Genomic DNA, 72089 nt, shown 5'->3' with positions numbered 1-72089 from the left:
TATGTTTTACTGTTTTAAAACACTAATATTTGTGTTTAGTGAAGTCTCGAGAATAACAGTACCCCCCATGTACAGGTTTTATGGTGTTTTGGAAAGTTAGAGAGTCACATATAAGGCTTGCATTTCATTTTTTTCACATTGAAATTTGCCAGATTAGTTATGTTGCCTTTGAGACCGTATGGTAGCCCAGGAATAAGAATTACCCCCATGATGGCATACCATTTGCAAAAGTAGACAACCCAAGGTATTGCAAATGGGGTATGTCCAGTCATTTTTAGTAGCCACTTAGTCACAAACACTGGCCAAATATTAGTTTTTTGCTTTTTTCACAAAAAAACAAATATGAACGCTAACTTTGGCCAGTGTTTGTGACTAAGTGGCTACTAACAAAGACTAAACATACCCCACGTTCAATACCTTGGGTTGTCTACTTTTTCACATGGTATACCATTATGGGGGTAATTCTCATTCCTGGGCTACCACACCGTCTCAAAGGTAACATTACTAATCTGGCAAATTTCTATTTAAAAATGGAACGTTCTATATTTGACCCTGTAACTTTCCAAAACACCATAAAACCTGTTAATGGGGGGTACTGTTGTACTCGTGAGACATCGCTGATTACAAATATGTGCATTTTTGTGCAGTAAAACCTAACAGTATTATGACATTTACAGCTAAAATGTGAGGCGGAACTACAAATTTTTAAAAAAATTTAACATTTCTCACAGTTTTTTTAATTTTATTCATAATAAATTAGGTTTCATATATAAATATTTGATATGGAATGAAAGCCCTGTTTCTCCTGAACAAAATGATATATAATAAGTGTGGGTGCATTTAATATGAAAGATGGGAACTACGGGTGAACAGACATATAGCGCAAATACCAGTTTTTGTTTACGTTTTGTTTTGATCAGAACGTGCACTATTGACTCCGTCCTGAAGGGGTTAAGCACTTCATTGTAAATTATTTATAATACTTTTGCAAATGTATATTGATTAAGCTGAAAAAAACATATGTGTATGATAAAGGATTATAATGACTAGTTGACATCTTGTCTATTGATACCTAGAGGTACATAATTTCTCTATAGACAATAGTTATATTTATAAAATATATAATATTTGCTAGTTCTAATTCAGCATTTAAGCCCAAAGGGGCTAGAGTTTTTAAATTATACAGGGAGTGCAGAATTATTAGGCAAGTTGTATTTTTGAGGATTAATTTTATTATTGAACAACAACCATGTTCTCAATGAACCCAAAAAACTCATTAATATCAAAGCTGAATATTTTTGGAAGTAGTTTTTAGTTTGTTTTTAGTTATAGCTATTTTAGGGGGATATCTGTGTGTGCAGGTGACTATTACTGTGCATAATTATTAGGCAACTTAACAAAAAACAAATATATACCCATTTCAATTATTTATTTTTACCAGTGAAACCAATATAACATCTCAACATTCACAAATATACATTTCTGACATTCAAAAACAAATCAGTGACCAATATAGCCACCTTTCTTTGCAAGGACACTCAAAAGCCTGCCATCCATGGATTCTGTCAGTGTTTTGATCTGTTCACCATCAACATTGCGTGCAGAAGCAACCACAGCCTCCCAGACACTGTTCAGAGAGGTGTACTGTTTTCCCTCCTTGTAAATCTCACATTTGATGATGGACCACAGGTTCTCAATGGGGTTCAGATCAGGTGAACAAGGAGGCCATGTCATTAGATTTTCTTCTTTCATACCCTTTCTTGCCAGCCACGCTGTGGAGTACTTGGACGCGTGTGATGGAGCATTGTCCTGCATGAAAATCATGTTTTTCTTGAAGGATGCAGACTTCTTCCTGTACCACTGCTTGAAGAAGGTGTCTTCCAGAAACTGGCAGTAGGACTGGGAGTTGAGCTTGACTCCATCCTCAACCCGAAAAGGCCCCACAAGGTCATCTTTGATGATACCAGCCCAAACCAGTACTCTACCTCCACCTTGCTGGCGTCTGAGTCGGACTGGAGCTCTCTGCCCTTTACCAATCCAGCCACGGGCCCATCCATCTGGCCCATCAAGACTCACTCTCATTTCATCAGTCCATAAAACCTTAGAAAAATCAGTCTTGAGATATTTCTTGGCCCAGTCTTGACGTTTCAGCTTGTGTGTCTTGTTCAGTGGTGGTCGTCTTTCAGCCTTTCTTACCTTGGCCATGTCTCTGAGTATTGCACACCTTGTGCTTTTGGGCACTCCAGTGATGTTGCAGCTCTGAAATATGGCCAAACTGGTGGCAAGTGGCATCTTGGCAGCTGCATGCTTGACTTTTCTCAGTTCATGGGCAGTTATTTTGCGCCTTGGTTTTTCCACACGCTTCTTGCGACCCTGTTGACTATTTTGAATGAAACGCTTGATTGTTCGATGATCACGCTTCAGAAGCTTTGCAATTTTAAGAGTGCTGCATCCCTCTGCAAGATATCTCACTATTTTTGACTTTTCTGAGCCTGTCAAGTCCTTCTTTTGACCCATTTTTCCAAAGGAAAGGAAGTTGCCTAATAATTATGCACACCTGATATAGGGTGTTGATGTCATTAGACCACACCCCTTCTCATTACAGAGATGCACATCACCTAATATGCTTAATTGGTAGTAGGCTTTCAAGCCTATACAGTTTGGAGTAAGACAACATGCATAAAGAGGATAATGTGGTCAAAATACTCATTTGCCTAATAATTCTGCACTCCCCGTAAATCCAAAACATTTCTCTATAGGTTAAGATCTTATTTAGTTCACCTCCCCTCCAAGGTATTTCTACTTTTTTAATACCACTATATTTAAGTAAAGACGGGTCACTCCTGTGGTGTGTTTTAAAATGGCTCGAGAGGGAATGTTTGTCAAAACCTCTTTTAATATTATAGACGTGTTCTCTAAGTCTGATTTTTAGGATTCTTTTTGTTTGTCCTACATATTGAAGGCCACAAGGGCACTCCAACATGTAGATCCCTTGTTTAGTGTTACAGGTAATACACTCTTTAATATCAAACACTTCTTTTGTAACGGATGATGTAAAGGTGGTGGAATTTTCTCTTTTTGAATTTAATTTACATATATTGCACGTGCCGCATTTATAAAAACCATTATTTCCTATTAAAAAATGGTTACTTTTTTTCAGGTTTGCTGTTAATATGTACTAATTTGTTTCTTAATGTGGGTGCACCCCTAAACACTATCCTGTTTTTTTGGGGCAGGATTTCAGCAAGAAACGGGTCTTGGCACAATAGGTGCCAATGCTTTTGTATACTTTTTTAAGGAAGCAAGCTTGAGTACTATAATTGAAAACTAAGGGGCATAGGTCTCCCATAGTTTCATTTTGTTTTGCCTCTTTAGTTTTATTAGTGAAAAGTGTTGAACGTTCTATGGTTTGAATCTTTTGGGCCGCCGTTCTTAAGCAATTCTCATCATAATTCTTTCCCATAAATTGTTGTTTAACCTTTTGTAGTTGTGTATCGCACACATCTGGATCTGTGCAATTCTTTTTCACCCTCAAAAATTGACTGAAGGGGACTCCCGACATCCAAAATGGATAGTGACAACTGGAGGTCCAGATGTAACTGTTCACATCTACACTTTTGAAAAAGGTTTTAGATTTCAAAACTCCTTGTTGATCTGTATATAATACCAGATCCAAAAAAATCTATATCTGTGAAGCTATATTTATATGTAAAAGACAGGTTATATTCATTGCTATTAATGTAAGCAAGGAATTCCAGTAACTCTGGTTCTTTTCCCTTCCATACGAAAAAACAATCATCAATGTACCGTCTATAGAAGACCAGGTTCGCCCCCCACTGGTGACCCTGCCAAATAAACTGGTTCTCCCAATGGGCCATGAAGATGTTGGCATAACTCGGGGCGAACCTGGTCCCCATAGCGTTACCATTGACTTGAAGATAGATGTCCCTTTCATACCAGAAAAAAATTATTGTTTAGTATGAAATCTATACACTCGATAAGAAATTCTACCTGTTCTACCAGCATAGTAGGGTCCTCATACAGGATTTTTCTCACTGCCTTAATACCTAGATCATGCTTGATGACAGTGTACAGAGATGTAACATCACATGTCACCATAAGGAAGTCTTCTTCCCATTTCAGGCCTTCTATATTTTTTAGCAAGTCTCCACTATCTCTCAGATATGACTTAGCTTTCTTCACAAAAGGCTGTAGGATCTCATCAATATATTGTGATAGATTACATGTGAGGGACCCTATCCCTGAAATTATGGGTCTACCTGGAGGACTTTCTAAACTCTTGTGAATTTTTGGTAATGTAGAACACAGGTTTTATTGGATGTACCACCATAACAAAATCCAATTATTTTTTATTTAGTATGTTTAAAAATCTTCCTTTTTCTAAAATGTTGAATAGGTTCTTCTTCATGTCTAAAGTGGGGTCCTTGTTAAGTTGTTTATAAGTGAGAGGATCATTGAGTATATTTCTACACATGTCATAATCTTTGGTATTGAGAATGACGACCCCCCTCCCTTATCTGCTGGTTTCACTGTGATTTCTCTATTTTCACATAGCTCTCTTAATGCTCTTTTTTCCAAAATGTTTAAATTTTGTTTATGTTTTGGTACTCGTTTCGGTAATTTTTCTATATCTGCATTAACTGCCAAATTGAAAGCTGACATAGGGCCACTCATTTGGTTTGTTGGACAAAACTTTGATTTATTTTTTAAGGTGGTATGATGGAATTTATCAACTTCTTTTGTCTTAATTTCTGGAATAAAATTGTGAAGAATTTTTATAGTTAAATTTCGCATAAATTTCTGTATGTCCAAAAATGCTGTAAATGGGTCTGATTTAATAGTCGGGGCATATTTCAGGCCTCTATTTAACACTTTCGTTTGATGTTTAGTTAATATGGTGTTTGAATTGAAAATTCCTATTTTTTTCTAGCTTCTCATTTTCTTTTCTCCTGCGGTATTTCTTTCCCCCCATCCTCTAAAAAAGGTCTCTTTTTGGCGCTGGATGGTGGGAGTTCTATATGATTCTGTCTGAAAAATTGACTTCTTGGTCCTAAAAAATCATTCTCACTAGATTTAACTTGATTCCTTTTCGTTTCTACATGCTGTTCTTCCTCTGTCTGGAGTCTTTCAAATCTATTGTGCGAGCGCCAATGTCCTATGGGATCGTTAGTATTTGATGTTCTCCTCTTCCATTCTCTCTGAGATCTATCTAAATATTTTATTTTTCTGGGTGACCAAAGTCCACCCATTTTCTTTAACTCTCTGGGGTGTATGTTGCTTTGACATGACATTCTCTCTCTTAATTTGTCTTGATAAATTCTCAGGGGTATTATGTGGATTGCTATCACTTAAATCAATTGCTACATAATGGGATTTGATGGATGCAAGTTAATGCATATACCTTTAAGGATTCAAATGTGCTTTTACCGGCAAGGTATATAACCGCCGAATAGCACATGAAACACCTATCTTGAAAAAGCCCACATTAGAGGGGCGAAACGCGTTGATCAGGTGTTCTTTCGTTTTTATATTTTATCCTTTTTCTGTGCGGCTGCCAATAATTCTAGTTTCCTTTGCCAACCGGAGCACATCTGCGGGGAGGAGGACTTTATTCAGCATACAGCTTGCCCCAGTGCACGAGGCAAACGCTGCCTTAACCTGCAAGCCGGACGGTGTTCTTGGAACGGAGGAGAGACTGCAGCCAGATAAGCTTTAAATGTGGTTCTTAGAGATAAGCACCACAATGTTTTTCCTGTAAAGGTTTCTATGTTGGGGAAGGGAATTCCCTTTTTATGCTAAGACATTAAATACAGTATTATACTATGTTTATTTTCTGTCTTTTTAAAGGGATTTCAAGCATCTGTGTATGTTTCCAACGACTCTGTTGACTTACTCATATTTCTTTTGGACCCTGCCATTTTATTACACACTTTGGACTGCTATATTATTCTGCTTCATATTGTACCTTTATTGTTACAATCAGCAGCTTTGATACTTTTACGTTCTATATTCTATATTGTATCACATAACTGTTGTGAATTGTTGCAGGTATATTTGTCATTTCTCTTCATCATTTTTCATACATACTTACGCTGTTGTCAGGGTACCTGAAGTCTCTACCTCGGAGGAGGTTAGACTTCCCGACTGCCGTTCTCTCAGCGGGGCTGATTCATCCAATCCTCACAGCTCTCATAGTCATTCCCACGCCGGCCGCGAGAACCCCGCTTCCTTTTATGACACGACGCTCAGGAGCCGACGTCATGACGGCAATCACATCCCGACCTGTCAATCTAGTTCGGAACAACCAATCAGGGCTCGGCAAGGGCGGAGTCATCAATTAAAGAACCAGGGTATAAAAGAGGGATGTGTGTAATGGTTCATTGCCCTGTCGTGGTTCTAGCTTGTCTGGTTCCTCAGTGCTCTTTTGTCTATTGTTCTATTTGGTTTTGACTCGGCTTGTACTATCGTTCCTGTTTACCTCTCGTGTCCTTTGACCTCGGCTTGTCTCTCGCTTACCTGTTCTCTCGTTCCCTCGACCTCGGCTTGTCTCTGACCATTCTTTGCTTTCTCCTTACGTTAGTCCGGCCATTCTAAGGTCCGGTATACGTACTTCTCTCCTGTTCGTACTCTGCGTGTTGGATCCCTGTCCCGATCCTGACATTACGACAGGGCCATGGATCCTGCAGGTACAAACGCTCAGCTTGGTCCGCCTGACTCGAGGTTTGAAGCCATGGACCATAGAATGGACCAAATGGCCCTAGCGCTGCAAGCATTACTATCCCATCCGAGTAATCAAGCAGAGGAGATGCGTACTCCATCTATCTCTCTTGCTAACACAGGCCTAGAGGTAGCCACAGTGGGAACTTCTTCCCGTGTTACTTCCCCTTTACGGTATGGCGGGGCTCCGGATACCTGTCGAGGTTTCCTAAACCAGATAGGGATTCATTTTGAATTACAACCCCGCGCCTACCCTACTGACAGGGCGAAGGTTGGATTCATAATCTCGCTACTCATTGACAAAGCTCTTAGATGGGCTAACCCTCTGTGGGAAAATGATAATCCAGTAGTCTATAACTATAATGCGTTTATTACTACCTTTAGGAGGACTTTTGATCCCCCAGGGAGAAAAGCCAGTGCAGCTAGATTACTATTACGTCTTAGACAGCATAGTTTAACCCTTGTAGATTATGCACTAGAGTTCAGATCCTTGGCGGCAGAGGTCAAGTGGAATGAACAAGCCTATATGGACGTATTTCTGAACGGGTTATCAGATGCGATCTTAGACGAGGTTGCCACAAGGGATCTTCCTGAGAATTTAGAGGAATTAATTTCATTTATTTCTCGTATAGATGAACGCATGAGACAGAGGCAGAACACTCGTGATAATGGTTATAGACCTTCCTTAAGACTAACTCCCGCATTTCAGAATTCTGAATCTACTATACTAGCTCTCCCGGAACCTATGCAAATTGGTAACAGAGAATGAAAGACAATATAGGAGAAGGGAGGGTCGGTGTATGTATTGTGGAGTAGGCGGTCACTTACGCCTAAATTGCCCTAACCGTCCGGGAAACGCTCGCACCTAAGTTTCTCCAGAGGACAGGCCTTGGGTGTTTCTATTTTGTCCTCTACATATGATTACAGGGATCATAGGTTACTACTACAGGTTTCTTTAACTTGGGAAAAGGGAGTACTTAAAGCTATGGCATTAATAGATTCCGGAGCAGCTGAAAGCTTTATTGATCAAACCTTTGTCAAAAACCACTCTATCCCATCTCAGCTAAAGGAGACTCCATTGGCCGTTGAGGCCATAGATGGTAGACCTTTATCAGATCCTGTGATTTCTCGTGAAACTATACCAGTTAAGTTAACCATTGGTATTTTACACGAGGAGGAGATTTCTCTCATGCTTATCTCATCCCCTTCAGTTCCTATAGTTTTGGGGTATCCCTGGCTTAAAAAGCATAACCCTACTATTGATTGGGAGCAAGGTGAAATAGTCTCTTGGGGTCAGGGTTGCCAGAAAGGTTGTGTACAGAAAGTCTCACCATTGTGCGTAGTGGACACACCTAGTAACTCTAACAAGCCCACAGATTTACAGATACCTTCCCAGTACCAGGATTTAAAGGCAGTCTTTGATAAGAGGAAGGCCCCCCACACCGGTCCTTTGATTGTAAGATTAATCTCCTACCGGGTACTATGCCTCCGAGGGGCAATGTATATCCTCTATCCACTAAGGAGAACTTAGTCTTAGAGGAGTACATTCAGGAGAATCTTGACAAAGGATTTATTAGGAGATCCTTTTCTCCAGCCGGAGCCGGTTTCTTTTTTGTAGATAAGAAAGACGGCACACTACGGCCTTGCATTGATTATCGGGGCTTGAATAAGATAACTATCAGAAATGCTTATCCGATTCCCCTAATTACTGAGCTATTTGATCGCCTTAAAGGCTCTAAGATTTTTACCAAGTTAGATCTGAGGGGAGCTTATAACTTGGTGAGAATTCAGCAGGGCGATGAATGGAAAACGGCTTTCAATACCCGGTATGGCCACTATGAGTACAAGGTAATGCCCTTCGGGCTTTGCAATGCCCCTGCTGTATTCCAGGACTTGATTAATGAGGTTCTTAGGGAATTTCAACATGAATGTGTTATAGTTTATTTGGATGATATACTAATACACTCTAAAGAGCCTGAGATTCATCACAAACAAGTCAGAAGGGTATTGCACAAACTCCTACAGCATGGGTTGTATTGCAAGTTGGAGAAGTGTAGCTTCGACCAATCTCAGGTAAACTTTCTTGGTTACGTTATTTCTGGTGAGGGGTTTAAGATGGACCCTGTTAAACTCCAATCTATCTTGGATTGGCCATTGCCCAAGGGACTCAAGGCCATTCAGAGGTTTATCGGATTCTCGAATTACTACAGGCGCTTCATTAAGGGGTACTCGTCTATTATTGCTCCTATTACCAACATGACTAAACAGGGTGCTGATACTAAGACATGGTCCCCGGAGGCGCTTGTTGCTTTCAGTACTCTCAAGGAACAGTTTGCCTCAGCACCGATATTAGTTCATCCAGACACATCTTTGCCTTTCTTACTCGAGGTAGACGCCTCAGAGACAGGTGTAGGCGCTATTCTGTCCCAAAGGTTAAGTTTGAATAAACCACTGCATCCTTGTGTTTTTTTTTCCAGGAAATTGTCTGGGCCTGAGAGCAGGTATGATATTGGTGACAGGGAACTGTTAGCGGTAATTTTGGCTTTAAAAGAGTGGAGACATTTGTTGGAAGGGACTTTACACCCGGTTACTATTTTGACGGATCACAAGAATTTGTCATATATAGGGGAAGCCAAGCGATTATCTGCCAGGCAGGCTCGTTGGTCTTTGTTCCTTACTCATTTCAACTATGTTCTCACTTATAGACCTGGTTCTAAGAATTCTAAGGCCGATGCATTGTCCCGCCAACATGAACCTTCTACTATGCCTGATATGGTTTTTTCTTCTATAGTTCCCAAGCGTAATATTATTGCCAGCACTAGCATCAAGATTCACTCTCCGTTGCTGGATGAGATCAAGAAGTTACAACATCTGGCACCCCGGACCTATTCCGGGGGACCGTTACTTCGTTCCTCCTAAACTCCAACTGGAACTTATGCAGTGTTTTCATAACAGTAAATTTGCCGGACATCCTGGCATACGCAAGTCATGTTCTCTGATTTCTAAAGATTTCTGGTGGCCTTCATTACGTAAGGATCTTAAGGAATTCGTCGGGGCATGTGATGTCTGTATGAGGACTAAACAACCTCATACGCTTCCATGTGGGCTTTTGCACCCCCTAGAAATTCCTGTGAAACCATGGTCTTGTCTGGCTTTGGATTTCATCGTTGATTTACCGGTTTCTAAAAAACATACGGTTATCCTCACAGTAATTGACAGGTTTACCAAAATGGCTCATTTTGTACCTCTGCTCAAATTGCCCTCTTCTCCCGAATTGGCTGAAATTTTCGCGAGGGAGATTTTTCGTTTACATGGGATTCCTTCTGAAATCGTTTCTGATAGAGGTTCCCAATTTGTTTCCCGGTTTTGGAGATACTTCTGTTCCCAGCTTGGTATCAAATTAAATTTTTCCTCTGCCTATCATCCCCAGTCCAATGGGGCTGCCGAACGCACCAACCAAAAGGTTGAACAGTTCTTGTGTTGTTTTGTTTCTGAACACCAGGACGATTGGGTCGGTCTGATACCTTGGGCGGAGTTTGTGCACAACAACAGTGTTTGCGATTCTACTCGTTCTAGACCCTTTTTCATGAATTATGGCTTTCATCCTTCCGTTCTTCCGTCGGCCTTCCCCTCCCAGGGGATACCGTCGGTTGATATTCATGTTGCCAATCTGAGGAAGTTGTGGGATCAGACTCGACAAATCCTTATTCATAATTCCATGGTGTCCAAACGACACGCTGACAAACGCAGAAGGGTAGCTCCTGTATTCTCTCCGGGTGATAGGGTATGGTTGAGTACCAGAAACATCCGCTTGAAAGTTCCTTCCATGAAATTTGCTCCTCGTTACATAGGTCCTTACAGGGTTCTGTCTCGGATAAATCCTGTTCCATATCGTCTGGCTCTTCCGCCTGCTTTACGCATCCCGAACTCCTTTCATGTTTCTTTATTGAAGCCTTTGGTATGTAACAGATTTTCCTCCACTGTGCCTTCCCCTCGTTCTGTCCAGGTTGAGGGTCAGGAGGAGTATGAGATCAATTCCATCCTCGATTCTCGGATTTCTCGGGGGAAGGTGCAATATCTTGTTGACTGGAAAGGATATGGTCCTGAGGAGAGGTCTTGGGTGGTCCAGGAGGATGTGCATGCTCCTCGCCTTCTCAGGGCTTTTCATGCTCGCTTTCCGTCTCGCCCCGGTTCCTTCCGCCCGGTGGGCGTTTCTGAGGGGGGGGTACTGTCAGGGTACCTGAAGTCTCTACCTCGGAGGAGGTTAGACTTCCCGACGGCCGTTCTCTCAGCGGGGCTGATTCATCCAATCCTCACAGCTCTCATAGTCATTCCCACGCCGGCCGCGAGAACCCCGCTTCCTTTTATGACACGACGCTCAGGAGCCGACGTCATGACGGCAATCACATCCCGACCTGTCAATCTAGTTCGGAACAACCAATCAGGGCTCGGCAAGGGCGGAGTCATCAATTAAAGAACCAGGGTATAAAAGAGGGATGTGTGTAATGGTTCATTGCCCTGTCGTGGTTCTAGCTTGTCTGGTTCCTCAGTGCTCTTTTGTCTATTGTTCTATTTGGTTTTGACTCGGCTTGTACTATCGTTCCTGTTTACCTCTCGTGTCCTTTGACCTCGGCTTGTCTCTCGCTTACCTGTTCTCTCGTTCCCTCGACCTCGGCTTGTCTCTGACCATTCTTTGCTTTCTCCTTACGTTAGTCCGGCCATTCTAAGGTCCGGTATACGTACTTCTCTCCTGTTCGTACTCTGCGTGTTGGATCCCTGTCCCGATCCTGACATTACGACAGGGCCATGGATCCTGCAGGTACAAACGCTCAGCTTGGTCCGCCTGACTCGAGGTTTGAAGCCATGGACCATAGAATGGACCAAATGGCCCTAGCGCTGCAAGCATTACTATCCCATCCGAGTAATCAAGCAGAGGAGATGCGTACTCCATCTATCTCTCTTGCTAACACAGGCCTAGAGGTAGCCACAGTGGGAACTTCTTCCCGTGTTACTTCCCCTTTACGGTATGGCGGGGCTCCGGATACCTGTCGAGGTTTCCTAAACCAGATAGGGATTCATTTTGAATTACAACCCCGCGCCTACCCTACTGACAGGGCGAAGGTTGGATTCATAATCTCGCTACTCATTGACAAAGCTCTTAGATGGGCTAACCCTCTGTGGGAAAATGATAATCCAGTAGTCTATAACTATAATGCGTTTATTACTACCTTTAGGAGGACTTTTGATCCCCCAGGGAGAAAAGCCAGTGCAGCTAGATTACTATTACGTCTTAGACAGCATAGTTTAACCCTTGTAGATTATGCACTAGAGTTCAGATCCTTGGCGGCAGAGGTCAAGTGGAATGAACAAGCCTATATGGACGTATTTCTGAACGGGTTATCAGATGCGATCTTAGACGAGGTTGCCACAAGGGATCTTCCTGAGAATTTAGAGGAATTAATTTCATTTATTTCTCGTATAGATGAACGCATGAGACAGAGGCAGAACACTCGTGATAATGGTTATAGACCTTCCTTAAGACTAACTCCCGCATTTCAGAATTCTGAATCTACTATACTAGCTCTCCCGGAACCTATGCAAATTGGTAACAGAGAATGAAAGACAATATAGGAGAAGGGAGGGTCGGTGTATGTATTGTGGAGTAGGCGGTCACTTACGCCTAAATTGCCCTAACCTCTCGTGTCCTTTGACCTCGGCTTGTCTCTCGCTTACCTGTTCTCTAGTTCCCTCGACCTCGGCTTGTCTCTGACCATTCTTTGCTTTCTCCTTACGTTAGTCCGGCCATTCTAAGGTCCGGTATACGTACTTCTCTCCTGTTCGTACTCTGCGTGTTGGATCCCTGTCCCGATCCTGACAGCTGTGCAGCACCGAGGTCATTGCGAAGCTGATTTAAAGGTAGAATGCCAGACCTTGCATATATATATATATATATATATATATATATATATATATATTTGTGTGAAGGGCTCATGATGGCAAAGAGAAATAAGACCTAATAAGTGTAGGATGGTATAAAAGTAGCAAGTCGGTTGTGGTGTGCCGAAACCGACGATGAGGTAGGCCTGAAAATAAAGAGGGCCCACCAAGAAGAAATGTAAGAAAAAGGAGTTGATAAAGAGGTGTGGGTGGGAGGGTGATGCAACGCTGACCTCGAAGGTATGGAGCCAGGTAAGGGGTGTCCCTTAAGTAGGGAAGGGGTGTGTCATACGCCCCTCCCACAAACACAGGCCAAAAGGCCTTACTACTTGTGTGAAGGGCTCATGATGGCAAAGAGAAATAAGACCTAATAAGTGTAGGATGGTATAAAAGTAGCAAGTCGGTTGTGGTGTGCCGAAACCGACGATGAGGTAGGCCTGAAAATAAAGAGGGCAAAAATAGAAATTTCAATATTTAATACAAACTACCAATATACATACTTTTAACAAGACATGTTCTGAAAAGCATTTCTTACTTCTTGTACAGGGTTAGGAATGTATCGTGTGTAAGCGGATGATTTCCAGCGCCCCAGTGTCTTGATAACATGAACCGGTATGTTAACACTGGAGGCTGTGGAGGCCGCTCCTATGCGGAAGGAGTGGCCTGAATAGTTAGCTGGCTTGAGTCCCAGCTGTGTTAGTAATGACCTAACGTGGGTCATGAAGTTGGTAGTAGTGAGAACTGAACCTCGTAGAACAAAAAGTGGTTGTGATGGTGGTGCCTTGAGACTCTCTGTATAAGAGACCAGTATTTGGACGGGGCACCATCTGTTGTGAGTCGGATAGTATTTAACCTCTACGGGTGGAGCGTGTTGACTGTTTTTGGAATGAGGTAGTGTCAGGATATAATAGTCCATGTGTTTGGTTAAGTGCGAATGAAGCAGTAGGTGAGTGGATTGTGTTGTATTGATGGCGGTAAACTCTCTAGGTCTCAGAAACCCATAAAAAGCCACGTAAATAGCTGTTTTGATGACTAGAGTTGTGTTGAAGGAGAAGGGTTTTAGATCTAGTAGTTGTGATAATTTCTTAAGGATATGAAAATCTATAGGAAGCCTCTGTGCTGTATGCGGGGGTTCGGATCTTTGTATACCCCTAAGGATGTTCTTGATTTGGTATGATGACATGAAACTTGAGTTGTTGGGTTGTAAGGTCAGCATGTGATGTTGGATGCCTGTAAGATATAGTTTGATTGTGTTGTAAGAAAGTTTGAGTTTGATGTGGCAAAAAGAGGCAAAACCTAAAAAAGATGTCATGATGAATGGTTGTAATATGTTGTGTTCCAAAAGGAATCTTTTGAATAAACTGAAAGCTCTGTTGTAGGTTTTCCTGGTATTTGTAGATAGAGCTAGTTGGGACAAAGTTCTGCAATGTTGCATGATAACGTCTAGTCCATTGTTAGCTGATGGAACAGTGGAGTGGCCGTGGCTGTGAGCGCGGCTGATGGGAGAAGTTGATGAAAGGCCTGGAATTTAAAACGAGACAAATTATCAGTTGCCTCGTTACAAATACCTGGAATATGAACACAATGCAAGAAAAAATTCTGACATGCTGCCAACCAAGTGAGTTTCCTCAAAAATCTCATGATAGTAAGGGAGTTGGAGCGACCTTTGTTGATAATGGAACAGGTTGCTTGGTTGTCTGAGTAACACCTGACTGATGAACCTGTCCATAGATGTCCCCATGCCACGGCAGCCGCCACGATGGGATATATCTCGAAAAGAGCTGAGGTAGAGAAAAAACACTCCAGGTCCTGCACCTCTGAAGGCCAGCTACCCCAAAGCCATTCGTTCCCAAAAATCGCTGCAAAACCTGTGGTAGACGCCGCGTCTGTCCAAACAGTAGGAGAAGTGTCAGACAATTGAGGGAGGAACATGCTTTTTCCGTTCCAGGAGTTTAAAAAGTTTCTCCACATGAGAAGGTCTGCCGTGGCTTGGGTATCTAGGGTTAATCTGTGTGCATCATGTAGAAACCGTGGGAACATGCTGAGGAGACGTGATATGAAAGCACGGCCTTGAGGTATAATACGCATGGCAAAATTGAGTGACCCCAGTAAAGATTGTAATTCTTTGCGGTTGCAAGTGCGTAGTTGTATATAGAGGTTGATGTTTGTCAGGATGTTTTCTACCTTGGTGCGTGGTAGGCTAGCCTGCATGTTGGCTGAGTCTAGCATGATGCCCAGGAAAGTGATGATGGTATCTGGGCCTTCGGTCTTGGTAGGGGAGACTGGGACCCCCAACTGGTTGAATAGGCTGACAGTTTCTTTGAGGCTACTGGGAGGGGAAGAATTCTCCTCGACCATTAGGAAATCGTCCAGATAATGTATGACTGTAGGGCATCTGGATATATTGAGTAGTAACCAGCATAGGATTTCGGCAAATGTGTCAAATATGGCTGGACTACTTTTAGAACCAAAAGTTAGTCGTGAGAAAAAGTAGTAGTTCCCTTCCCACTTGATGCCATGTAGGTGCCACAGTGTGGGGTGGATTGGTAGTAGTTTGAATGCATTTGTTATGTCGGTCTTACTGAGCCATGCACCGACTCCTGCCTGTAAGATAGCCGTAATGGCGTGGTCTATAGTGGAATATTGCAGGGAGAATTCCTCCGATGGTATTAGGGAGTTGAGGCTAGGAGTGGTAGAGGTGTGTGGTGCCGACAAATCGATAATAAGTCTCTGCTTGTTGGAAGATTTTCCTGTGACAACCCCGATAGGGTTTGTCCTCCATGTAGTGAAAGGAGGGGATTGAAAAGGTCCCAATAAGAAACCTTCTGACACTTCTTTAGCTATGAGTGTGTCAACAGCTGTAGGGTTGTGTTGGGCGGATTGTAGATTTGGACATTCCAGGATTCCTGAAGGCATATGTATGATACCTGTGTGGAATCCTTCTGATAGACCAGAGATTATGAAATCTACTAAATGTGTAGATGGATGCTGTGACAGAAATGTCGCAAGTAGGGATATGTTGATAGACGTTAGGTACTGTTTGGGATACATTTTATTGGGACACATGATTTTTGCATGTGCCCTGAAACATTTTGAGCATATATGCAATAAACGACAACCGCTGTAATTACATGTACCAACATTAAAGTTATAACATATCTGGGATTTGCCCAGAAACTTGATAGGTCTACCCAGTTTGTCTTTAGCTATTTTCTCCGTAGGACCAGCGGAGCTAGGTCCTTGCACGTGGGTATGCTCGTTAGCAGTGGTGGGACAAAAATTTGCCGAATGAGACATGGAGGAGCAGTATGCACAAGCCGGCGTCCTTAGCCCTGCAAAGTGTCTGCAGAAAATCACTGTGTCTATCTTACTCCAGTTGGACCTTGTCCCGTACTGTGAGAAGGCGCCTGACACTTTCGCAGAAAAAGATCTATGGTAATCGTAGAATGCCGATCCACCATATTTATTGCCCAGGTCCACCAGCTTGTGCATATACATGTCAAATTCCTCACGCCTGTGTGGGTAAACGGCACATATGACATCCCGGTAGATGCCAAAAGCCAACACAAATTCCGGGATGGTGAGTTTCCTGTTTAGGCGTGCATCCCTGGACTTGACCACCACAGAAATATCCTCATACGCATGAGTTTTATGCTCCACCACATCCTGGGAGGCAATTAGTAGTGCAGCTAAGTTGACATCTTTACCTTCCAGGATGTCTTTCTTAAGGTGCTCAGGTATCATATGGGCAGGGTTAACCTCCTGCTCGTCAGAGGTGGTGGCTGGAGAAACTAGTGGCAACTCGACCAGTGGCGGAGGGGTCACAGTGGCTGACCCAGCCAAGGTAAGGGCTGTGGTGACCGATTCCAGTTTCTCCAGCCTGGAGTTTACCTTGCCCATGGATGACATGAGGGATGTAAGCATGCCATGTATATCTGTCGGGTTAGACTGGCTAGTCCCTTCCCCTGCATCAGAGTTATCAGTTGAGGAGTGCAACAGTTTGTATAGTTCCGCTTTCCTAGCAGTAGCGGGGAAAGGAATGTGTCGCCTCCTGAGTTCGCTAGTTATGCGAGGGATTGTCCAGGACCTGAATGATGCAGGACTAGCCATGTCTTCTTCCGGTGGTGGGGAGTTTGGTCTAGCCGGAGTGCTCGGGATGGAGAAATCCTCTACCCCTTCTTGAGACATACTAGATGAGAAAATATACCGTTAGTGTTGAAACCCAGGGGATGTACTGGCGGGCTAATTATGCCGTGTGAGGCGAAAAAATTAATCTTGTCCTTTGGTGACAGGTGAGGCCCTGCTATTTGCCAAGTGGCTATGAGAGGCTCTATCTATGCGTTGGCGCGAGGGAATATTGAGGCCACCCATGTAGTGGCAGGAATTCGTAGGCCTCTCGATGACAATAAAAGAAAAACAGGGGAAGGGAGTGACAGGTGACGCCCTCTCTAAACTTTGCGAGGCGGCTAACTAACGTGTGGCTCGAGGGGTGTTTGCCTCCAAAACGTTTGAGGCGGGGTGTTGGCCTCGCGGACCTCTAAACTATAGGCAGTATGCCAAGAGGGGAGATACCTATTTGGGCCTATACCCCTAACTTGCCAGTACTCTATGTCCTATTTAGGGAGAACGTATGTGACACGTGAGCAGGCTTACGTACCTGATAGTATGTATACGTATATGGTGCGTAAGGTATAGAAAACCTGGATAAACCTAAAAGGGTAGAAATAGATATGATAGTATGAGAAATGGATCCTGTGATACTAACGTAGACTAGATATGCTGTGGTTGATTTTATTAACCGTATGTGTTGAAGGGGAACAATTAGAGTAAGGAAGTACCCCGCCTGATTTGTTATGGAGAAAAACCGTAACGCAGGATTAGCTTGTAGTGACTACGTATAATGTGTATACATGGTGACCAAATTTAAAATATATATATGGCCGTGCTACTGTAGTAATCATAGTGCAGGGAGTATGAGTTAAAATATGAAAATTGACCATATGCAGAAAAAGTTGACGTGTGAGAGGTTAAACCAAAAGTGTGATTCAATCCTGAAAGTGTGAGATGTTGGGACCGTGTTCTGTATACCCGATATATCGTTTGAGTATATGCAGAAAGGTCAGGAAATGTACGTGCCATGTAATCGGGTGTACATGGTAGTGACAACGTAATATACACAAATAAATTAGAGAAAACCTTATCACATATATATACATTATACCTATTCCTGATTAATTATCTGAGTTCTTGTGTATGTAATTTGAGTACATAAAGAAAAGTCAGCATATGACACGTGCCATGTAATGAAAAGTGTACATGGTGTGTTTAAACAGGGAGGAAAAAAAAAAAAAACGTTTGTTTAAAACAAATTCCTAAGTGCAAATGGAAGGTACACAAAAAGTAAAGTTGTTCAAGCAAAACTATGTATATGTATACCAGGATAATATATCATGAACTAATAATACATGAGCCCTAACCTAGGTATAATTAATGTGACAGCATAAATTATGAAATACATGCTATAATCGTTATATGTATATAAAACAGACTGGTATTTAATGAACTATAATCTGCATTAAAATGAATAATCCTACTATCAGGTACTAAAAACTTATCATATAGAAACAAACTGAAACAAAGGAGGGAAAAAGTAAAGCATAAGAATGCTACATACTTAGTACTTGGTTTCCGGAAACCAGAGGGTTAATTTGCCTGAGACTTTGGCCGTAAAGCGTGTGGCCGTAAAGTAAGGCTGAAAATTATTGCGACGCCGTGGGAAGTGATCCGGGCGACCGACTTACGTTTGAGAAGTCCTGAGGACTCGATCAGCGAAGAAGACCGGGTTTTTTGTGCGTGGCTGGCCGTGGAAAGACCTGTAAGGAGTTCCTGGACACAGCTGACACCGAAGAAAAACGCGGAGTTTCCGAAAGCAAGATGGCGCCGTCCGTAAACCGGAAGTGGATTCAGGATGCAACGCTGACCTCGAAGGTATGGAGCCAGGTAAGGGGTGTCCCTTAAGTAGGGAAGGGGTGTGTCATACGCCCCTCCCACAAACACAGGCCAAAAGGCCTTACTACATATATATCCACTCTACACTAGCCATTGGCGAGTGAAAATTCAGCACTGGTGAGTAGAAATTCACTACTGGTTAGTGTGCTATACATATAAACATGATCTGCCCTCTACGTGGTGAAGTAGTGGGCAGATCATGTTTATATGTATAGCACACTAACCAGTAGTGAATTTCTACTCACCAGTGCTGAATTTTCACTCGCCAATGGCTCACCATGTAGATGTTTAAGAACACTGTACTATGCAGATATTGATGTCATGCATGCAATTATTCAAGGATTACCTTTGTGCAGTTTGGAAGTTCTCAAAAACCGCACAATAAAATTACTTTAGCAGCTCACAGGTCCTTCGCTGCAGTACGGCATTTGTCAGGGAGGTTATTGCCAAGCTTGCTAATAATTATGTAATGCATAAGCTTCCTTTTTATGAGATTTAGGATACTTGGTTAGAGTAAGCCTCTGGTTAATTATGAGCCCTTTTTGGAATAGCTTGTTCCTCTATTTCCTCGGAGCGGGTCGATACTCTCTCCTCTCTCATATATTTCTCTTCTTTACTAATTTTTGTTTTTTTTCTACATATTGTGAAATTTGAGTCAAGTCCGGCTTGTATTTTACCAGGGACCACATACTGTAATTTTATTTATTTCACAGTTCTATATATAGCGCTTTTATCTAGCACGGTTTACAAAGTATGAGAAAATAAAATTGGTTATTATACACACAGGTGATAAATATTAAACATACTGAAGCAAAAGAAGAGAACCTTGTATATGAACGTACAAACGGGAGAGGAATTGTATGAGACAAAAAGGGGGGGGGGGAGAAGAACATACAATTATGAAATAACAAAATAGTATCCAATATAAGGACTACTTCTTAAATATCAACTGTCACCTCAACACTATTTTTTAAGTTTTGAAACTAAATAGATTCTTTGTTAAAAAAAAGTATATGGGGGGGGGGGGCAGGGCCTGACAGCCAAGATGGCCGGACGTGCTCCATGAGGGCTCTCATGCCAACGAGCACAAAACCCTTTAGCCTGAACAATCCAACCCTGCCAGCAGCACAAAATGCCCAAAAACCAATACAGGGCCACACAGGGAACAGAATGATACCTGTCCCGCATCGACACACAAAACGAGCACCCATACTGGCCACGCGGCCTACACTGGAGCGGGGCCTGAGGCCTGGGGGAGGCGGCCGATCCCCCGACACGGGACCTGCCCATAAGGCTCACTCGGATGCTGCCCCGCTACCCCCCCTCTGGACCGGCGGGGGATATCCCGGTCCTCGCTGGGGACGACTACCCCCCAAAAGCGGCTCAACCACGCGACCAAACCCGCAAACGCACGGGACTACAGGGGCCCACGCCAGATGGGGGCACAAAACAACCTCATCAGACCACCCAAGCACACCCTAGATTTCTTTGACCAGCTCCGCACTAGCCTCTGGACATTGCTCCACACAAAGGGTCGGCACTTCAAGCTGGCGATGCAAATTGTGGCGGCATGGATCCGCCCGGCTATCCGACGCCGCCTGAGCAGAGGCCCACCCCGAGCCCCCAGACAGTGCCAACCTCGGAGATCAAAACGGTGGGGAACGGCGACGTGCCTCCCGGACTCCGGCACCCACCCGCACACATACCAACGAGAGGCCAAGCCTACACGATTCACATACCGCTCAGCAACACCGGAATCCTCCAGCCAAAGAAGCACAACCTTGCGCTCATATGCCCGAATAGACGGCCCAAGGCTAACCGGGATGCAACACAGCTTCCAAGTGGCGAAAGACGCAAGCAGGGCGACTCTCCGGGACGCACAGGCGACGGACTCTTGATGCAGCACCAACTCCGCAACTGCTCAAGGCTCACCTGTCAAGTCTCCAGAGCCGGCATCGGCTGAATGGGATGACATGCACCGGAGGTGGACTATGCTCCTGCAGGCCCAAAAACAGGGACGACACATGGTCCTGCCGTACAGGTCATAATGAACGCTATGCCCTCTTGTATACTGCTGCCGAGACTAGCCACCGCATTGTGCATAGTTTGAACACCTTACTGCACGCCTGCTCGTTAGCCTTGCTCATCTCTGTGTTTACATTTTATTATTTCGTTGTTTTTTTATGCCAGTTAAAGTACTAACTACACTGCAGTGACAAGCCGAGACCTATGATTACCTGACTTACCATGCTAGAGGTACTAATGCATTAATGGTAAAATATCCTCGCTGCACCCCGGGCAGAGAATCCAGGCTTTTTAAGTCCCTCAGCAATATGCTTACTTACTTAGCTCAGTCACCCACATGTAGAGCTTATATGGATTTTCTGTAACCCTTCAGGCAACACCGCTTAACATAGAACTACTCCTCATTACAGGGCCATCTAGCTCCCAACACTGTGGATAGCCTAAGGTGTGACCCCCCAGCGGCTATACAGCCTGTGGGAAAATAATACTGATAATCGTTTTCACTTGTTAAAGAGTCTCGATAGATATGCATGTCTTGTGAACCTGTGTTATAAATAAGCTTAGGGAAAGTAGAAGTATGCATGTTCCTGCTTTTGTTATACCCTTACTAACTACACTTATCGTGAAACAGAAGTAGAAACACAGTCTAACCTGGTACGCTTATTTAGTATATGGATGCATATAGTCGCTTAATGCTCAGACAGCTGGAACGAACATGTCTCATACACTGCTTAATCTCAAAAGGTGCAGTTTGTGCGTAATGCTTACCAGCTAACATACTTTGTCGATTCTTGCATTCTCATCTTTTATTTCATGAGTATATAAGTTTAAAATCAGTTCTCATGTCATTATATAAAAATGTGTAATGTGTTCCTATGTCATGCCTTACTACATCGACGTACATTACTATATCGCGTGTACATGCTGTTGGGGCATGGCAAACGCATCTGTTACTGTTATCTCCTTTTGCACTTAAAAATAAAGAATAAAAAAAAGTATATGTAAAAAAAAAAATAAAACAAGTAAATATTCTATTGATGCAAAATGAGCACGTTTACCATCACCTTCCTTTATAATGCATGCTGTTGGAAATTATGGCTTTGATTTAATAAGCTTTCCAAATGAATCAATATTACAGTCAGAAAAAACTTTCCAAATGATTTATCTACAGACCTCATCGTTATAGTCTATGGGAATTTTTGTAAAAAGTCTTTCTAACAGTATTGAATCATTTAGAAAGCTTATTAAATCAAGGTCATAATATCACATAAATCAACGAGTAAACAGTAATGATTGCCATTCCGAATATAGTTCCAGGGCTGTCGCGGCTAAGTCCCCTTGAAGTCTATTCGTGATTTTGGTCCATGCGAATGGCCACCAGGGAGCTAGCGTTCGGTTCTATGTGTACGAATGGAAAGTGCCGAACCAGGGGGAATAAAATATAGGTCTTTACAGTCGCTGACCTGGCCTATAGTCGGTAGGCAGGAGGCTGACAAGCAGGCTCCTCCAGGAGCTTGTGGCAAACTCACAAGGACAGGGGAGATTGTCACATATCTTCCCCCTCCCGGGGAGACTATCCAGACCCCAGACCTCCAACTGGCCTCGGTCTGTGATAGTCTGGTGGCTTTTCCCAAAAGGCGTAGTTGTCCAGAAGGCCTCCTGCCACAAGTGCCCATTTCTACATCCAGTGTTCTGCGGGGAAACAATTAGTTTTCACTTTTCCCCGGTTGGACCAAGTTGTCGCTGGGGATGGAGGGTGCAATTCCCCACTCTTGAGGGGTAACTCCTGCCCTTTGGGAGAGGGACCGGTTGTCCCTTCTCCCTGTAACCCATACTGCCACTGGGGAGAGACACTCTCCTCTCCCTGGACCTCACATAGTGAAGTGCTTGATGGGCAGAGGCCAGCGCTTCAGATGGGGTCGCCTGTTTGTCATCAGGCCCAGGAACTAATGGGCCGGTAGGGCAGAGGCCAGCTGCGCTCTTCCAGGAGCTCGTGGCAAACTCACGAGGACAGGAGAGTTTGTCACAATGTTCTTATCAAAAGCTATAAACATAGAACAAATCACTCTTCATAAAAATGTTTAGGCAATATTCCATTTAATGCAAGGAAGATATTTTCTTATAGCTAAAATATGTAGGAGTTGCTACTAAAAATACAATAAATCACAAAACGCCAGTTTAATTTAATTTAATTTAATAGTTTTGCATTAATTTGTCAATACAATACATTACATTACAATTATTAGGTTAGAATGAACCATATGATCTACTATAAAGTAAATCATCGTACACTTGCACTCAGTAGTTACTAGTGTAGTCATCATGCCATTTGGTTAAATGACCATTACGATTTAATATTACTGTAACTACCAATACACACTGTAGTCATCTCTACAGATCAGTCATAACTGACAGCAATAGAGCATACCACAAGACATGGCTGAAGTAGTGCAAAGAGGCCAAGTTACTTACTGGCACTGGCAGTCTGCAGATATAGAGGGCTTGAGATAAATAAGGGAGATGGTGGTACTATATTCAACAGTGACTTGCTGTCTTTTTCAGTGAAAGGTTCTACGCTAGCATTGGTGTAAATTCTTACTCTAAAAATCTAACTCATACTCTAGATTCCATTCTATGTATTTGTTTTGATGTGTTTTGTATACTTCTGAGGTATTTCTTTTTATTTTTTTTACTAAACACTGAACTGTAGTGAACATTAACCCCTTAAGGACCAAACTTCTGGAATAAAAGGGAATCATGACATGTCACACATGTCATGTGTCCTTAAGGGGTTAAACTGAATTATAAAATTGAGATCAAAATTGTTGATTTAAACAAATTCTGAAACTCAGCTATAGTCACTTTTAGCCATTTTGTTTTCAGTTCCCCCACAATTCATTGTATATGAATAAACCCTACAGTGTTACAGGGACATTCTGATTTTACTATGAACCAACATAGTAATTTGAATAAAATATGATGCACTCCCCTCCATAATACTTGGTTCAATAGAAAAGTGAAAAAAACTAAAGTTTTACTGGCAAAGTGTCAGTTTAAGATTTTTATTTCCTTACATCAGACAAAACCTTTGTATTAAAATACTGAGAGATTTTACAAAGACTGCACAATACACAGCACAATTCTAAGAACAACTATCGTGTTCCAGATTACAATTTTTTGTAATTCAGCACAGCACATTTTATACTGTGTTTTCTGGTTTGTTTGTTTTCTATTACTTGTTTTAAGATATAGTTCTGTTTTTAATATGTATGAATTTCAAGTAACATTAAAGGGACCAGAAAAACCATGCAATCCAAATTTATGATAATACTTTAATTTTACCTTCATTTCTTACATGCTTCAAAGTTAGTGGTTCATGGCAGAGCCATGGGTATTACTTGTGCGGAGGTACCCTATTTAACTAAATAGGTTACTAAGCTTTCAAGCTTAACTTGCAGTTAAATTCAGACAGGCGAGGGATCATGGGAAACAGATCCAGATCAGGCAGCATATTTTAACTTATTTCATTTCCCCAAGTAAACTATGAATTAGTGTTTATATTATATTATGGCATGAAAAAACAGGAACGTGACTGTTCCTTTTTTCTTCAGACATTGGAAAGATATATATATATATATATATATATTTATGGAAAATATATTAAAATTGTTCTCAACAACTTGCAGGTTTCTTCATTTTTCTTTTACTAACTATGGATCTTACAAACAAACAAAACGACTGATATATATATATATATATCCCTGACCTAAAACATAATTATTGATAAATAAGACTGCAGATTACCTGAGACACCAGAGATCATAAAGGGAAATTGTTAGAAAAACACAATACTGTAATAGGTCAAATATAATTATTTGCATTGATGCTGTTGCAATACTGGTTTCTACTCAATCCTGTAATTACAATTTACTTCTTATGTAGAATCCCCATGGACCCACCATTTTGATTTAGTTGCATTTCTTCATGACATCGCACAATGATTTTCCAGGTACACATTGCTGTGTAAATGGAGACTGCACTGTGCATTTTAGCAGCAGTAAGATACATTGTGCTTATGCAATGTATGTAAGATGTGACCTTAGCCAAGCCCCGGGAAGAAAGCAATCTGTAAAACAGTATTCAAGCATCTATCACTCCGGTCTAGGTCAAATAATATTAAGCTTGTAATTACTTTACTTTTGATTAACACACGATTTCTATATTTATGGTGAAAATATCCAGACGCATTTATGTGCTCACTTATATGAGTTTAGTCACATTCCAAAGTAAATATGAGGAATTATTAGTACGGTCAGTTTTTAGTTGAAATAGAAATAAAATTAGGTTTGCCACTCTGTATTATTCTGTCTTTTCTGTTATCTTGTTCAGCTCTCGGAAAGTGACACTGAGCTCCTTAAACATCTGGATTAGGACGACTCCAGTGGATATAGTGGTAAATCCACAAACAATAGCCAAAAAGTCAACTGCTCCCACTTTGTTCCATTCTTGGAAGAGGATAGCTGTTGCCAGCAGGACTAGCGTCGTAAATGTTACGTAATAGATGGCACTAAATATGCAGGAGTCAAATGATTCCAGTGCTTTGTTGATATATCTAAACTGAATGAGGATGCTGCAGCCCAACACTGCTACGAGGGTCAGGAAAACATAAGTGGCTCTAGTGCTAGTTGGACTGCTATTAAATGCATCCTGGGCAACCAACCCAATACCTTTAGTGCAGGGCACAGTGAAGGTGCCTAACAGTGAGCAAACACCAATGTAAACCATTATGTTCTTGTCCCCGTGAACTGGTGCTATCCAGAATATCAACAAGATCAGCACCAGAAGAACAACACCGAGGTAGATCAGGAATACTGAAAGAAAAAATAAAACAGATGTAAAGACTTGTTTTCTTTGTTGTAAAACTATACATTGCTATCATATAGTGTATAATATATATTGTCCGGAATCTATAATTTGGTTTATAGGTTTGCTCCCATAAAGGTGTGAAATACTACTGGTCTAATAAAGAAAGAATGATCCGTATTATTAATACTGTAAATCTCCACACCACGACATAATAATTGTTTAGACACCATGGAATGAAATACAAATCAATCTGCATTCTTTTAGCATCACTAATTGGCAACAAACATTGCAGCGTTTTCCCTGATGAATTAAAACATTTTTTTTTCCCACACCTTGGAGATATTGTTCCAAGGTGACAATTTAAACACACCAGAGTCTAGGCACAATATGCCAAAACACCTTTACCTTGACATCAGTATAAAAAAGTTATTTAGAGATAAGGTATGTACAGGGCCGGACTGGGCATTAAAAGCAGCCCTGGAATTTTTTTTTTTACCAGCCCCATAATGCGTTGCGCCAGCATAGTGTGCAGATACAGAGTTAGAAAAGAGAACTTAAAATTCGCATGTAATCAATGTTTCAGTCCAACTACCATGACATATTAAGGAAAGCTTGGTAATGGGACTGAAATGGTGAATGTATGTTGGGCACAACTGTAAAAAATGTACGTTATCTTGTTTACTTTGAAGTCCTGTGGGTGCGCTCTTCACTTTAAATATGTTATTGTGCTGGAGTATGCACCTACCTAGCAACAAGACTGGGCCAATATCTGCTCATTACATATGGTCCACATTAATGACATTTCTCTGTGTATTATGCAAAAATAAATGTACATTAATATATGTGTAAATATAATAGACATAATTTTTTATATATATATATATATTATATATATATATATATATATATATATATATAAAAATAACTGTCTAAAATGTCTACAAATGCTCGCAGTTTAGGGAATAAGATCCATGAACTTGTGGCAATAATGGCAACTGATAGTGTAGATTTAGTCGCTGTTACCGAGACATGGTATGAGAAAAATGACTGGGACATAGCAATACCAGGGTACTCTTTATATAGAAAAGACAGGGAAGGCAAGAAAGGGGGAGGGGTGGCCCTGTATGTAAAGGATAGCATAAAATCTAGCCTAATAAAGGTTAGTGAGGCGAACATAGAGTCCGTTTGGGTTACGTTAGAATTTGGTAATCACACAGTAACTCGTGTAGGTGTGATTTATAGGCCCCCAGGACAAATTGAAGAGTTAGATAATTTACTAGTTGAAGAAATAGCTAAAATGACAATGAAGGGGGAAGTTATCATCATGGGTGACTTTAATCTTCCTGATGTGAATTGGAAAACAAAAATAGCTACTTGTGCCAGGAGCACACATATTCTAAACTCCCTACTGGGATTGTCTCTAAAACAAGTCGTTGAGGAGCCAACTCGTAAAGAGGCCATACTAGATTTAGTGTTAACAAATGGAGATTTGGTATCAGATATTACTGTAGGTGAAAGTTTAGGATCCAGTGATCATCAGTCAGTGTGGTTTAATATAAGAACAGTGACTGAGTCACACCACACAAAAACAAAAGTTTTAGACTTTAGAAAAACAGACTTTTCTAAAATTAGAATATGTGTAAAGGAGTCATTATCAGACTGGAGCAATTTATATGGAGTCCAAAATAAATGGGATTATTTAAAAGTTGCACTACTGAAGGCAACAGAAAATTGCATTAGGCTTGTCAGTAAAAGCAAAAAATTCAAGAAACCACTGTGGTACTCCGCAGATGTGGCCAAAATAGTAAAAAACAAAAAGTTAGCATTTAGTAATTATAAAAAAAACCAGAGTGAGGAAGACAGAATGACCTATAAGATTAGGCAGAAAGAGGCTAAGCAAGTTATAAGAGCTTCCAAATCCCACACAGAAGAGAAAATAGCACAGTCAGTAAAAAAGGGGGACAAAACTTTTTTTAGATACATAAATGAGAAAAGAAAAGTAAAACAAGGATTAGTTAGATTAAAAACAAAAGAAGGAAGGTATGTAGATGAGGATAAAGGTCTAGCTGACTGCCTCAATGAATATTTTTGTTCGGTATTTACAGATGAAAATGAAGGAAAGGGACCTCTGTTAACAAAAAGGATAAATGAGTCATTTATTACACGTGAGTTTACAGAGGAAGAGGTTCTATTTCAACTGTCAAAAGTAAAGACAAATAAGTCAATGGGACCTGATGGAATACACCCAAAGCTATTAAAAGAGCTTAGTGGTGTACTAGCAAAACCATTAACAGATTTATTTAACCAATCATTGATAACAGGAGTAGTCCCAGAAGATTGGAAGTTAGCGAATGTTGTGCCCATTCACAAGAAAGGTAATAGGGAGGAGTCGGGCAACTATAGGCCAGTAAGCCTTACTTCAGTAGTGGGGAAAGTGATGGAAACCATGTTAAAGGATAGGATTGTTGAACATCTAAAAACACATGGATTTCAAGACCAGAGACAACATGGGTTTACTTCAGGGAGATCATGCCAAACTAATCTTATTGATTTTTTTTATTGGGTAACTAAAATTATAGATCAGGGTGGTGCAGTAGACATTGCTTACTTAGATTTCAGTAAGGCTTTTGACACTGTTGCACATAGAAGGCTTATCAATAAACTACAATCTTTGAGTTTGGATTCGAATATTGTTGAATGGGTAAGGCAGTGGCTGAGTGACAGGCAACAGAGGGTTGTAGTCAATGGAGTATATTCGAAGCTTGGGCTTGTCACCAGTGGGGTACCTCAGGGATCTGTACTTGGACCCATTCTCTTTAATATTTTTATTAGTGATATTGCAGAAGGTCTTGATGGTAAGGTGTGTCTTTTTGCGGATGATACTAAGATATGTAACAGGGTTGATGTTCCAGGAGGGATAAGCCAAATGGAAAATGATTTAGGTAAACTAGAAAAATGGTCAGAGTTGTGGCAACTGACATTTAATGTGGATAAGTGCAAGATAATGCATCTTGGACGTAAAAACCCAAGGGTAGAGTACAAAATATTTGATAGAGTCCTAACCTCAACATCTGAGGAAAGGGATTTAGGGGTGATTATTTCTGATGACTTAAAGGTAGGCAGACAATGTAATAGAGCAGCAGGAAATGCTAGCAGAATGCTTGGTTGTATAGGGAGAGGTATTAGCAGTAGAAAGAGGGAAGTGCTCATGCCATTGTACAGAACACTGGTGAGACCTCACTTGGAGTACTGTACACAGTACTGGAGACCCTATCTTCAGAAGGATATTGATACCTTAGAGAGAGTTCAAAGAAGGGCTACTAAACTGGTTCATGGATTGCAGGATAAAACTTACCAGGAAAGGTTGAAGGATCTTAACATGTATAGCTTGGAGGAAAGACGAGACAGGGGGGATATGATAGAAACATTTAAATACATAAAGGGAATCAACACAGTAAAGGGGGAGACTATATTTAAAAGAAGAAAAACTACCACAACAAGAGGACATAGTCTTAAATTAGAGGGACAAAGGTTTAAAAATAATACCAGGAAGTATTACTTTACTGAGAGGGTAGTGGATGCATGGAATAGCCTTCCAGCTGAAGTGGTAGAGGTTAACACAGTAAAGGAGTTTAAGCATGCGTGGGATAGGCATAAGGCTATCCTAACTATAAGATAAGGCCAGGGACTAATGAAAGTATTTAGAAAACTGGGCAGACTAGATGGGCCGAATGGTTCTTATCTGCCGTCACATTCTATGTTTCTATGTTTCTATGTAACTAATACACACATTAATATACATGTCATATACCAGTGGAGGATCCAGAGCCTGATCCCGGGAGGGGCACTTGTAGATTATTTAAAGAACAAATCCATGCACAATAACCACTACTGCTCTGTGTGCAAGGAGTGCCGGGACCCCCTCACAGAGTAAGTAGTAAGTAGTCAAACCGTTTAAGAACAGTTTGACAACTTACCTGGGGTTTGCTGGGATATGGGGCTGTAGTAGGGTATAGGAGCAGTGGTACAATGTGTGAGGGGTGCAGTGTGTGTGAAAGGTTCAGTGTATGTGTGTGGGGGGGGTGTAGTGTGTGAATGCGTAGCGTGTGGGGAAATGTGTGTATGGGGGGGCTGTGAATGTGTGTGTGTGTGTGTGTGTATGGGGGGCAATGTGTGCATGGGGGCAGTGTGTGTGTGTGTGTGTGTGTGTATGAGGCAATGTGTGAATGTGTAGGGTGTGTGTGTGGGGGCAGTATGTGTATGGGGGGCAGTGTGTGAATGTGTATGGTGTGTGTGTTAGGGCAGTGTGTTAGGGCAGTGTGTGTGGGGGCAGTGTGTGAATGTGTATGGTGTGTGTGGGGGGGCAGTGTGTCTATGGGGCTAGAGTTCACTCTCAACACTGCGACCACCAGGAATTCGTGGTGAGAGTGAACTCTAGCCCATAGCTCCAGGGCTAGAGTTCACTCTCGTGAGAGCCGGAGTATTGCTGTGGTAACCGCGGCAACGCTTTGTGCTCGTGCGAGAAGGACACAGTGGAGCTGCAGGCTGACCTCCTGGGTCCTCTCTCCCTCCCTCCCCTACCGGCTGCCCGCAAGGTGCCTGTGGAAGGGGGAGGGAGATCGTCTGGCAGGGGGAGGGGGGGGTTTACCCTCTCCTTCCCAGTCTCTCTTTTTCCCCTCTGTCTCTCTCTTCCCCTTTCCTTGTGTGTCTCTCTCCTTTCTCCCTCTGTCTCTCTCTTCCCCTCTGTCTCTTTCTCCACCCTTTCCCTCTGTCTCTCTCTCCCCCCCTCTCTTTTTCCTCCCTCCACCATCTCTCTATCCCCCCTCTGTCTCTTTCCCCCATCCTTTCCATGTGCCCCTCTGTTTTATTTGCCCCCCTATCCTTGTGTCTCTTTTCCCCCCTCCACATCTCTCTATCCCCCCCTCTGTCTCTTTCCCCCATCCTTTCCATGTGCCCCTCTGTTTTATTTCCCCCCTCCCCTCCCATTTACCTGAGTAGTGAGTGGGGCTGGGGCCGGCCGCATTCCGCGCTGGAGCCGCCGGACCGGGTGGCAGCCTCGCCGGTCCGGCGGCACTCCTTTCACTAATGCAGACTCGCTGAAGGCTGATGGAGGAGGGAGGAGCATGTCTCTGTACCATGCTCCCTCGCGGTTCCCACAATTCCCAGCACAGGAACCGCGGAATGCGGCCGGCCCCCTCAGATTGTGTGCCACCAGACCGGCCACCCGGTGGCACATACTTGCTCACAGCAGCCCCCAGGTGCCGCGGCCCACCGGGAAAATTCCTGGTATCCCGGTGGGCCAGTCCGGCCCTGGGTATGTATCAGTAATAAAGGGGTAACAAGAACAAAATAGACAGTGCCGTCCGTTTTGTCCTTGATAAGTAAAGACCTGTGGCCCATGATAAAAGCCCTGGTACTAATAAAAATACAACCAATAAAGGACACAAGCAATCCCAAGTTATAATTTCAGCTAAACAAATGCCTTGTAAGTGAGGTACAGCCAATACCACATTGAACAAGGAGTCGATGTATGGAATAGAAATAGAGGGGGTTCTAAGAATGAGCAAATAATATAAAAAATAAAGTTATGCTTAACTTAGGGTTAACTGTGATTTGGTGCAGCCAAATGCTTCCAAGCACTGGTGCTAGTCATATTGAAGCTTTATTATGTTATCTTTAACAATAGGAAAGGGTTAGTGTGCAGAAGAATACCCTCTTGGTTTGACAAAAACAGACCTGTCATGTCACATGAGACTGCCAAGCAAAACTTGATTTTCCCTCAATTGCTCCAATCACCCTACAGCTTATATTGTCTCAAGGGTTGGAAGGACTGAGGGAAAGTGTACATAAGCAAGTTTTTACCCGCACGTGAGGTGCACTTAAAGTGGCTCTGTCACCTATTGTTTCTTCTTCCTCTCTCAGATTCTGTACTTATTTTCTTCATTTCTGATCTATTTCTCTTTAAAACCGAAGAAAAAGGAAGGACTACTTTAACCCCATAAGGACACATGACATGTGTGATGTCATGATTCCCTTTTATTCCAGAAGTTTGGTCCTTAAGGGGTTAAGGCAAGCTCTACTTCCTTTCAACCTTGTCAGGCTAACAAAGGAAGTGCAGCTTGCCTTAAATAAACCCTATAGTGTCAGGAACACAGTGTGAAAGCACAGTTTAGGTTACCGGCCCCCATGAAAAATATATTGCACTCACTGTTTTCAGCGCCATGCAGGTCTCCTTGCGGAGAGCCCACCTCCTTGGCTGAGATCATTGGTTTTGATGATTTCAGCCAGTCCAATGCTTTCCCATAGGAAAGTATTGTGCGGCTATGGCGTATGCACAGCAAAAACGTTGCGCTGCGCCAGTCAGCATCTCCTCATAGATATGCATTGAATTAATGCATCTCTATTGGGAGAGTTCAGCATCTCCATGCTGAGTGTGGAGCCGTTGAACATTGTGCAGCACTGACCCAGAAAGCACCTCTAGTGACTGTCTGAGGTGTTCCTAGGCAGTAACACTGCCTTTTCTCTGATAAGGCAGTGTTTACATTAAAATGTCTGCAGGGACATACTATACACACCAGATAAACAGCATTAAGCTGTAGTTGTTCTGGTGACTATGTGTCCTTTTAAGCTCCACCCTTTGTCAACATTCATCAGGCATAGAAAAAAATACAATTATACAAATACAAATTAGTCTCTACTTTGTCCTATCTTTTATAGAGAAATAGATCAGAAATGAAGAAAAGAAGAACAGGACTGGAAGAGAAAGCTAGGAGGAAACAATAGCAAATGGTAAGTTTAAAGTGATTCACTTTAGAGGGACACTACAGTCACCGGAACAACTAGAGCTTATTGTAGTTGTTCTAATGAGTATAGTCAGTCCCTGCAGGCTTTTTGCAGTAAACACTTTTTTTCACAGGAAAAAGCAGGGTTTACATTACAGCCTAGGGACACCTCCAGTGGCCTTTCCTCAGATGGCTACTAAAAGTGCTTCCTGGTTAAGTGCTGCACACTGTGCAGCACTGACATTCAGTATCTCCACCTTATTCATGGAGACACTGAACTTTCCTCATTGAGATACATTGATTTAATGTATCTCTATGAGGAAATGCTTATTGGGCATGGTGGCGTTTGGCCCCTGCCCCACCTCCTTGGCAACCTCACAATGTCAACTCCTTGTGATTGGCTCAGATCATCACTGCCAAGGAGGTAGATCAGGGACAGAAAGAGCACAAGCAGACTGTAATAAAGGTAAGATTTTTCTATATTAAGTGGGGCAAAGGGGCTAGATAGTGATTTTTACACTATAGGGTCAGGAATACATGTTTGTCTTCCTGATACTATACTGTTCGTTTAAGTTAACTTCAATGCATTTTAAGTCCATGAATGAGTCTTAAAGCAGTCTGTCATCCTTGTGTGCATGCACATTGAACAACATGCCCCTTTTGTGGGCGGGGACCATGTCTGTGATGGTGATTGTGCCATGGCCACACACTAAAACAACCTCAACCATCACCCAATTTCAGAACTTAAAGGGACACTATAGTCACCCAGACCACTTCAGCTCAATGAAGTGGTCTGGGTGCCAGGTCCCTCAGGTTTTAACCCTGCCGATGCAAACATAGCAGTTTCAGAGAAACTGCTATGTTTACATTGCAGGGTTAAGCCAGGCTCTAGTGGCTATCTTCCGGACAGCCACTAGAGGCGCATCTGCGACGCTGGAGGCATATTATGCCTCCATCGCGCAGAGCGTCCATAGCATGCGCATTCGGCTCCGCTGACGTCGGTGGGGGAGGAGAAGTCACCAGCGCCGAGGGAGCCCAGCGCTGGAAAGGGTAAGCTGCTGAAGGGGTTTTAACCCCTTCATCCCAGCGGGAGGGGGATCCTGAGGGTGGGGGCACTCTCAGGGCACTATAGTGTCAGGAAAACCGATTTGTTTTCCTGACACTATAGTGATCCTTTAAAAGTTGACAGGTCTGAAAAAACAGGAGTTTTTCAGTTTGATTTTGCATATGCTTTATATATGCAGGGTAAGCTATTTTACATAATATCAGCAATAGTACCTTACCTGGGTTGGTCATTTTTTCTTCAAGATCAGCTCGTGACGTTATGCTCTCTGATTTTGGGGAATGTATAACCAGAATAATGGAGCCCACACAGCTGAGAAGACATCCCAATTTACCAAGAAAATTAAGTTTCTCTTTCAATATATAAGAAGCTAGAAGAGACCTATTGGACATGAAAGACAAAATGTGTCACAGAATATAAAAAGGTTGTAAATCAAAACATAAACATGTGTCACTCTGCCGCTATGTTTTCATGGATAACACGTAATTTGATTTGGTATGTAAATCACATATAAATACAGGGCTGGAAAGCCATAGGAGTTTAGGATAGATAAGAAAATCTATCAGACAGAAAAAGTACTTTACAATATACATAGGACTGAGTTGAGCTAGTAAATTGATAGCTCATGAACAGCTAACTTATTTTCTGGCTTGTTAATATGACATGCTTTACTGTGTCTACACAACATTGTCCACACCACGTAAAGATATGCTAATGCTTACCCCATGAGATAGGGCTTGAGGTAAGCATTGTATCAGATTCAGATCTTAATTAAACTTGTCCAATCTTAAGCTATGTGAAAAATAAATATTAATAAACATTTATATAAACAGAAGCTTGGTTGGCATTATTGAATTGCTAGAAGCATAGTTACAAAGTGAAGCTTTGTAATTTAAATAATTAACAGTCTCAGTTCACTTACCCAAATGGAATGCCCAAAGCACCAAGAGGAGTCACCAGCACTGCGGGAGCAGCAGTGTATGCCAAGAAATTGCCAATCTGTCCAAGTGCCACTATAAAGAAAATTAAACATCTTTAAAGCAGTAACCAGCATTTTGTAGCATTTTGTTTGCATACATGGCTGTAAAGTCTCTTCTAAAGTGTTTTTTTTTTTTTAATTTCGAAAAGCAAATATGAAAAGTGAATGGCCATGGCACTACGATATTGTATTCATCTGCTAAAGAAATAATTTGGGTCCCTGTTTTGCAAGATCACAGAATATGCCTGTGTCACAACTGTGTTTTTTCTTTCTTCCTGAAAGCTGCAGGAACAGAGATGCCAAACATCACTATATGAAGACAGGGATGCTATAGATCACTATATGAAGATAGGGATGCTACAGCTCACCATATAAAGACAGGGATGCTACAGCTCACCAAATGAACACAGGGATGCTATAGATCACTATATGAAGACAGGGATGGACCAGTTCACCATATGAAGACAGGGATGCTATATATCACTATATGAAGACAGAGATGCTATAGATCACTATATGAAGACAGGGATGGATGGACCAGTTCACCATATGAAGACAGGGATGCTATAGATCACATATGAAGACAGGGATGCTATAGATCACCATATGAAGACAGGGATGCTATAGATCACTATATGAAGACAGGGATGCTACAGCTCACTATATGAAGACAGGGATTCTATAGATCACTATATGAAGACAGAGATGCTATAGATCACTATATGAAGATAGGGATGCTACAGCTCACCATATAAAGACAGGGATGCTACAGCTCACCAAATGAACACAGGGATGCTATAGATCACTATATGAAGACAGGGATGGACCAGTTCACCATATGAAGACAGGGATGCTATAGATCACTATATGAAGACAGGGATGCTATAGATCACTATATGAAGACAGGGATGGACCAGCTCACCATATGAAGACAGGGATGCTATAGATCACATATGAAGACAGGGATGCTATAGATCACCATATGAAGACAGGGATGCTATAGATCACTATATGAAGACAGGGATGCTACAGCTCACTATATGAAGACAGGGATTCTATAGATCACTATATGAAGACAGGGATGCTACAGCTCACCATATGAAGACAGGGATGCTATAGATCACCATATGAAGACAGGGATGCTATAGATCACCATATGAAGACAGGGATGCTATAGATCACCATATGAAGACAGGGATGCTATAGATCACCATATGAAGACAGGGATGCTATAGATCACCATATGAAGACAGGGATGCTATAGATTACTATATGAAGACAGGGATGCTATAGATCAGGGCTTCCCAAACTTTTATGGCCCGAGACCCACTTTTCAAAATGGTAATTTTTCGAGACCCACTTGCTTTTTTTAATGCATATTTGAAAAAGTGAACACCAAGACAATCCGCTTTAGAGGCATACAATTGGCACACCATAGCAATCGGCTTTAGATGTACACCATGGCAATTGCTTTTAGAGGCATAAATCTGGCACACCATGGCAAACAGCTTAAGAGGCATACAATTGGCACACTATAGCAATCCGCTTTAGAGGCATACAGTTGGCATACCATGGCAATCAGCTTTAGAGGCTTACAATTGGCACACCATGGCAATCAGCTTTACAGGCATACAATTGGAACATTATGGCAGCTTTAGATGCATAAAATTGGTACATCATGGCAATCAGTTTTACATGTATAAACTTGGCACATCATGGCAACTTTAGGTGCATAAAATTGGCACACCCGTGCAATCAGTTTTAGAGGCTTACAAATGGAACACTATGGCAACCAGGTTTAGAGGCATACAATTGGAACATCAGGGCAGCTTTAAATACATAAACTTGGCACACCATGGCAATCAGCTTTAGATGCATAAACTTGGCACACCATGGCAATCAGCTTTAGATGCATACACTTGGCATATCATGGCAATCACTTTTAGATGCACAAACTTGGCACATCATGGCAATCCGCTTCAGAGGCATACAATTGGCAAACAGTCAGATGCATTAAATTGGCACTCCATGGCAATCAGCTTTAAAAGCATACAATTGGCACACCATGGCAATCAGCTTTAGATGCATAAAATTGGCATATCATGGCAGTTTTAGAGGCATAATTTGGCATATCATGGCAATCAGTTTTAGAGGCATACAACTGCTTACTCACAGACTCAGTCAGAATCAGACGTTGTGTCCTGCTCATCCAGGCCCCTCACATTGATTATCCCAGTGGTGGAACTAATGTAGAGAGAGCCCTGGTGCAAGTATGCTTTCTGGGGCCCCCTCTAGTGCAATTGTGGCCAAAAGGTAGATCTCCACCTGTCGGAGAACTTCAACAATGCTATGCCTGCTGGGAATCTACCATTTGTCCATCGTTGCAGGGTTATATTTGTGAGCAGTGTTTGAGCGTTTAAATGTAAGCATGTTTGTGTATTAAAGGACCACTATAGTGCCAGGAAAACAAACTCGTTTTCCTGGCACTAAAGTGCCCCGAGGGTGCCCCCACCCTCAGGGTCCCATTCCCGCCAGGCTGAAGGGAGAGAAAGGGGGTTAAAAACTCACCTTTCTCCAGCGCCGGGCTCCCTTGGCGCTGGGGACTCTCCTCCTTTAGCCGTCATCGGCTGAATGCGCATGCGCGGCAAGAGCCGTGCGCGCATATAGCCAGTCCATAGGAAAGCATTTTCAATGCTTTCCTATGGACGCTGGTGTCTTCTCACTGTGAAAATCACAGTAAGAAGCACTGAAGCGCCTCTAGCAGCTGTCAATGAGTCAGCCACTAGAGGCTGGATTAACCCATTTGTAAACATAGCAATTTATCTGAAACTGCTATGTTTACAGCAGGCAGGGTTAATCCTAGATGGACCTGGCACCCAGACCACTTAATTAAGCTGAAGTGGTCCTTTAAGTATGTGTGTGCATGTATGGGAGTGTTTGTATGTACTGTTGCCATTGGAATGTAGTGGTGTACTTGTTTGTAATGTTTGCGTCTGAACGCAGGGGTGTTTGAATGTAGTGCTGGACTTTAAATGTAGGTGTGCTTTTTGTGTGTAGTGTCGGTGTTTGAATGAAGGGGTGTTCGTATATCATTTTGGTGTTTTAATACATGGGTGTGTTTGTATGTAATGTTTGCGTTTGATTGCAGTGCGTGTGTAGTGGATGCAGTGTGTGTATATTGTGTATATAAAATATACATATACACAATGTGTGTTTGGATGTAAGCATGTTTTTTGCATAGAGTATGTGTGCAGTGTATACACATACAGAGACACACAAATACACACATACAGAGACACACACATACACATACTGACACAGCGATACACACACAATGACACTTATTTTCCTACACACAGATACACATACACTCATGTAAACAGATACACACTGACACACAAATACACACACACTGACACAAAAGGAGACTCATACACATACACGCAGAGACAGGTGAGGGTGACCGTGTGGTAGGGAGTGTGTGTGAAGGTAACAGTGTAGGGGGGCAGGGTGAAAAAGGGTTACAGTGGGCGGCGGGCAGGGGGAGAAAGTGTTACAGTGGGTGGGCAGGGGAGAGAAAGGGCTATAGTGTAGGGGGCAGGGGGAGAAAGGGCTACAGTGTAGGGGGCAGGGGGAGAAAGGGCTACAGTGTAGGGGGCAGGGGGAGAAAGGGCTACAGTGGGGGCAGAGGGGGCTACAGTGGGGGGGCAGGGGGAGAGAGGGCTACAGTGGGGGGCAGGGGGAGAGAGGGCTACAGGGCGGGGCAGGGGGAGAGAGGGCTACAGGGCGGGGCAGGGGGAGAGAGTGCTACAGTGGGGGGCAGGGGGAGAGAGGGCTACAGTGGGGGGGGCAGGGGGAGAGAAGGCTACAGTGGGGGGGGCAGGAAGAAAATGGGTTACAGTGGGGGAGCAGGGAGAGCAGGCGTTACAGTGTGGGGGGCAGGGGTTACAGTGGGGAGAGGGGGGCAGGGAGTGAAGGGGTTACAGGGTGGGGAAGGGGCAGGGAGTGAAGGGGTTACAGGGTGGGGAGGGGAAGGGGCAGGGAGTGAAGGGGTTACAGGGTGGGGAGGGGGCAGGGAGTGAAGGGGTTACAGGGTGGGGAGGGGGGCAGTGAGTGAAGGGGTTACAGGGTGGGGAGGGGGCAGGGAGTGAAGGGGTTACAGGGTGGGGAGGGGGCAGAGAGTGAAGGGGTTACAGGGTGGGGAGGGGGCAGGGAGTGAAGGGGTTACAGTTGGGGGGGGCAGGGAGTGAAGGGGTTACAGGGTGGGGAGGGGGGCAGGGAGTGAAGGGGTTACAGGGTGGGGAGGGGGCAGGGAGTGAAGGGGTTACAGGGTGGGGAGGGGGCAGGGAGTGAAGGGGTTACAGGGTGGGGAGGGGAAGGGGCAGGGAGTGAAGGGGTTACAGGGTGGGGAGGGGGGCAGTGAGTGAAGGGGTTACAGTTGGGGGGGCAGGGAGTGAAGGGGTTACAGGGTGGGGAGGGGGGCAGGGAGTGAAGGGGTTACAGTTGGGGGGGCAGGGAGTGAAGGGGTTACAGGGTGGGGAGGGGGGCAGTGAGTGAAGGGGTTACAGGGTGGGGAGGGGGCAGGGAGTGAAGGGGTTACAGGGTGGGGAGGGGGGCAGTGAGTGAAGGGGTTACAGTTGGGGGGGGCAGGGAGTTAAGGGGTTACAGGGTGGGGAGGGGGCAGGGAGTGAAGGGGTTACAGGGTGGGGAGGGGAAGGGAGTGAAGGGGTTACAGTTTGGGGGGGGGGGGGGTAGGGAGAAAATTATTTACATTAGGGGTCAGGATTTGGGGGCTGTGTCCTACCTTAATTTAATTCCCTGGTGGTCCAGTGTCTCCCTGGTGGTCCAGTGGGGTAACTCTCCGGTCTGCAGCTCCGCCGGGTGCAGAGCTGCAGACAGTGTAATAAAAATCTCGCGAGCTCCCTGAGTGTTGCCATGGTAACGCTCTGGGAGCTCGCGAGACTTCTATCACACAGTCTGCAGTTCTGCACCCGGCGGAGCTGCAGACCGGAGCTGCTGGGCAGATTGATTGGAGGGAGCCCGGCGGCATACAGGGCAGGCCGCCGGGCTCCCTCCTGGTGTCAGTCTGCCTGACTGCCGGCGGCCCTGGATGTGTGGGTCAGCGCGACCCACTGGGAATCGCCCTGCGACCCACCAGTGGGTCGCGACCCACACTTTGGGAACTGCTGCTATAGATTACTATATGAAGACAGGGATGCTATAGATTACTATATGAAGACAGGGATGCCATATATCACTGCTTGAACTCAGTCCCTAACCCAGCCCTTACTAGCTACTTTTGTGCAATGTTTTGTCCTATCTTATTCATAACATTGATCCTGAGCTACCTGCCCTCACATCTCACATTTTCATTTTGTTTATTAATATTGATAGTGGTTTGCTTACCATCCAACAGAGTACTTGCATGTTGTGAGAACTTCTGGGGGAGACTTCACTCACTGTGTTCATGGTAAACTACTAGGTCCCAGAAACTTACAATCACCATAAGGCAACATATATTGATATTTTGACTAAATGAACAAATCTTCTTATTATGAATATTTATTTGATGATTATATACTTGCATACAAAATGTAGTTTAACACTAAAGCAGCTAGAGCATTAATTCAAAGTGTGCATTTTGCTCTTAACTTATATCTAAAAAGCTATTTAGTTACAATATTTGTAACCCATTGGTTCCAGCACGGTCACTCTATCTTGACAGGCTAACTGCTCCCTCTACTGCTGGACATCACTTCTAACTGAACCATACCATTTTAACAAAATGTATGTTCAAACCTGCCCATATCTGAAGGTCTGATACAGGGTGAGTAATAGCGTGGCTATGGCAGAACGCCTGTCTGTAACACAGCTGACATCAAGGACAATGTATCCACCACTGTGCATCATAACAAAGCTGTAAATGACCAGATTGATTTTATTAAGGACACGGAGGCGAGTATTAGGCTTATCTCTTGCTTTTATTCCTCAGCAGCAAAGAAAGTTAACACATTACATCATCACCATCTGTAATATCCTGTCACGTGACCTCCTCTCTTCCTCTTTCTTTGCTGCTGCCTCAGCTAAGTACCTCGTAATTTTTCTGCTCTTAAAAATTGTATTGTATTTTACTGTTTCATTAGTAATATATTTTACCCTAATATTATTTTATTGGTTTTTCTGTTGTTATTACTACCTTTGGTTAATACTATTGTTCTTGCCTAGTACATTATTTGCCTGTATTATGTATTTGTAATGTGGTGCGTCATATTTCAGTGCAGGGTCCTTGTCCCTACCCTGGGGCAAGCCTCCACCTTGCACTGCCGGTCGGGTTGTTTATAACCCGTTTTTTCTTTTTTCCCACCACTTGGGGGACGCCCTCGGGGCTCCGAGGTCCCCCCCACTCCCCATCTCAGAACGAGCCCCCAGCCGCCCGCCGAATCGCGGCCATAAAAGCCATTACCAGGACCACCCGCGCATGCGCAGTTCGCTCCCGCGCATCGCGGCAGCCATCTTGTGGTTGGCAACTTTGTCGCGTTTTTCTCCCGCCGCTCATTCAAAGAGGGGTGCGAGCTAAAGGGCTGGTTGGGGTGTCAGGCAGTCTACCAGTGTTCCCCAGGGGCCATTCCTGAGGGAACACTCGGTAAGCTGTCATATTATTTGTGCCTTCTTGCTCGGTGCGTTAGTACCTTGTACCACTTTGATTTAGGCCATATTAAAGTATGCCATATTGATATATATACCACATTAAGTTGTGCCATTCTGACCTGTGCCATATATTTTGGTGCCATACTGACTTGTGCCATATTTCATCTGGTATTGTCCCTGTATATACACAGTACCTAGCCACTATGCAATCCCCTTCTGACAGACAGGCTACTGCTCCTAACACCTCTACTAAGCCCAGCAGGTACTGCACAACTGTTGTGTCCGCTGGCAATACCGCCCCTGGTGGCGTAGAGGAGGCATCCCAGGACCACATGAACTCAGAGGAGTTTCCACTCGCCCCTGGATGCGACCATGAGCAAGTCTGTTACACAGGCCATTTACAATGCCATGGGAGTGATGTCTATCTCCTCCGCTATCATGGCATCCGGCCGCTATGGCCTCTGATAGCAAGCCGATGGTCCCTAGCGGCCGCAAGGCTACAAGAAAATCACACCATTTAATAAGTACTGCCTCCAAAACTAGTATGACGGGCAGGTTGTGCCCTGTTGAGACTGAGGACATGGTGCTCCCATGTAAAAGAGCCCCCAACCGGGCAAAAGCGATGCGGACTTGGAAGAGGGCAAAAGCCCTACCTGATTTGTCTGACTCTGATTCGGACTCAGAGGAGGTTTCAGACGGGTCCGATGCCATCGACCCAGTTTATTCGGATGACTCTTCCCCCAGAACGCAGCGAGACTGCACCGTCAGCTGTAGAAGCTGAGCAGGAGGCGGACAAATCCGCCATCTTAGACCCCCAAGGTACACCCCTTTTTCACCCTGATGCCCTGCATAACCCTCGCTCGGCTGACTGGTACCCCACGACCCATGTAGCCATTTATATAGCAACCAGGGTGAGGAAGCCCCTCGATAAGGCCACGAGGAGTAAACTGAGGGCGGAATGCCCACACCCTACGGTCCCAGACATGGCCGAAGTGGATCCCAAGACCGCCCAGTTTCTTGGTAAGCCGGGATGGAAGGCCAAAAAGGGTCTGGACTATTCTCTAAGACATTGTCAGGACAAGGTCCTGGACATACTCGGGCCTATAGCCAAGATTTTCTACATAGTCGAAACAGCCCTAACTGAGGGGACCCCAATAGATTTATTGGCCATCAGGGGATGGATCCAGAGAGGCATTTGCCTGATTGGAAACACCAACACTGCTTTGGCCACTAAACGGCGTAAAGCCATATTGATAAAAAAAAATTAAACTAATAAACCTGGCAATATCTGAGCCTGGCACAAAGGCAAAAGGTCTCCTATTCGGAGCCGATTTTGTTAAAACTCTGGGCAAATATGTCAACACCTTTACGGCACTAGACAAGGCACAGAATAGTATGAAGCAAATGTTCTCACAGAAGGTTTTGGTGGGGCCGTCTGTCTGGCCGCTCCTCTCAGACTTTGTACCGGGACTACCAAGGCTCCGCCACAACGAGATTCCACCCTCCAGAACCCAGAGTACCGTCACCATTCTTCCCGACCAGGGGCTGGTCGTGGCACCCACGCGGAACCAGGGGATCCTCCTAGGGCCGTCGGCCTTATGGTGAGTCATTTTCCATTACACACCCTTTCCCTATCATATGTGGGGAGCAGATTGTCCCATTTTCTGGATGCATGGCACAAACTAACTTTAGATGTCTGGGTCCTAGAGACCGTTCTAGGCTACCACATCGAATTCGTACAACAACCGATCCAATTCTCATTAGCACATCGGATTGTGTTTTCTCCACGAGCCAAAAGTCTAGTAGCAGAAGAGATTTGCACATTAAAAGAGAAAGGTGCAATATACAAGGTCTCAGCTACCGCCCCCAGCTTCCTAAGCAACATCTTCTTGGTACCCAAGAAAGGTGGGGGTACGAGACCAGTAATCAACCTACGACCTCTCAACGCTTGAGTCAACATCTCTCCTGGGCGCTGGCCCTTCTTCAAAACCTGGGATTCCTAATCAACTGGGACAGGTCAATCTTGCAGCCTTCCCACTCGATAGAGTTTGGGGTTCAATATAGATGCAATTCACGGAATGCTCAGTTTACCTACCACTGTGCATCATAACAAAGCTGTAAATCAGGATTGAGAGCTGCTGTAGTGCTCATGTGTTGACGTAAATGCCCTGAAAATATTTAAAAGAGCAGCACTCTCCAAAATTGTTGCCTAAAATAATTTTCAATCCTAATTTCATGAAATATGGAGACTGTAATCTCTCCCATTAAAGGGACACTGTAGGCACCCAGACCACTTCTGCCCATTGGAGTGGTCTGGGTGCCAACTCCCACTACCCTTAACCCTGCAAGTGTAATTATTGCAGTTTTTTGTAAACGGCAATAATTACCTTGCAGGGTTAAGTCCTCCCCTAGTGGCTGTCTATTAGACAGCCACTAGAGGGAACTTCCTGCTCTATAGCACAGGGTAGAGCGTCGCTGGATGTCCTCACGCTGTGTGAGGACCTCCAGCGTCGCTCAATTCCCCATAGGAAAATCGCTTTCAATGCTTTCCTATGGGGTGTGCTAATGCGCATTAGGTCTCCTCGGCCGGTGGGCGGGATCAGTCTCGCCCACCGGCCAACGTAGGCAAAAGGTGGAGCGGCGGGGGAGGAGCAGGCAGCGACGTGGGACATGTCGCTGCCTCAGGTAAGTCACTGAAGGGGTTTTCACCCCTTCAGCAACTGGGGATTGGGGGGTGGGAGGGAGAGGAATCCTGCAGTGCCAGGAAAACAGATTGTTTTCCTGGCACTGGAGATTCCCTTTAAGAGGACAAATATAGTTGCCCTCCTCTCTAAATTTAAACCAGGCTTTACTTTATTTAAACCAGGCATTACTTTTCTCCACAAAACCCATTGTTCTGAGCCTTCAAACATTCTTAAATCCTCTTGGATAGAAGATTGTATCTCATTGCCCTTTTCCTTTAGAAGTATGGAATTCGTATACTGATAAAATATAAATCTTTTTATACCATCCACTCTACCCTGTGTCTACCCTGGGGTAGCTATACAATGCTATCTCTAACTATTGACACTGGTCCATACACATTAAATGTTCATTCTTCTGATGAAACCAACAACTTTTTTTTCCCCTATACATTTATACTCATTTGTACTCAATCTTGCCCCAAGACAAATATTTGAACTTCAACATAGAAGGAACTGCAACAATGTTCTTGGCCCCGTGATGGATATGTCCAATATTGGGAGAGTCTAATCCAGTGCATTCAACCTAGGGCCAACTTCAGGACCAATTTTGGCTTGTGGATGTTTGGAGGTATCTACACTTGACACATTTTCCACAAGGCTCAACTCCCAAATGGAGGAACTAGTCAGCCCCATTATCGCTCAGGAAATCCAAAAATGTTCCACATGTACGTAAGCCATCAGAGGGTAAACAAAGTCAAAAAGTGTTGTACATAAAGATACAATTAGCAAGTCCTATGTCCTAAATATTAGCGTACCCGAAGCTAGGGCCGTCCCACTGAGACAGAGCCACACGTTCCAATGGGCGGGCCGCAAGATCCAATACCTTGGTACGTGGCTGACCAAGAAGGCTACAGACATCTACAAAGAAAACTTTGCCCCATTATTGGATAGATTCAGACGAGACTTATCAGATTGGGCGCACCCACATATCTCCTGGTTAGGCAGGATCCAAGTTATAAAAAAGAATTTTCTCCCGCGCTTACTTTATCTTTTGCAGGCCCTTCCGACCATTGTTCCCAGACACTTCTTCTCCACCCTGAGACAAGCAATAGGCAGATATGTCTGGAACCAACGCAGGCCAAGAGTCAGGATGTCCACGCTGACGCTACCTAAAGACAGGGGAGGCCTAGCTATGCCGGACCTCACCCTGTACTACGAATCTTGCCACCTCCAGAGAGTCATGGAGTGGTCCAAAGGGAAAGTTCTCAAACCTTGGAAAGAGGCGGAAGAAGCAGAGGCCGGGAGGCCACTGTCCACCCTACCATGGCAAGTGGGGGGGGGAGGGGAGGACAATGCTCTCCCTGCACGGCAGCAACGCTGCAGGTGTGGAGGAGGGTGGCAAAAAGATACAGACTAGCGCCGTACCCATCCCCACTCCTCCCTTTGACTTACAACGACAGCTTCCCTCCAGGCTCAGACCCCAACGCATTCAGAGACCTGCTACACCATGTCAACCCCAAACTACACCACCTACTTGACGGGACGGACTGCAAACCACTCCCTGACTTAATGGAGGGAACCACCCCCACACTATTACACCACCTCAAATACAGTCAACTACGCAGTTATGTACGTACACTTCCAGGAGGCACGGCCCTGACGAGAAACCCCACCACGTTTGAACGCCTTTGCATGGACCCAGACCCCCAACCACACGGGATCTCCCTCCTCTACTCCACACTTCAGAGGGAAACCCCGACAGAACTACCGAAGTTCAAGGGGAAATGGGAACAGACACTCGGCAAAACATTCACTGAGGGAGACTGGGAGAAGATGTGCTACTTAACACATCACTGCTCAGTCTTCAGCAAGACACAGTAAACGGCATTTAAGCTCCTTACGAACTGGTACTGCACCCCGACCACACTCCACGCTATTAACCCAGAGCACTCAGAACTCTGCTGGAGATGCAACACTGCACCAGGCACCACACTTCACCTCTGGTGGGACTGTGAGGCAATCTGACCCTTCTGGAAGGGCATACACGGTCTCCTCCAAACATTTTCTGACGCACCACCACCCTTCCTACCCGAGGCCATGCTCCTACACCACACACAGACCCCCAGATCACGCTACAAGAAATCACTAACCATACGAATCCTAAACGTAGCCAAACAGGTGCTCCCACAGTTCTGGAAGCAGACAGTTACGCCCCCACTGACGACCTGGTTCTCCCAAATGGAGGAACTTAGAGCAGTGGAAGAACTCAATATGTGCGCCACCAATGCCTCCGACAAGTACCTAGAAATCTGGACACACTGGCTCCTGACGACTTCCAAAACGGACTTTGCACATAGGCTCAGATATGAGGCCCAAGTGACTGCAGACGATGACACACCCCGACAGAGACCCGACCTCCTACAGACAGAACCCCCACCCTAAATCCTCACACACTACACACACACCGCTACAGCCCACACTATCCAACACTTAGATCTGGTGTACGACCACCTACGACTATCACCAGCACACAAAGTGACACACGCAGGACCACAACAACACGTAGAAGCGTTACCCACAGAAAGGGGACACACACGAGGGCAGAACTGACAAGTAGGTCCCCAGCTGCGCACACACGACACCGTAACAGGTACGACGCCACACGGCAGTAAGTGGCGAAGCAGACACGGTCCAAGCACCGTGTACCCATCAATCACAATCACCGACAAACACGCGCAGGAGACCCGAGACTAGAAGTGACCCTCACCAACCCAGACACCTGAGACACGCCTAAACGTAGTACCCAAGCCAACTGGCCACTGCGACACTGGTCTACGAATCATGCAACACTATCATACCCTACAAACATGCACCTCACGACAGGCGACAGGTACGAGACCCACAAGGCATGAGGCCTTGGACTGTTGTGCCGCACAGAAACCTGCCAGCCTCAATAGCCTCCGCACCCGCCCCACAGGTAACCCTACCATGCCACCGCATATCGTCCACAGGCCAACGAGCCAAGACGACAAACACATAAACCTGCAACGACGCATGAATAGGGCTTGTAGTACCTCATTAAGACCACCAACCTTGGGTACAAGGGGACCTGCGTGTCCACACTATCTACCAATTTATCATATCGGAAAACTGCTAAATACTTTGGGTGTATGGGACCTGCGAGTCCAACAATTAATTGCCATTGTTGACACTACGTGACCTGCGTGTCACCACTCTGTGCTTACATGTTCAACTGTGTTTCTGAAAGTTTTGGACCTTACCCGTTGGGACCTGCGCGTCCGCACTATTTGCTAGCACTAAAAATTGAAAATAATTGAAAATACCTAATAAAAACATATTTACAAAAAAAAAAAGATACAATTAGCTCCAGTAAACATTAGGCATGGGTAATACATGTGGAAAGAGTTTTTATTCATAGAAAAGTGGTTACAGACATGTTGAACAGAGGCAGAGGTTGGCTAAAAAGTCAGTTGGGACATCAGCCCTACCCCTGGAGTGGTTGAACCCATTCTTTACAGAAAGGTTTGTTAGTTAAAGGACCACTCTAGGCACCCAGACCACTTCAGCTTAATAAAGTGGTCTGGGTGCCAGGTCCAGCTAGGGTTAACCCATTTTTTTTAATAAACATAGCAGTTTCAGAGAAACGGGGTAAAAGGGGTAAAACGTACCTTTTTCCAGCGCTGGGCGCGGAGCTATCTGCCTCCGATCCTCCTCCGTTCCGCCCCGTCGGCTGAATGCGCATGCGCGGCAAGAGCTGCGCGCGCATTCAGCCGACGGGGCGGAACGGAGGCAGATAGCTCCGCGCCCAGCGCTGGAAAAAGGTACGTTTTACCCCTTTTCCCCTTTCCAGAGCCGGGCGGGAGGGGGACCCTGAGGGTGGGGGCACCCTCAGGGCACTATAGTGCCAGGAAAACGAGTATGTTTTCCTGGCACTATAGTGGTCCTTTAAGGTTGCATCCGCCGAAAGTGGTAAGGGGGTGGAGGGATATGATGTGTAAGATAGTGCCTGTTTGCTTAGCTGTCAACCTGTGGGCCCCTACCTTGGGGAGGGATCGTATGTCTATTTGTGCGGTCTTTTGTCAGGTAAAATATCTAGGTGTGGTCTATTAAGACTAAAATGTTGTAGAGTGGAGTAACATCAAGAAATAATGAAAAGTAAAACAAAGATAACGTAACATTAACTCAATTCCAGTATGTATATACAAGTGATAACTAGGTTAGAGTCTAGTTAATGGCAGTGGAGGCCTCGTGCTGCCTGTCAAACTTGAGAGTGGCCAACATTGCCGCCATCTGACAGCTTTTTGTGTACCAGTCAGGTGATCGACTTCATGGCTGCGTGTCCCTGTGGAGACCGTGGTGTAAATTTAGGTATCTTGGAGAGGTCTAAGCTAGTTAGCCTGCTATCCGTGGTTCCCATAGGTGGTATTAGGATCAGCTGTTTCATGCCGGTTTCCAACTTGGAAAAGTCCCGTGCCCGGTGAGTTTTCCCTTGAAAGGTAAAGATGAGCGTCTTGGGAACACCCCACCTCTAAGCCACTGCCCTCGAACGTAGAATCTGCAACAGAGGTTTCAGCGACCTCCTTCAGGCTAGCATTTTCCTTGTAATGTCCAGGAAAACAAGTAGTGAGGACCCCTCAAATTGAACCAGGGGCTTCTCCCGCACTGCTATGAGGAATAGGGCTTTATCATGGTCTGAAAGTGTACTATAAGATCCGCCGGGACAGAAGAACGAATGTTGGACGGCTTTGGCAGAAGGAACATGCCATCCAATTTGAGCGTCTTTGCTTCTTTAGGTACCATTAGTACTGCCAGGAGTTGCCGAAGGTAGTGAGGCAATTCTTTCGTGCCTATATTGTCAGGTACTCCCCGGAGTTTCAGGTTGTTGCGTCTCCTTAATTCCTCTAGAGCTTCCACTCGGGCCTCAGTGTCCTGCTGCGCGCTTGCATGTAATCCAATTTTTCCTCTATTGCAGCTAGTCTTGGACACTATCTTGGACACTATTTGTGGCTTCGAGCAGCGCGATGCGAGTGGTAGCTCCTTCGATTGCCACTTTAAATTGGGCTATATCCGCACGATATTGGAGCGTAATTCTCCCAGCATTGACATTGAACGACAACATATTTAATAGGAATAGTTGATAATGTTTCTCAAATGTAATTATCTGAAATTCCGCTATATGTTTATGCTCTTTACTACTCCCCAGAAGCCTACATCATCGTAAATACCTTAAAATTCCACTTTTACTCTGTGCAGAGGCATGGATACCGCTATTTAGCAGTGGAACCTGCATAGATACATGGGAGGCTAAGAGCATAACTGTGGAGGGAGAGTAGTATCCTCAGTCACTTTACAAAACCACAGCCCTATCAATATTCCCAGAGGCTAGAAAGGACTGAAGTTGGATATTCCAATTTTTCAACTTAAAATACTGATGTTTTATATCAGGAAATAATTTCCCTGATCCTTTCCAAATCAATAATAAAGGCAAAAACAAGTGGGCATTCTTGGGCAAAAAGCACAATATGAGTAATCACCATGGAAACCAAAATAATGACTCTATACATGTATCACTTTGCACCAAGAATAGCACCTGTTTTGCCTTGATAAATATTGGCTAATATGATCAATGACAGAAAAGGACAGAGCTCATAACAATGACTAACATGGAGCCAAGAAGGAAGTGCTTAGTACCAAAATGGAGGTAAATATAGTAGTGTGGATTACTACATTATATATATATTATTTTTTTTAGCTTCACAAACACCTTTTGTGATGCTAAAGGCCAAAATAACAAGATAGATCATAAGAACATATCAAAATACATAGTGACAATTCTGAGAATATCAACAATTATAATTTTCTAGTAAAATACTATTGTCGAACCCATTCCTTCTTATCAATATTTAATGGTAGTTCCCCTTTGGAACACAATAATGGGAAATTCAGGGTCACTTACTTGAGATGGTACCTGCCCACCAAATCGTGTCTGTAAGATAGGACACACCTGAAAATAATTAAAGTGAATAATGAGCAAATCATCAGTGAAGATGCACATGAGATAAATCAAACAGGTAATTCTACATGAGCACTTTTATTGCAAAACACCAAGAGTAGCACCTGCTTTGCCTTGATAAATCACCCCAAATACTGTGATAAGTAATTGAAGGTATAATAGACTTTACACTGCAAAACTGTATTTCTTTAAACTGCACCATGTTTCTTTAATAAATGACCCATTACCCAGATTAAGTGCATAAGATGTTTAGGTTGTAAAATGCCATCTTCTCATAGATTGATGTGACAACAAGTCAAGGCCTTGCCTACATCAACATTAAGTGTTTATCCAAATAATGATTACTATGTCAATGTCATGACAATAGACTAAGGATAATTTTCAAATATGAACTGCTTTTAAACTGAAGATGTATAATTAACCCATATATTACCTGTAGCAATTAGAAATGCTAAACTATATATATGCCTGCTTGACAAATGCTGGGCAAGACTTACTAGCCAACTCTGGAGCAGACATTACAGAGAGATTACCTGTACAAACAGGAAGGGTATATTATACTAATACTTTCTTTTGCAAGCATATATTTATTTAATTCTATATATTCTGCTTTATAATATATTACTGGATTATTATATGTCTATATTAATTTATATATATTCAATAAAATATTTTAAATACAACAGACAAAAAGTTACAGTCAGCCATGCTAAATTCTATGTATTAAGACTTTATAGTGGTAAATAGGGCTACCAGCGTTTACAATACTATCAGGCATCAAATAATATACAGTATACAATTTTAAAAAGTAAACATGTTATGCCATGTTCAATTAAGTGTATTACAGCTCTCAAAGCAACAAATATGTAATTTATCATGAATATGAACGACTAATAGCAGTTATTCATTTACATACCTGCAGCCTCTTGCCCAGTGTCCCCATTTCCAGAGGGTCTATGGGTGTCACACTACTGTAACATGTATCCTCTGGTTCTCTTTACACCTCCCTCCTCTGTACAGTGATTGTTCCTTCTTGGTGCATTTCCACAAGCAAAGAAAATATTCCCTGATGACTTGCTATAGCATAAGGAACACCTTTTGAAATGTTTACATATTTTCACTACAAGCAATCCCTTTAAATATTAGCCACAAGCAGCCAAATTGGTATATTTGGAAGGATAGTTTTTGGGCTGTGTGGTTGCAGAAGGCAGCACACCATTGGCTGTACCTACCTTTCTCCATCTTTCTCTACTAAAAAGATTGCAAAATTGTAGATTATGCTAGCTTTAGTGTACCTATAATCTTAATTTTATTAATGACAGGAGGCGAGTATTTGCTTAAGTCTCTCTTTACTAGAACTCCACAGCAGCACAGAAAACAACCAATCAGAAAAAAGTTAGGTACTATAAAACTCCCCTCCCCATGCATCATTTCCTCTTTCAAGCTGCGACAAAAACAGAATAAAAGGCAGAGAAACATCATGGGGAAGAAACGAAGTTCTAGATACGATGAAAATAACAATGTCCATCATCCGAGAGTAACCGTCCTACTAGATAGTGTTGATGGACTGTAAACTGAAACGAGAGAAAAACAGAATCGAACAGGCTGATTATCCAATGAAATGTACTCTGAATAAACATGTAGGTACCCACTGTAGCAACCAAAATTAACTCTAATATATCCCAACCCTACTTATGAAAAAACACAGACATAAGGAATAAGCGACAGGTAGCAGAGACAACAAACAGAGTTGCATACGTACCTGACAATCCAAACTATAACATTAACAAGGGAGGGACAAGAATGGGTGGGAAATACTCGCCACCTGTCATTAATAAAATTAAGATTATAGGTACACTAAAGCTAGCATAATCTACAATTTTATAACATGACAGGAGGCTTCGTATTTGCGGTTTCAACGCTCAGTTCAACAATCCAACGCTGTTTGTGTCGCTGGTATCTATTCCAGGAAATTTCAGAGTAATCCTAATCGGACATTCCAAGAACGATAAACGACAGCCGACGGATCAAAGAAGATGCCAGCCGACGAAGCATCTCAAATACAGAAAAAAGCACCATCCGCTGGTAAATCCATTGTACGTGGTGTTGCGACCTGTTTCCTAGCAGTTGGTCCCTGAGCTGGCAAGTTGACCTGTTAGCCATATTCCTGTAGTTGTATAATATTGAAGGTCAATCTCGGACTTAGGGTCGCGAGGAGAAACTGCCACCCTGTCTCAACTCACGATCCGTAAGGCGGCTCCTCCGATCGTGCCAGGGTCCTTCGGCGATGCGGCCTTGCAGGTAGATCTCCAATCTCAAGGAATGCGCCTAAGTCCCCCACCAAAATTGCAATAGAAAAACCGAGGAAGATCTTCCGTTCCTTCCTGTCCTACCCGGTGAGATGTCTCATCCGAGGATAAATACATAATTATTATTATTATTATTATTATTATTATTATTATTATTATTGCCATTTATATAGCGCCAACAGATTCCGTAGCGCTTTACAATATTTTGAGAGGGGGGGATGTAACAATAAATAAGACAATTACAAGAAAACTTACAGGAATAATAGGTTGAAGAGGACCCTGCTCAAATGAGCTTACAGTCTATAGGAGGTGGGGTATTAGAAACATTAGGATAGGAAATATCAAGTAGGAGTGAAGCAGAGCTGGAGGAGAGAGCAAAGCACTATCCCATAGGAGAGCAAGAGACAGGTATGTAAGGGAGAGATTACTCTGGGAGGCCATACGCTTTCCTGAAGAGATGGGATTTAAGGCCCTTCTTAAATGATTGAAGACTAGGGGAGAGTCTGATGGCAGTAGGCAAGTTATTCCATAGGAGAGGAGCCGCCCGTGAGAGGTCCTGCAAGCGTGAGTTGGCCGTACGGGTGCGAGCAGCGGTCAGGAGGTGGTCGCGGGCAGAGCGGAGGGTACGAGGAGGGGCATACCTCTGGATCAGTGAAGAGATATAAGAGGGGCTGGAATTGTTCAGTGCTTTAAATGTATGGGTTAGCACTTTGAATTGACTCCTATAGGATACAGGGAGCCAATGTAAGGACTGGCAGAGGGGCGAGGTGTGAGAGGACCGACTGGATAGGAAAATCAGTCTAGCTGCAGCATTCATTACAGACTGTAGCGGGGCAGTACGGCTTTTGGGGAGACCAATCAGGAGAGGGTTACAGTAATCCATGCGGGAAATTACTAGAGCATGGACAAGCTCCTTGGTAGCATCTTGCGTAAGAAAGGGGCGGATGCGGGCTATGTTTTTGAGTTGGAACCTACAGGACATAATGCAGGCAAGAGTGTGGCCAAACCAGCCCTACTCTAAGTGATACCAATATTCCAAATGGACTGAGTAATCCTCGGACGCAGTAGAGAAAAGACTCCAAAGGACGTCCATGCAGGGTTCCGAACTGAACTTGTGTGGAGGAAACGGTGGTCGACTACTCTGGGAGTAGTGAATCCCAGAAATCTGCAAAGGAATGGGAAAAGCAAACTGGAGCGCAGATTTCCATCCAGAAATGCCCTCGTCCAAGAGTGAAAGATGTCTGTGTAGGAATCGGGGCACACCAGGTACCTCCATGAAGTCTCGTAGGTCTCCTCGACGGTAGTTGAAAAGTAGGTTAGCACGAATCCAACAAAATGGCTCTCGTGAGGGATAAATAGAGCATAGACGGAGGGTCCTCCTCCGAGGAGACGGGGCAGTCCAGCCGCCTTATCCCAAGATCATAAAGACCGGGGAAGTCAAGACAACCGGGGTTTCCAGTCTTACCCTGTGATGCATACGTACGGTTTTACCTTCAGACCAGGAAATAGGCCTTCCATAATCTTGTTACCCGAGCAAGGCAGTGCCCGTTTGCTCCATGAAGGTCTCTATATCTCCTGACATCTTGACATGGGAGAAACTGTCTGCGCAGTTTGTTCGGAATGGTCTGGATATCCAAAACAGAAAGCAATCTCTGTATTACATGGTGCAGAATCTGCCAAAAAACCTGCACACTCCTAGTACCGGAGGGTCACCTGTTAGCCGTACCATCTCCAGGGGTGTGTGCAAATAAGTGTGAGACTCCCCCCGTTATACCTCTGAGTATTTCTTGCGCGTTTTACAGCGGTCCGGATCCAGGGATCTAGACTAAACATGCAATTCTTGCATGACCAGGCAGACCTCTAGAACGAAGTCAGTAGCGTGGATGTCAGTTCTAATTGAATGCAGGGGGGACGCCCCTCTGTGTAGTCATCGATGTTTTGCACAGGTACAAGCCTGTGTGATGAACAAATGGCCAGTATAGTAGAGCGTCGAGTGTATGAGAGAGCCGCGCTCTCTACCACTGTGATCGCATACCGTGAGAGCGTCCGGCTGCTAGCCTGAGCGGGCCGCACCCGTTAGTAACCAACAGCCGTGACTGGATGCGAGTGGGTCCTCCCAACCTGTCCTCTGAATCCAGCCCAGTATCAGGTTGAGGACAAGTGAGGGGTTGCGCCCTCTAATAACAAATCAGTATCCGGTTCTGTATGAGAGGGCCCGCCCTCTGTTCCCGAAAGAAAATATACTCGGATCGAGGTGATGGAGGGCCGCACCCTCCCGTGGTGCAAATTAGAGTCCCTGGAGATTCAGGGGGACCAAACTGTAGTGCGCACCAATTATTAATGTCAGCATAAGGCTGAGGGCAATCTTCGGAAACAACGATGGAAAACTATCAACCGACTATTCGGATCCCGTGCGTGCGCGCGGGGTCCAGGTAGACCGTTGGTAGTCTGAGGAAAGCTGGAGACGTTCTCCTGCGATCCACGAGTGCCTGGGAGGCCGGAGGAGGTCAAGTCTGGCCTCACGACGACCAGAGCGAAAAGGAAAAGGAAGTCAAGAAAAAAACAAAAGGCAACAATTAACGTAGATAAGAATAATACGCCAATTCTATCTTGGATAGAAGGTAAACAGCAGGCCGGAACGTAGGAAAAGTAAGTCCCGCTGGACATGGCCAGGAGCTAACCTAACGCAGGAAAAAACTACTGAACCTATAAGGATTCCGGGAGGCAGATACGGAGTAGCCGGTAAAGACAAGGAAAAAACACAGCTTTCTCCTGTAGGAGTCTGAGTACCGGTCCTTGCTTGTGCGAAGTTCTCCTTGGAGATGCACCGTCACCGGTTTGGAGGAAAACGTGGATGTGTCCGGGGTCTTCATAAGAAACTTAGCCCTCCAGGCCTGAGGTTTAGGGCTTTCACCCTTCCCACCATACTCAGATGGCCGTATACTTGTGTCCTCTCGAACACTATGGCAATGGTGTTTGTCTGGACACCTGCCTATCTCCATGTCACTGGTGGGCTCAGGGTTATCCTCAGTGAAATTACCCCAGGCCGGCGGCCAAAAGGGGATCGGTACCAATAGTGTAGGCCCGTCAGTAGGGCACAGGCCCAGCAGACCAAACGAATGGACAAACGAATAGCCAAGCAAATAGTCGCATACATAGCAGGCCATCAAGTAGGCACCGACATAGCAGGCTATTCGATGGGGCACAGGCATAGCAGGCCGTTTTAATGGGCACAGACATAGTAGGCCGTTCTTATGGGCACAGACATAGCAGGCCGTTCTTATGGGCACAGACATAGCAGGCCGTTCTTATGGGCACAGACATAGTAGGCCGTTCTTATGGGCACAGACATAGTAGGCCGTTCTTATGGGTATAGACATAGCAGGCCATTCTCATGGGCACAGACATAGCAGGCCGTTCTTATGGGCACAGACATAGCAGGCCATTCTTGTGGGCACAGACATAGCAGGCCATTCTTGTGGGCACAGACATAGCAGGCCATTCTTGTGGGCACAGACATAGCAGGCCATTCTTGTGGGCACAGACATAGCAGGCCATTCTTGTGGGCACAGACATAGCAGGCCATTCTTGTGGGCACAGACATAGCAGGCCATTCTTATGGGCACAGACATAGCAGGCCAATCTTATGGACACAGACAAAGCAGGCCAATCTTATGGACACAGACAAAGCAGGCCAATCTTATGGGCACAGACAAAGCAGGCCAATCTTATGGGCACAGACATAGCAGGCCAATCAATGGGGCACAGACAGGCCAATCAATGGGTTGAGTGATACCAATATTATTAATAACATGTATTTATATACAGCGCCTTCCAATTCCGTAGCGCTTTACAGTGGGTATCGAATGAGTAACGAGGACCTCTGAGTTCGGGTAGAGGTCCCTAAAATTGTAGATCCTCAGGGCATCTTGTGACATAGGACCCTTAGACAATCAACCCTTTTAGACAGCGTAATGCTGTCTGAGTAACTTGAACCGGGACTGGCAGTCCCTAAATGCCCAGCAGGCAAATAGCATTATCCCAGCTGTATTGGTATAAGCGGAAGTTGTCACAGTGATTACCATGTCCATGAAAGTAAGATACATAGAGCGATACTCACCTTAAACTGTGAATTGGTATGCACAAGCTCACACAGATCTGTTTGATGTCTCAATCGTAAATATAGATACCATCATCATCATATCTGAAAATATTGAATAGAATCAGTGTAGACTGGTATTCCAGATCCAGGTCTGTTAACACTATATGTATGCCATGGACAGTGAGTTCATACCAGAGTAGTCTCCTCAGAGACCCCATAGTTGGACCCGAAAAGCTATATACTGCGAGGCACACTAATCCAAGTTCACAATACCTGTAACTCACAGGAATCCGTGATATACACTGTCAGCAAAACTACAGTATCCTGAGATATACACAGCAGTCAAACTCACCGCAATATGTGATATACACTGTCCGTAAAAACACGCAGCAATCTGCGATATACACTGTCAGTAAAAAACACCCAGCAATCTGTGATATACACTGTCAGAAAACACATAGTAATCTGATATACACTGACAGAAAAACATATAATAATCTCATATACCCAGTCAGAAAAACACAGTAATCTCATATACACAGTCAGAAAAACACATAGCAACCTCATATACACTGTGAGAAAAACACATAATAATCTGATATACATAGTCAGAAAAACACATAATAATCTGATATACATAGTCAGAAAAACACACAGCTATCATATATAGAAAAATATATAATAAGTGGAGCGCTGATTAACCCCTTAAGGACACATGACGTGTCTGACACGTCATGATTCCCTTTTATTCCAGAAGTTTGGTCCTTAAGGGGTTAAATGAATGTGCAAGGGGTTAGCTAAATAGGGTACCTAACTACCTATAAAATACAGTACAGAAACATAAATATATAACCCCTACTAAAGTAATAGATCAAAAAATGACCTTACTAGCGCACTTAGAGTAAAATAAAACACAATTTATTGTGAAAATTCAATGTAAAAGAAATCACTGATGCATAAAAATGTCCTGTCCGAACACAGAAAGCAACCACTTTCAAACACAATATAAAAAAAGTAAAATAAAGCAATCGCTTATGCAGAAAAATGTCCTGCTCGGACTATTTAAGTAAAAGCCATAAAAAGAGTCCAGACCTTATTCAGATGCTCGGCGTCCCGAGTCAGAATATATGATGTTGAAAAATTGTTGAATAAAAGTCCTTTTGTAATCCAAGTTAAGGCTTGTAGTGATGGGAGTCAGACCTCTCCAGACGCGTTTCTCCGCTCCTGCGGCTTTATCAATGGATGAGGTCTGTCTAAATGCATTCACTTATATAGCAGCTTGCCGATATCAATTTCGTCAGAATAAATTCCTCACAGATACAAAATTTAACTTCCGTATAACTTAGTGGTCGCAATGTATCATAATACAATAACTTTTGAATCTCATTACTTGTTATAACCGGCAAGTAGCGTTTTTACAATCTGTTGATTAGCGTTGCTATAGTAACGCCCGCCCAGGCAGATTTAAATGTACCGTATATACTCGAGTATAAGCCGAGTTTTTCAGCCCATTTTTTGGGCTGAAAAACCCCAACTCGGCTTATACTCGAGTCACTGTCTGTATTATGGCAATTTGCATTGCCATAATACAGACTGGGGGAGAGGGGGGCTGGCAGAGCTGTACTTACCTGTTCTGCAGCTCCTGTCAGCTCTCTCCTCCTCTGCGCCGTCCGTTCAGCACCTCGGTCAGCTCCCAGTGTAAGTCTCGCGAGAGCCGCGGCTCTCGCGAGATTTACAGTGTGAGCTGATAGAAGGAGCTGCACAGACCGCGCGGAGGAGGAGAGAGCTGACAGGAGCTGCAGAACAGGTAAGTACAGCTCTGCCAGCCCCCCTCTCCCCCCCACTGAACTGCCAATGCCACTGGACCACCAGGGAAGGAGCCCCCCTCCCTGCCATATATCAAGCAGGGAGGGGGAACGAAAAAAAATAAATATATAAAAAAAAAAAAATAATAATAATAAAAAAAATTAATAACAAAAAAAAGGGGGATAAGGACCACTATGGGAGGGAGGGGGGGGGGTATAAGGACCACTATGGGAGGGAGGGGGGGGGATAAGGACCACTATTGGAGGGAGGGGGGGTATAAGGACCACTATGGGAGGGAGGGGGGGTATAAGGACCACTATGGGAGGGGGTGGGATAAGGACCACTATGGGAGGGAGGGGGGTATAAGGACCACTATGGGAGGGAGGGGGGGGATAAGGACCACTATTGGAGGGAGGGGGGGTATAAGGACCACTATGGGAGGGGGGGTATAAGGACCACTATGGGAGGGGGGTATAAGGACCACTATGGGAGGGGGTGGGATAAGGACCACTATGGGAGGGGGTGGGATAAGGACCACTATGGGAGGGAGGGGGGTATAAGGACCACTATGGGAGGGAGGGGGGTATAAGGACCACTATGGGAGGGAGGGGGGGGGTATATGGACCACTATGGGAGGGAGGGGGTATAAGGACCACTATGGGAGGGAGGGGGGTATAAGGACCACTATGGGAGGGAGGGGGGTATAAGGACCACTATGGGAGGGAGGGGGGGGTATATGGACCACTATGGGAGGGAGGGGGGTATAAGGACCACTATGGGAGGGAGGGGGGTATAAGGACCACTATGGGAGGGAGGGGGGGGGGTATATGGACCACTATGGGAGGGATGGGGGGGGGATAAGGAACATTATGGGAGGGAGAAGGGGGATAAGGGCCACTATGAGAGGGAGGGGGTGGGATAAGGACCACTATGGGAGGGGAGGGGGAAGTAAGGACCACTAGGGGAGGGGAGGGTAAGGACCACTAGGGGAGGGGAGGGTAAGGACCACTAGGGGAGGGGTGAGTCAGGACCACTGGGGGGGGGGGTGAAGGAACACGGGGGTGGGGAGGTAAGGACCACTGAGGGAGGAGGAGGGGAAGTCAGGACATATGGGGGGGGAGGGGGCGGCAAAAATTGTTTTGCCTACGGCGGCAAATATCCTTGCACCGGCCCTGCACACACTGCATTCACACACTGCATTCATACACACACACACTGCATTCATGCACACACACACTGCATTCATACACACACGCTGCATTCATATACACACACACTGCACTCATACACACACGCTGCACTTATACACACACGCTGCACTTATACACACACGCTGCACTCATACACACACGCTGCACTCATACACACACGCTGCACTCATACACACACGCTGCACTCATACACACACGCTGCACTCATACACACACGCTGCACTCATACACACACGCTGCACTCATACACACACACATACGCACACACTGCATTCATTATACACACACTGTAAATAAATATTCAATTAATATATTTTTTTTAGGATCTAATTTTATTTGGAAATTTACCAGTAGCTGCTGCATTTCCCACCCTAGTCTTATACTCGAGTCAATACGTTTTCCCAGTTTTTTTGGATAAAATTAGGGGCCTCGGCTTATATTCGGGTCGGCTTATACTCGAGTATATACGGTAACTGCCGTTTTTGTGTACTCGGGCAAAAGATAGCAGAATATTCACACACGCTCATATTTAGAAAAATAAAAATGTATTAGGCATGGGTGCTATATAACTATATGAGCAGGCACCCCTTTCTCCAGCCGGTCGGATCCACAAGGCTGAAAGAAAACCCGGCCGCGGCGAGGCGGCGACGTGCGTGAGCAGACCCGGTCGCGGGGTGCTCGCGTCTGACCGCGAGGAACCCCGGGCGCCGGCAGTCTCACACCAGAGCTCGGGGAGTCAGAGGAGGCAGCCAAGCGGCTAGTCTCCTGACACCCCGAGCAGAGCGCCCGCATCCCCACAGGGGAGGGAAACTAATAGAATGGCGCCAGTGAGTGGAGAGGGGGGGAAACAAACAACAGGAATCCCCAGGGGCCCCCCCAATACCACAAACATCCCCAAAGACACAGGGGAAACGAGCAAAAAAACAGGCAGAAATCCAGAAGCAGAAATAAAAGTAAAAACGAAAAATAATATAAAAACAATATGTATAATCAATATAATATGGAATCAAAATAATAATTATGACCAAACAATGTACATAACATAGGTATAACTAAATGCTATAACATAAAATATATACATGAAAATACAATATATATATAAGCAAAACAACATGACTAAAATAACAAATATACACCCTAAATAAATCATAATAAAACCCAAAGCCACCAACTAATATTAGAAGGAGGCAGTGGTACTCTGACCTGTACTGATGCGGAGCAGCAAAGAAAGAGGAAATTATGCATGGAGGGGAGTTTTATAGTACCTAACTTTTTTATGATTGGTTGTTTTCTGTGCTGCTGTGGAGTTCTAGTAAAGAGAGACTTAAGCAAATACGAAGCCTCCTGTCATGTTATAAAATTACATACTAGCATTTTAAATTGTAGGATATTGCTAGTCAGACTGATAGCAAATGTGAACATGAATAATTATGTCTGAATGTCCTTATTTCTCTAGGACATTGGCCAAGAGTTATTTTTATAAACTACAAATGATGGCTGTTTCTGCAGGTCGATGCACCAACCACAAAGTCAATTTCAGGGAGGATTTAATTTATGCATGTTCTAAAAATTTGGCTAGAAAACGACACAACATAAATTGTATGGGCTTATTCAAGGGCACCTTGTCAAAACAGAGTAGCTTCCTTCCCCTCCAGAGATCTTCAACTGATGGAGAGACATGTTTTTCTACTAGCTTTAGCTGGCTTCTTTGAATCATGCACATGGACTGTTGCCCATGTTGTCCCTCCAGTAATAAATCTTGGAGGTTCAATAAGTAGTGTTGATGAATAGCAAATGATGAGGGAGGTGGATGGGAGAATGGCCTTGGGAACAATGCAGCACACAATCAGGCAATGTACTAGGTAACATAGATGCTTGGTTTATCCTGGCAATATTATGTACTGTGTATAGAAAATACACCCACATAAATCCACGTTCACATCCGTGTGACATTATGCAAATCTGTCATGGTTATTCACTAAAATGTGAACTGTTTGTTATTCAAAGTAAATTTCAAATTCAAGGCCAAAATAGCATATTTGGAAAAATAATGTGTTTTTTTTTTTCCACTATGACTTTTCTAGCTTAAAATTTTAAATGCACACTTCATTAATTAGCCCTTATATATATATATATATATATATATATATATATATATATATATATATATATATATATAAATCAAGTTTATTGAAAATATTAACAAGGATGTTATTTTACTATTTTTTTTTTCATACCTACTGTATGCTAGAAAAAAATATTTGTGCCTCAATGCTAATATTTCAGAAGTTGTAGGAAGTACAATTAATTTGGATGCTCACAGTAAAGGAATGCTCCACACACTATAAACAATAAACCACTATAGCATGTCTTGGTGTCCTCCAAAAATAGCCAATCTGTTTTTGAACAGCTGGCGCCGGTCCCTGCCTCTCCTCTTCCTTTATTAAGAGCTACAAGATTGTGCCAAGATCTTTCATTAGCTCTCCTGAGCTAAGCCCTGCGATTCAAGTCTAGCTCATTGCCTGGACTTCAGAGTCCAGAGGTCAGCTAGTCACTCTAAGCCAAAGTGAAGTTCTGCAGTGCAGGGCTTTTCTGAGACAGGGTGCTTCCAGCTGCAGAGAGGCAGAGCCAGCGCCAGTTTAACTACTACACCTGTGCAAGCAAATTATATTCCTTTTAATCTAAGCCCAAACTGTCCATTATTTACCTGACTAAGACTCCACACAGGGCCGGCGCGTTCATAAGGCGGCACAGGCGGCCGCCTTAGGGCGCACCGGCTCTGGGGGCGCAAAATTCCAGTGACCGGCAGGAGGGAAGTGCTCCCTCCTGCCTGGTCACCTCCTGGATCCCCGGAGCTGCTGGGAGGCGTGCGGCTGAAGTTGATTAGGAGGCGGCGAGGGAGCTCTCTCATCTCTCTGACCGGCTCCCTCGCGCGCCTTTCGCTGATGCCGCGGGAGCCGGAATATGACGTCATATTCCGGCTCCCGCGGCATCAGAAAACAGCCTGCGAGGGAGCCGGTCAGAGAGATCAGAGAGCTCCCTCGCCGCCTCCTAATCAACTTCAGCCGCACACCTCCCAGCAGCCTCACTGGACCACCAATGAGAGACCCACGCCAGCACTCCAGGTAGGGAGGCTGGGTGGGACATTTAAATGTAATTTATTATTAATTACTTTATTAATTACTGTGTGTGTGCATGTGAGTGTGAGTGTGTATGTGTGTGAGTGAGTGTGTGTGTGTGTGTGTCTGTCAGTGTGTGTGTCTGTCAGTGTGTGTGTGTAAGTGTGTCTATGTGTTTGTGTGTGAGTGTGTATGTCAGTGTGTATGTGAGTTTGTGTGTGTCTGTCAGTGTGTGTGTCTGTCAGTGTGTGTGTAAGTGTGTCTATGAGTTTGTGTGTGAGTGAGTGTGTCTGTCGGTGTGTGTGAGTATGTCAGTGTGTGTGTGCGCATGTGAGTATGTGTGTCTGTTAGTGTGTGTGTGTTCGAGTATGTGTCTGTGAGTTTGTGTGTGTGTGAGTATGTATTTTTCTGTATGCCTGTCTGTATGTATGTATCTGTATGACGGTATGCCTCTGTATGTATGTATGTGTCCGTATGCCTGTATGTCTTGTATGTAACTGGATGTATGTTTGTCTCTGAATGTCTGTATATATGTCTCTGTATGCATGTATGTAACTGTATGCCTTTATGTCTCTGTATGTACGTATGTGTGTGTCTGTGTGTCTCTGTATGCCTGTATGTCTTTGTATGCATGTTTCTGTATGTATGTATGTGTCTGTATGACGGTATGCCTCTGTGTATATGTATGTGTCTGTATGACGGTATGCCTCTGTATGTATGTATGTGTCTGTATGACGGTATGCCTCTGTATGTATGTATGTGTCTGTATGCCTGTCTATATGTATGTGTCTGTATGACGTTATGTCTCTGTATGCATGCATCTGTATGTGTGTATGTCTTTGTATGCCTGTATGTATGTATGTATGTATGTGTCTGCATGCCTGTATGTCTCTGTATGTATGTTTCTTTATGCCTGTGTGTCTGTATGTATGTGCCTGAATGTCTTTGTATGTATGTTTCTGTATGCCTGTCTGTATGTATGTGTCTGTATGACGGTATGCCTCTGTATGCATGTATGTCTTTATATGCCTGCATGTCTCTGCTTGTATGTCTCTGACTGTATGTCTCTGTATGATTATTGCTGTCTTTGTATGACAGTGTACCTGTATGACTTTGACTGTGTGACTGAAAAATGATGCCTGTGTGCCTGTGGCTTGGGAGGAAAGACACACAGGTGAAGATGCATTTTTTTTTTTTTTAATGAGGGTTGGGGGCGCCAAAATGCATCTTCGCCTGTGTAACTAAAAATCCTAGCACCGGCCATGACTCCACAGGTAAATCCCCGATGATGGATTAGTTCGGGCTTAGATGAAATTGAATTGAATTCATTTGTAACATATGAAAAGCATTAATGCACAAGTTTACAGACTTCTTACATTTGAGGGACCATAATGACTCTTTTTGTCCAGCGAGCTGTAGTGGTTGTGGTGCTTTGAGTGCTCCTTTAATTATGTTTTATTTTTTATGTATAAGCACTTCATAATGAAGTGATGTTGTAGCAGCAATATGTTTTAGTTAGCTTGAATATACTAAAAATATTTTTCTAATAATTAATAATTGTCGGCAGATATTTTGAAGAGCCGTGGGCATGTTAGTGTAAAGTAATCATTGGTAAATGGCATACTTTAAGATGAGATCCTCTCATCCTCAGAAGCACATAAAAACTTCCAGCGTATATTAGTATACTTACCAACAATATATAGTTTAACCCCCATATTAATATTTATTGTCATTAAAGTCAATGTCTAAATGATCCCTAAGCACATATTATTTAAAATGTTTGCACAACTTTATTCACCTCGCACAATGCAATGTCCAAATTACAAAATACAAAACGTCTTTCATATCTATAAAAATAAAAAAAAACCATACATTTAATTTTTTTCTGTTATTACCCTGGGTATTATATCAGTAATTGCATGCTGCTACATGTTGGGTTGCTGCCTGTCTATGGTAGCCAGTACTATCTTTCCTGAAGTTGTTTTGACAATTTTCTTGGGTCCTGGATGTATAACTGCAGTCCTATCTACAACTCCCATTATTCTCAGCCAGCATGAGGCTACTGGAAGATTATGGGAGGACACCTCAGAGTAACAAAGGATGCCTGCTATGGATGCTTCTTCCCCTCTAGGTTCTGCAGGAAGCACCAGCTCTACTGCACCAAACTCTGCAATGTGCAAGTGACCTCATGCAAAAAAAAAAAAAGCCCATGAGCTGCTCAGCTCCCCAGCTGTGCCCCCTCTTTACCTCTGGTGCGAGCTCTCAGGATGCCCTTCTTCTGCAACACAAACGTGGAGCCATTGAGGAAGCTGGAGAAGACAGCCACACTCAGACCCACAATGGGCAACTTAGTTTCTTCGTCCATCCTGCTCCAATACCTTGTCAGTGTCCTGTATGCAGTGTGGCCATGCTCTCCCTCCCTCCCAGTGCAGTGCTGTCAGTGCAGTGCTGTCAGTGTGCTCCCCTCAGCCTGCCTGGCTCCAGCACAATCACTCCTCCAGCACTCTGCTTCCTGCTTGCTACTATTAGGGGACTTTGAACTGTAAGACGACTCATTCTTTTTTCTTTTTTTTTATCATCAAAAAGCTTTATTGTCAGACATTAAAATAGACAAAATGGTAATTGAGCTTTGAAAGCACTGCTTCATTGTCTTTTTATGTGCAATTATCACACATATACCTGTACATATATACATGAATAACATCCTACTATCCCCGTAGTCCCCTAGTTTTTCATGTGAGAATTTGTGGTTTACCATTATTATCACTATGGATGACCAACATTCATTGTCTTCAATAAATCAAATACAAGCAGTGCATTCATATGAATGAAGGTGAACGGTTTTTGGAGGAGGGTGTCAAACCTCAAACTAAAATATCCAAGTTGTGACTATAGCTTTGCTTGAGAATTATTCTTTATCAACTATAGTGCCATTCAGATTTCAATTTGCTACAATTCAGAGTTTAGTGAAAAGAACAATATAGCATAAGAAATAAAAACACGCATATTAGCAGGCATTACACTGGAAGCAATCGCTATGCCCCTCTCAAACTCAACTCAATGACAAAATACCCCGATATAATCTACAGGACCGCCATCAGGGGGTGACAACCATGATGGTTGTCACGGGCCTGGGGGGCCCGGACTGCACTGGTAATCTTCTGCGGGTCCGGGCCACCCGCCCTTCAATGTGCATATATGTATATATATAGAGAGAGAGAGGGAGAGAAAGATGCCCCTGCAGGCCCTGCTGACTTCCAAGCAGGGCCCAGGATATACTGACCTCCCTCTCCGGCACTCTCGCGAGTCGAGGCTGTAAAGCGGTGCCACGGGTTCCCGTGACAATGCATGCCGGACTCGCTACAGAAGTTGAGCCCCGGAGAGGGAAGATGCAGACTGCTGGCCCCTCTTTGCTGGCCTAACCAGCCCAGCTGAGCCACCAGACCACCAGGGAATCCAGTTTTCCCCTCCATGACTACAGGTAAGAGGCGGGGGAGGGGTGGGGGGAGACATTTAAAAAATAAAAAATGTAAAATAAAAATTCAACAGCAAAAAAATACCCCCAGCACACACACACCCCATCCAACAGACAAAATGAATCCACTACACAAACACACAAACTGCACCCACCACACACACACAACATCAAACAGACAAAATGCATCCACTACACAAACACACAAACTGTATCCACCGCACACGCACACACACACACACACACACCATCAAACAGACAAAATGCATCCACTACACAAACACACAAACTGCATCCACCGCGCACACACACCATCAAACAGACAAATTGCATCCGCTACACAAACACACAAACTGCATCCACCACACAAGCACACATCATCAAACAGACAAAATGCATCCACTACACAAACACACAAACTGCATTCACCACACACACACATCAGCCACCACACACACACAGCATTCGCCATATAAACACACAAACTGCATCAACCACATAAACACACACAACATCCACTACACAAACACACATCATCCACTACACACATACACCACCCATCACATAAAAAAATATTTTATTTTTTTTGCTCACATTATGTCACTATAATTATTTCACTTACTATGTGTTTTATGTCTAATAGATAGATTTCTTTTCTCTACCACTCAGAGGCTAATATACGTAACTGGATATGATACTGAGTATACTTATTTACTGGATACATTGTGGTCTTTAGGTAGCATTAATTCTAACAGCTGTGCCCACATTTATGTATTGTTTCCTTCTATCTGCTCTGTATACTATCCTGTTTATAGATATGCCGTGGGCATTCTAAGCTCCACGATATCTATTATTCATTTTTCATCTTTTTTACCTCTGTATATGAGTATTCTTTATACATATTTCACCACATTCCTCTATTTAATATTTTTTGTTTATATGGACATTTTGAGATTACTATATTTGTCCATATATTCATTAGGAATATTGCTGGTGATATATATGTGTTGACTCTTTGAAATATATTTTTTTGTTTTTGTGGTAGAGTTAGATTGTATATATACACATCTGTCACTTGCCCCTTTTACCTTTCTATACTGGGTATACCTACTGTATATATCTATGACAGTATCTAGCCTGATTTATTAAGCTTTGTTTGGACTGTCTTTGTACGATATGTATAGATTTGGTTGTTATTTTTAAATAGGGGCTCTAGATATTCTCTATCTATTTTTTTATCATAATATACAGCATTATTCAGTATTTTTCATCTCATGTGAGACTACTTTAATCTTTCCGGTCATACTCAGTTCTGTGCATCTGTTTGCTACAGCTGTATATTTCTGAGTGTGTGCTAATATTATACCCAACACGCAGAATGTAAATCCTTTATAGAAATAGAGACAGAAAAAAGTCCCTAAGCTGGTCCTTAGAGTGGCCGTGGTGAAAGAATAAATAAAAAGAAAAAATAGGAACGTCAGCACAAGCCAAGGTCAACGGAGCCAGAAATCACAAGAATGAGAGCCAGAGTCGAATGAAGGGAACAAGAGAAACAGAGTAGTCAGAACAAAGCTCGGTCAATACCAAAACACCACAAATAGACAAAGGTATGCACTATTGGGACACTAGAAACCTAGGAACCACTACAAGGCACTGTGTCATGGGCTAAGTGAGCTTTTATATGGTTAGAGGCATGTTTGGTGTAACCACACCCCCAAAACGTGAGAGTACATTTGTGTCTAGTGTTTAGAGCCTCTCTGATGTCATGACGCAGGCTTGTGTGCACCGCATCATTAAAAAAAGGGGCATGCGCACAGTGGCTGGCATGTCTGGACCATCCGGAGGCACTGCAGTGGAGTTCCGCTGGATCGGAGCATCAGCTGATTGGCTGACCGCCTAGGTAAATATTGGAAACCTCACAAGCTTCTTCACCCCAACACCTTCTATCCAAGACTACCTGGTTTTCATAAATGCCAACAACAGTTAATCCCAAATGTTATTTTTACACTTACCGAGTTTATACTCCCTACCCTTCCTATCTTTCCCCTTCCCCTACTCTACCCTTTACTATGATGCATCACCTTTACTAATGCCACAGGGTTCAGTGGTTCAGCCACAGTACCACCTACCTAGAGATGTAAAGCGTGCCCTGAAGAGTGTGTGTTCAAACATACACTCTAACGAAATGATGTAACCAACACACTTTTCTAAATACAGTGATAAGATATGACAAGTTAATGTACCACTGTTGCTATCTTTGTCAACTATGTTACTAATACCGTTAATTATCAGAGGCTTAACTGTTAACATTGTATCAACATGCTCATTTATGTGACCCCTTTTCTTCTTTCTGTATCCCCCTCAATAGTGATCTAGTATCAAATATGGCTGCCCCCCACCACCACCAAAGGAAATTAAAACATTTTTTTACTTACTTTACACCTTCCGTGTAGCTGCCATGCTTCCCTGCTGATCACTGTGCAGCATCAATCAGCATCTCCTCATAGAGACCCATTAAGTCAATGCATCTCTAAAGGGACACACCAGGGTCTGTATGCAATCTTTTGCAGTACTGAATCCAGGAAGTCCATCTAGCGTTTGCCAGAGTGACAGCTACTAGAGGTGGGCTTATGCAGCAATATAAGCACTGCATTTTCTCAGGAAAGGCAGTGTTTACAATGATCAGCCTGCAGGAACAGGCTATAGACACCAGAACCACTTGAGTTGAAATGGTTCTGGTGCCTATATTGTTCCTTTAATAAGCCTCTAAGAAGTGATTTAACGGTAATATAAAGTTAATTTAAAATTAATTTATTTATTTTTCCATGCTGAAAGAACTTTATTGCAGGTCCAGCAGATCCTGGCTCATGGCAACCCGCATGGCAGCCATTCATCACGCTCTGGTTTCTTCAAATCGTGAAGGTCAATACGACACCCGTGCTTGTTCTGATGATATTTGAGTAATTTCTCTGTGTGCTCCTGCTCTTCATGGCTCTCCTCCTTGAAGAACTTTGCCATGTCAAAGTAATAGGACATGGAGAGGTACACATGGAATACATAAAGCTTCAGGTTTACCATGGGGATGATGGCAGCTTCTCAGTCGCTATGGTAGTTTTGGTTTACCTGTGATGCCATTGCGGCGTTTTAGGTTGAGTGATAAGATTCACAAGGTATTATTTTTTTATATATAAAAACAAAGACAGGGGATTCAGATAGGGCTCAGTTCAAACACTGTAGAAGCAAGAACTCCGCCAAGGGATGATGGTATGATCACAACATTAAGGAGATCAATATTTATAGTCAGTAACTCCCTAATTTAATATTCTAGGCCAAAAACAACAAAACTGAAAACGTAGCAGGTATAGATAATGTTTTCATTTCACCCTTTGTGGCTAAAAATTTTAAATTTAGTTTGAATTCAACTTCAAGACAATTCACACTCCAGTTTATTTTAGACAATCTATATCGTATTTCTAGTGACCTCTAGTGTTCAAAAAAGTAGTGGTCATGAATAAATCTGTTGAGACGTACAGTAAAGAACAAAAATTATTGTCCATATAATAACTTGTATGATAAACTCTGAATCAAGCCTATTCAAATACATCAGAAAAAAATATTACTATTGTTATGATTCATGTCATCATTAATGCACCAGTAACATATTCTGCAGAGCATCACAATATTAAAGGGTAAATAAAAAAATCAATTAATTGACAAAGAAGACAGAACCAACAGGTGAAGATGGCCCTACTAGAGCAATGTTACATTCCAGGTGAAAATGGGGTAAAATAAGATTAACAATGTGAAAGGAGAGGTGTGTCACATCTATCTAGTTAAAGCATGACATGTGTGGGGAGAGCTGTAGAGCGAAAGATGAGTAAGTGAATTTTTTTTCACCAATAAAAGTTTTATTGCCATTTTCACAAAAATACAGTTAATGTAAGTGTGTAAATACACTTATGACAGGAGCATAATATCACATACCCATTGTATATCATAGGTTTGCACTATAAAGAGAAATACACAGAACAGCAACATGTCCACTTGGTTAATAATGTATGTTGTTAATCCTTGCAATGTACATATAGTTGCAGTAAGAAAATACCATCCTAATTGGATGTTGCAGTCAGTGACCCTCTTCATGGCTCCTACAGCCAGGGCCGCTATCAGGGGGTGACCACCATGACAGATGTCACGGCCTGGGGGACCCTGCCGCCCGGTCGTTTAGGACCCACATTCCCAATCTGTAGCGCAAGAACTGCCCCCAACGCAGCTATACCGTGGTCCACACGCTGATTGGGCCCATCAGGTGGCCCATGCACTTAAGGCATATGGGGCATATGTCTTCAGCGCTGCGGTCCTTTAGTAACATGACCGTGCCCCTGTGAAGCTGGCAGCTAAAGGCAGTGCTGGGAGGAAGTGACAGCCGGTTACTTCCTTCCAGCTTACACTGCACAAGAGGGAGGAGACAGAGCAGAGCCAGACCTACTCCCAACAGCCCCAGCCACCACCTGCACCCAAAATGTAAGAAACAGGAGGGTGGCTAAAAAATGACCTGCATGTGTGTGTGTCAACATGTCTGTGTCAGTATGTATGCGTGTGTGCCTTTGTGTCAGTATATGTGTGTCAGTATGTATGGATGTGTGTCAGTATGTCTGTGTGTGTATCTCTTTGTCAGTATGTATGTATGTGTGTGTGTCAGTATGTCTGTGTGTGTATCTCTGTGTCAGTATGTATGTTTGTGTGTCAGTATGTGTGTGTGTGTGCAGGGCCGGACTGGGAATTAAAAGCAGCCCTGGAAAAAAATATTTACCAGCCCCATAATGTGTCGCGCCAGCATAGTGAGCAGATACAGAGTTAGAAAAGAGAACTTAAAATTAAAAATTATTACTCCAACGTAAAAAAAAAAAGCACTCATAGGCTTCAAAATAAACAAAAGTGCTGATTTATTTATTTATTTATTTTTTTAGACATTCTTTATTTATGAGAGATTTTTCAAGTAAGGAAGGGGTACAGAAAAAAGGAAAGGGAGGGGAGGGGCGGGGGAAACAAACATCAAATTGCAAAGAATGACATACATCGGCTCAGTATATCGAGCCCAGCATTGATACATAGTCGAGTATAATGTTTCACCAATGACATTGTCACAATCAATGTACAGCGTGTCCGCCTAGGCGGGTTGTGAAAAGTGCTGATTTATTTTAACCCCTTCAGGACCGCTGACGGTTCAGGACCGTCAGCGGTAAAACGTGCGTTTGGACCGCTGACGGTCCTGAACCGTCATAACGGTCTGGGGCTACTTACCTGATCGCCGTCGGTCCCACGGCGGCGATCAGCTCTCCTCCCGGTCCAGGGGGGTTGCCTGTCTGCCCGGGCAGTCCCCCCTCGGCAGATCAGGACCCCACGGCCATGTGATCACTCGATCACATGACCGCAATAGGGGTCCATGTGTCTGCCTGCAGGAGGACTGTATGTGTAAAATCAGTGTAAAAAAAATAATAATATGTGTATATATATATGATATATATATACATGTATTATATCTATATATACCTATATATAATATATGTATATATATCATATATATAATGTCATACTAAGTGTATTTTTATATTTATATATACGTATATTAATATAAAAATACACTTATTTTTAAATTACACACGAATATATACAATATATATAATAACTATATATATATATGGTATATATATATGTTATAAAATACAAATAATATGTTAATAAAAATAAATAACAAAAATAAAAATAATTTGTAATAATTAAAAAAATTATATATATATGCAATTTTATTCTAACAGTATTTTGATATTGATATATATATATATTTATATCAAAATACACTTAGAATGTAATGATATATATATCTATGTATAAATAAATAAATAAAAATAATACGAAATATACATATGTCCACATACATAATTACATAAATAATCTCATAAATGTACACGTAGACGTCAAATATATAAATATGTATATATATTAAAATTATACGTGCGTATTTATGTAATATTTTTACCTAATTAAGTAATTTTAATGATTGCAATTTGAGGGACCTGCCTGCCAACCCAGGCCGAAAGTCCAGATAATTTAATTTGCTAGCACTGTGTTTAACCCTGTAACTTTCTATGACACCCTAAATCCTGTACATGGGGCTACTGTTTTACTCGGGAGACTTTGCTGAACACAAATATTGGTGTTTCAAAACAGTAAAACATATCACAGCGATGATATTGTCAGTGAAAGTGAAGTTTTTTTGCATTTTTCACACACAAACAGCT

At 43.6% G+C, this 72089-nt stretch overlaps 1 protein-coding gene across 1 annotated transcript; it reads right to left on the bottom strand.

The window, feature by feature from the left end:
* Positions 1–24474: 24474 nt before the first annotated feature.
* Positions 24475–64825, bottom strand: NIPA1 (NIPA magnesium transporter 1). The gene is made up of 5 exons (XM_063459286.1): positions 64560–64825; positions 49709–49756; positions 34343–34433; positions 33641–33801; positions 24475–25580 (listed from the first exon to the last, which is right to left on the bottom strand). The coding sequence occupies exons 1-5, from the start codon at positions 64675–64677 to the stop codon at positions 25069–25071; spliced, it is 930 nt and encodes a 309-aa protein (XP_063315356.1). The 5' UTR covers positions 64678–64825; the 3' UTR covers positions 24475–25068.
* Positions 64826–72089: the final 7264 nt, after the last annotated feature.

Source organism: Pelobates fuscus, chromosome 1 (assembly GCF_036172605.1).
Source record: "Pelobates fuscus isolate aPelFus1 chromosome 1, aPelFus1.pri, whole genome shotgun sequence".
In the NCBI taxonomy this organism is placed as follows: Eukaryota; Metazoa; Chordata; class Amphibia; order Anura; family Pelobatidae; genus Pelobates; species Pelobates fuscus.
The sequence above is the reverse complement of the archived record's forward strand: the minus strand, read 5'-3'. Positions and strand labels throughout refer to the sequence as shown.

What these genes read in the sequence shown, in the direction of transcription:
- NIPA1 (XM_063459286.1), bottom strand. Translation starts at nt 64,677, where the DNA reads ATGGACGAAGAAACTAAGTTGCCCATTGTGGGTCTGAGTGTGGCTGTC. An exon ending in GTGGGCAGGTACCATCTCAA is followed by an intron (nt 34,434 to 49,708) that starts GTAAGTGACCCT and finishes TTTTCTTTATAG; the next exon opens with TGGCACTTGGACAGATTGGC. An exon ending in AGAAAAAATGACCAACCCAG is followed by an intron (nt 25,581 to 33,640) that starts GTAAGGTACTAT and finishes TTTTTCTTTCAG; the next exon opens with TATTCCTGATCTACCTCGGT.